At 56.2% G+C, this 68,963-nt stretch overlaps 3 protein-coding genes across 4 annotated transcripts in view; 2 read left to right on the forward strand and 1 right to left on the reverse strand.

Annotated features, from left to right (window-relative positions):
* Positions 1 to 10,462: 10,462 nt before the first annotated feature.
* KAT7 (lysine acetyltransferase 7) lies at positions 10,463 to 32,043 on the reverse strand. Its single transcript, XM_064733531.1, has 15 exons — positions 31,807 to 32,043; positions 30,363 to 30,510; positions 26,453 to 26,629; positions 25,488 to 25,727; positions 22,181 to 22,263; positions 21,881 to 21,970; positions 21,286 to 21,384; positions 21,078 to 21,188; positions 18,445 to 18,636; positions 15,226 to 15,315; positions 14,164 to 14,304; positions 13,653 to 13,746; positions 13,372 to 13,518; positions 12,200 to 12,306; positions 10,463 to 11,128 (listed from the first exon to the last, which is right to left on the reverse strand). Exons 1-15 carry the CDS (start codon positions 31,819 to 31,821, stop codon positions 11,027 to 11,029), a joined length of 1,836 nt encoding a protein of 611 aa, XP_064589601.1. The 5' UTR covers positions 31,822 to 32,043; the 3' UTR covers positions 10,463 to 11,026.
* A 911-nt stretch (positions 32,044 to 32,954) lies between these two features.
* SLC35B1 (solute carrier family 35 member B1) lies at positions 32,955 to 40,899 on the forward strand. Its single transcript, XM_064733532.1, has 9 exons — positions 32,955 to 33,154; positions 33,432 to 33,535; positions 33,621 to 33,751; positions 35,385 to 35,415; positions 36,876 to 37,033; positions 39,173 to 39,299; positions 39,742 to 39,848; positions 40,202 to 40,355; positions 40,544 to 40,899. The coding sequence occupies exons 1-9, from the start codon at positions 32,976 to 32,978 to the stop codon at positions 40,594 to 40,596; spliced, it is 1,044 nt and encodes a 347-aa protein (XP_064589602.1). The 5' UTR covers positions 32,955 to 32,975; the 3' UTR covers positions 40,597 to 40,899.
* Positions 40,900 to 50,421: 9,522 nt separating this feature from the next.
* Positions 50,422 to 68,963, forward strand: part of SPOP (speckle type BTB/POZ protein) — a 24,949-nt gene continuing 6,407 nt past the window's right edge. Inside the window, exons 1-8 of one of the 2 annotated variants that reach the window (XM_064733834.1) lie at positions 50,422 to 50,719; positions 57,562 to 57,690; positions 59,554 to 59,675; positions 60,906 to 61,057; positions 61,921 to 62,048; positions 65,601 to 65,778; positions 67,570 to 67,625; positions 68,656 to 68,778. In XM_064733834.1, coding sequence (XP_064589904.1) covers positions 57,613 to 57,690; positions 59,554 to 59,675; positions 60,906 to 61,057; positions 61,921 to 62,048; positions 65,601 to 65,778; positions 67,570 to 67,625; positions 68,656 to 68,778 — 837 coding nt within the window. In that variant the 5' untranslated portion in view covers positions 50,422 to 50,719; positions 57,562 to 57,612. The remainder of the gene's footprint in view (positions 50,720 to 57,561; positions 57,691 to 59,553; positions 59,676 to 60,905; positions 61,058 to 61,920; positions 62,049 to 65,600; positions 65,779 to 67,569; positions 67,626 to 68,655; positions 68,779 to 68,963) is intronic. The other variant, XM_064733832.1, reaches the window with a different exon arrangement.

Here is a 68,963-nt window from a genome sequence, read left to right on the forward strand (position 1 = left end):
TCCCCGCTGCAGCCTCCTCCCAGCGCCGGCAATCAAAGGCCAGGAGGGGCGGGATGAAAGCGGAGCCGGAGCCTGGCACGGGGGCAGATCCCACAAGGAGCCGGAGCCGGGCTCCTCTCGGGCACGGGAGGCTCCAGGAGCCCGGCCCGGCTGCGAGAAGGGAATGGGAATGAGCCCGGAGAGGTTTCTGCGCTGCCCGGCTTTGAAGGGCGGCCAGGAGCGCTGGGAACAGCGCGGCCGTGGCTGGGAATGGGCTGGGATCGGCCCGGTCCGGCCCGGGATGGGCCCGGAGGGGGAATTCGGGAGCCTCGCGGGGAGCCAGGGATGGCTCCGGGCTGGAGCCTCCTCACAGGGGCGGTCCCGGGTCAAAAGGGGCAAATCCGGGTCAGGGCTGTGGCCCCGGGGCTGTTCCCTAAACTGGGAGGCTCCAGAGGCCGGGAGCAGCTGGAGCGCTGGGATGGGATGGGATCAATGGGATGGGATGGGATGGGATGGGATGGGATGGGATGGGATGGGATGGGATGGGATGGGATCAATGGGATCAATGGGATGGGATCAATGGGATGGGATGGGATGGGATGGGATCAATGGGATGGGATGGGATGGGATGGGATCAATGGGATGGGATCAATGGGATGGGATGGGATGGGATGGGATGGGATGGGATGGGATGGGATGGGATGGGATGGGATGGGATGGGATCAATGGGATGGGATCAATGGGATGGGATGGGATGGGATGGGGTGGGATGGGATGGGATGGGATGGGATGGGGTGGATGGGATGGGATGGGATCAATGGGATGGGATGGGATGGGATCAATGGGATGGGATGGGATCAATGGGATGGGATGGGATGGGATGGGATGGGGTGGGATGGATGGGATGGGATGGATCACGGGATGGGATGGGATGAGATGGGATGGATGGGATGGGATGGGATGGGATGGGGCTGGGTGAGATTTCCTGGCTCCCCCCCTGCATTGGGCTGGATTGGGCTGGGTGGGATTTCCTCGCTCCCCCCAGGCTTCCTGCACCGCCCTGGGCAAACCCATCCACTCCTTTTGTGCTTTTTTTTGTGTTTTGTGCTTTGTCCGCGCAGTTCCCGCATCCCGGGGTCCATCCTGGTTTCTCTGGGACCATCCCTCCCTTTGCAGCGCCCCGCTCTCATTCCTGGCCTCAGATTTCCACAACAATTCCCGATTTCGCAGCTGACGAGGCGGAGATTCCCCCTCCGAGCCCTCGGGGGCTGAGCTGCGGCTTCCCCGAGCTCCCGCGGCCGGGGGGGATGAACCGTGCCGGGTTCGGGGGCGCCGAGGGGCCCTGGGCTCGTTCCAAGCCCCGCTATCCGAGCCTGCCCCTGCCTGCACCGGGACCGGCCCGGGCGAGGCTCCTCCCGCGGCTGCTCCCGCAGACCGGCGGGCACCGCTGGGAACCGCGGGATGCAAACAGAAAACACCGGGGCGGCTCCGGGCCCCGAGGGCTCCCGGTCCCTTCTGACTCCCGGTTCCCTCCAGGAAATCGGGATCCAGCGGCGGATCCAGTGGGAATTTATCCAACCTGAGCATCTCCCATTTCCTCCAGCCGGGAATTCCTTCCCTTTTCCCCCCGAGCGTTTGGAATCCGAGGGTCCGGGAGCTGCAGCCTCCGGGACAGGTTCCCCGTATTGATCCCAGCATTTCCCTGCAGGGTCCCCGTATTGATCCCAGCCTTTCCTGCACCTTCTCTCCGAGCTCTGCATTCCCCGGCCGCCGTTGCCCCTCCCAAATCGGGGATCGGGGCAGTTCCACCCCGACCCCGGCACCTCTTCCCAGAAAAGAAGGAATTTTCTCACTGGGAAGAAGAAGAAAAATTTCGTTTTCGGTGTTTGGCTGGGAACGCATCCAGACACAGGGAAAGGGAAAAAAAACCAAAAAACCCAAACAATCCAAACCTCAACATTCCCTCTTCCAGACCCACTGGAAAAATAAAATTAATTCTTGGAGAGAGCACGAAGGAAATGGTTTGATCCCAGACTGGTCCCAGTCCCAAACTGGTTTTGCTCCAGCACGCACTGAGCCCATCCCAGGGGTTTCCCACGGGAGGGAACCTCTGGAATCAGCGGTGGGAGATGGAATTCAGGCCTGGCTTTGGACACCCTGGTCCTGGAGCCTGGAAATTCCCGGGGCAGCTCCGGGCTGGGACGGGGCCGCGGCCCCACTGGGGGAACTGGGACGCGCTGGGATCCGAACGCACCCGCGGCCGTTCCGGGACGGGATTCCTTGGAAAAGCAGGAATGAGGATGCTCCAGCGCATCCTCTGGCCCCGGGGCTGAGCAGCAGGAGCGGGGGCCAAGTCCCTCGGCAGCCAACACAAACCTGGAGCGAATCCACCCCGATTCTCCCCGGCGGGAGGAGGAGGCGCTCGCAGCCAGGAGCTCCCGGCCCCGGCAGCCGCTCCCGCCCCGCCGGAGCTGCCCCGGGCCGGGACAGGAGCGGGATCGGCTTCCCAGCGGGAATGTTGTGGGGCTGGGGTGAAAATGCAGGGAATTGGGGCTGCCTGAGCCCCCAAAGGGCAACAAAACCCTGTGTGCCTGTGTCCTTTTGTCCCCGTGTCCCCCTGTTCCTGTGTCCCTCTGTCCCCGTGTCCCTGTGTCCCCTTGTCCCTATGTCCTTGTGTCACTCTGTCCCTGTGTTGCTGTGCTCCTGTGTCCCTGTGCTCCTCTGTCACTCTGTCCCTGTGTCTCTATGTCCCTGTGTCCCCCTGTCCCTGTGTCCCTCTGTCCCTCTGTCCCCTTGTCCCCGTGTCCCTCTGTCCCTCTGTCTCTGTGTCCTATGTCCCTGTGTCCCCTGTCCTGTGTCCCTCTGTCCCCGTGTCAGTGTGTCCCCCTGTTCCTGTGTCCCTGTGCTCCTCTGTCCCTGTGTCCCTGTGTCCCCGTGTCCCTCTGTCCCTCTGTCCGTGCCCATCCCATCCCGGCTGTGGCTCCGCAGCCCCAGTCCCAGCGGGAATTGTGGTTCCCCAATCCCAGCAGGAATTGCGGTTCCCGGGCTGGGTTTGGAGCCGGGACGAGCAGCAGGAGGATAAAAGGCTTTTCCTTTTTCCTGCCCGGCTAAATTTAAACCCGAGCCCCTTTCATGTGTCAGGGCTGTAACTGGAAGCAGCTGCTGAGCTGGGAATTCTGCTCCAGAGGCGGCTCTGGAGCTCCTGGGATGGGATGGGATGGGATAGGATAGGATGGGATGGGATGGATGGGATGGGATGGGTGGGATGGGATGGGATGGGATGGGATAGGATAGGATAGGATGGGATGGGATGGGATCAGCCCAGGGATGAGGCCAAGTCTTGGGGCTGCTCCAGGTCCCAAACCTGCTCCCGAGGGAACGGCTGTGGTCCCTCAGGCAGCTCCCCTTTGCAGGTGACAGCAAATCCCAAATTCTGCTCAGTGGAAAAACTTCAATTTGGTGAATAAAGAAATAAAATTTAAAATGGCTTGAAAATAGGATTTCAGGAAAGAGAAATTTTAACCCAGGAGAAATCCCAATCCCATGGCAGCTCTGGGAATGGGGACAGCCCCCAGCAGCACTTCCAGCATCAAATCCAGTTTTTTGGGGACAACCAGCTGGGAATTTGCCCCCAGAGGGACAGAACGAAGTGCACAGCACCCCTTGCTCCCCCAAACCCCCCGGTTTTCCAGCTGGGCCCGGCCCAGCTCCCCATCCCACCCACACTGGGAGCACTGGGAGCGCTGTGGGGCCGGCCCGGGCTCGCTGCCAGCCCTGGCCAGCAGCTCCCGCTCCTCCCGGCCCTTTGGAAGCCGGGATTTGCTGCTTCCCGAGCCCGGCACCTTCCCCGCTCCTCCTGCGGGGGCAGCGGGCCCGGAACAGCGAGAGGAAGGGAGGCCAAAAATATCCCGTAATTACAGAGGGACGGGAATGGAGCCCGGCCGGGCAGAGGCAGCTCCAGCCCCAGCTCCAGGCTCTGCTCCTCGGGAACTGCAGGAGGAACATTTCGAGAAGATCCTCCATGCCCTGAGCCCCAGAATCCATGGGGTGGCTGCGGGGAATTGCTGGGGGTGTCAGGAAAAGGAGAGAGCCCTGCGAGAGCTCTGGGGTGCCAAACATCTCTGGACTGGCCTGGGATGTGCAGAAAAAATCTCATCCTGAGCCCCTTTTTCTGCAAATTCCTATTTCTTTCTTCTCCCATTGGGATGGAGCCCAGAAGCCACAGCAGCAATTCCTGTTTTCAGTTTGGGATGAGAAACCAACCATGGATTCAACCCTTCATCATCCATCCCTCCCTCCATCCATCCATCCATCCATCCATCATCCATCCATCATCCATCCCTCCATCCATCCATCCCATCCATCCATCCATCCATCCCATCCCTCCATCCATCCATCCCTCCATCCATCCATCATCCATCCCTCCATCCATCCATCCATCCATCCATCCATCCATCCATCATCCATCCATCCATCCATCCATCCATCCATCATCCATCCATCCATCCATCCATCCATCCATCCATCCATCCATCCATCCATCCATCCATCCATCCATCCATCCATCCATCCATCCATCCATCCATCATCCATCCATCCATCCATCCATCCATCCATCCATCCATCCATCCATCCATCCATCATCCATCCATCCATCCATCCATCCATCCATCCATCCATCCATCCATCCATCCATCCATCCATCCATCCATCATCCATCCATCCATCCATCCATCCATCCATCCATCCATCCATCCATCCATCCATCATCCATCCATCCATCCATCCATCATCCATCCATCCATCCATCCATCCATCCATCCATCCATCATCCATCCATCCATCCATCCATCCATCCATCATCATCCATCCATCCATCCATCCATCATCCATCCATCCATCCATCCATCCATCCATCCATCCATCATCCATCCATCCATCCATCCATCCATCCATCCATCCATCCATCCATCCATCATCCATCCATCCATCCATCCATCATCCATCCATCCATCCATCCATCCATGGATTCCTGGATCCCTCCCTCCCTCCTCACCCTGCAGTGACTCACAGGGAGCAGCAGCAGCTCCTGCTGAATCACCAGCAGTTCCTGATCCAGCCGGATCCGCAGGCAGAGCTCCCCTGGATGATCCCACTGTCCCAGCCAGGCCCTGCTCTGCCCAAACAACGCCAGGATTCCGTGCAGAGAAACCTTTCCCGATGATCCCGGAACCTTGGAATGGTTATTGGGATTTTGGGATGCCACTTGGCATCACCGGGTGATGATTCCTGATGATTCCCTGATGATTCCCTGCTGATCCCAATTCCCCACCAACGCCCTGCACAGCTGGGAATGGCTCAAACACCTCATCCCAGCTCAGGAATTGTCCCTCTCCCCGTGCCCTTCCCACATCCCCAATATCCCTCACTTTTTACCCAAATTCAGGGATGAATTCCAGCCAAAGCCACCCCGAGCTCCCGCAGGATTCCCTGCCTTGCCCGGGGCAGCAGCACCCTCTGCTGCCCTTGCTGGGATCCCGTCCTGCTGGAAACCTCGGGAAGGTTTTCCTGCTGGAAACCTCGGGAAGGTTTTCCTGCTGGAAAGCTCGGGAAGGTTTTCCCTCACTGACACTTCCCGGGGAGCTTGGCTCGCCAGGAACTCGCTGGAATTGCCCAAAATCCCAGATTTTCCTGGGATCCTGCTCCTTCCCCAGCTGCCCAGGGCCTCCAGAGGCAGGAGAAGCCTCCAGCTCCCAGCTGAGGAGCCCAAACTGGGAGAACTGGAAACAGCAGGCGGTGATGAGGGGCTGCAATGGGTTTTCTTGGGAAAATGTGGGTGCTCCATGCCTGGAAGTGCCAATGGCCGGGATTTAGGATCCTTGAATCCCAGGGGTGGGAATGGCCGGGATTTAGGATCCCTCCATCCCTGGAAGTGCCAATGGCTGGGATTTAGGATTCCTTCATCCCAGGGGTGGGAATGGATGGGATTTAGGATCCCTCCATCCCAAACGGTTCCAGAGCTGTGATCCCAAAGCACGGCCGGGCTCAGGAATGTTCTGGTTCCCTGGGCACTGTAGGGAGGTGCCAGCCAGGCCTGGCAGCTCTGGGGACTCTCAGAGAGGTGCCAGCCCTGCCTGGGCTCTCAGAGAGGTGCCAGCCCTGCCTGGGCTCTCAGAGAGGTGCCAGCCCTGCCTGGGCACTCAGGAAGGTGCCAGCCCTGCCTGGCACTGCAGGGAGGTGCCAGCCCTGCCTGGGCTCTCAGAGAGGTGCCAGCCCTGCCTGGGCACTCAGGGAAGTGCCAGCCCTGCCTGGGCTCTCAGAGAGGTGCCAGCCCTGCCTGGGCACTCAGGAAGGTGCCAGCCCTGCCTGGCAGCTCTGGGGGCTCTCAGAGATGTACCAGCCCTATCTGGGCTCTCAGGAAGGTGCCAGCTTTGCCTGGGCTCTCAGGAAGGTGCCAGCTTTGCCTGGGCACTCAGGAAGGTGCCAGCCCTGCCTGGGCTCTCTGAGAGGTGCCAGCCCTGCCTGGGCACTCAGGGAGGTGCCAGCCCTGCCTGGGCACTCAGGAAGGTGCCAGCCCTGCCTGGGCACTCAGGGAGGTGCCAGCCCTGCCTGGGCTCTCAGAGAGGTGCCAGCCCTGCCTGGGCACTCAGGAAGGTGCCAGCCCTGCCTGGGCACTCAGGAAGGTGCCAGCTTTCCCTGGGCTCTCAGAGAGGTGCCAGCCCTGCCTGGGCTCTCAGAGAGGTGCCAGCCCTGCCTGGCACTGCAGGGAGGTGCCAGCCCTGCCTGGGCTCTCAGAGAGGTGCCAGCCCTGCCTGGGCTCTCAGAGAGGTGCCAGCTTTCCCTGGGCACTCAGGAAGGTGCCAGCCCTGCCTGGGCACTCAGGAAGGTGCCAGCCCTGCCTGGGCTCTCTGAGAGGTGCCAGCCCTGCCTGGCACTGCAGGGAGGTGCCAGCTTTCCCTGGGCACTGCAGGGAGCTGCCAGCCCTGAGCTCTGCTCACAAAGCCACAGCAGCCTTTGGGATCCGCGGTTTCCTGGCCATGTTTTCCTTTCCCTCTCCTGGCTCCCGTTTTCCTCCTGCACCTCGGGCGGTTTTGGGGCCGCGTGGGCCGGGCTGGGGAGGGCAGGAAAGGCTGAGATAATGACAGGGGATGGGCCCAGGAATAGAAATAGAGCTGCTGCTCTGCCCTGGCCAGGAGAGGCTGTTCCAGCGCTTTCCGTGGCTTTGGGATTGTCCCCACGGATGGAGGGTGACAATAGGAACAGCTGAGGTCACCGCATGGATTTAGCTCCTGTCCCTTCCTGCTGCCCCCGGCTCCTTTTGGGAACATCAGCCCCTGCTCCCCAACCACATCCTGCCCCAAACCACCCCAGCAAAGGGAGAAGGCAGCAGGAATTCCAATCAGGAACCAGAGAGTGAGCAGCTCCTGGAAATTCAGGGAGATCTCGGGGAATTCGCCTCCAGCAGCTTTCCCTCAGCGTGGGGAAAACTCCTCTGCTCCCAAGAACGGCCTCAGGTTGTGCCAGGTTTAGGATGGTATGAGGCAATATTCCTTCATGGAAAAGGGGGAAATTTCATGTGGGGAAAACTCTGCTTGCCCCAAGAACAGCCCTGAGTTCCAGGGGAGGTTTAGGATGGATATCAGGGAAAATTCCTTCATGGAAAAGGGGAAATTTCATGTGGTGGTCCAAGAACAGCCCCAGGTGCCAGGGGAGGTTTAGGATGGTATCAGGGAAATATTCCTTCATGGAAAAGAGGAAAACTCCATGTGGGGAAAACTCTTCTGGTCCCAAGAATGGCCTCAGGTTGTGCCAGGTTTAGGATGGTATGAGGGAATTTTCCTTCATGGAAAAGGGGAAATTTCATGTGGTGGTCCCAAGAACAGCCCCAGGTGCCAGGGGAGGTTTAGGATGGATATCTGGGAAATATTCCTTCATGGAAAAGGGGAAATTTCATGTGGGGAAAACTCTTCTGGTCCCAAGAACAGCCCCAGGTGCCAGGGGAGGTTTAGGATGGATATCAGGGAAATTTCCTTCATGGAAAAGGGGAAATTTCATGTGGTGGTCCCAAGAACAGCCCCAGGTGCCAGGGGAGGTTTAGGATGGGTATCTGGGAAAATTCCTTCATGGCAAAGGGGAAAACTCCATGTGGGGAAAACTCTTCTGGTCCCAAGAATGGCCTCAGGTTGTGCCAGGGGAGGTTTAGGATGGATATCTGGGAAAATTCCTTCATGGAAAAGGGGGAAATTTCATGTGGTGGTCCCAAGAACAGCCCCAGGTGCCAGGGGAGGTTTAGGATGGTATGAGGGAATTTTCCTTCATGGAAAAGGGGAAAACTCCATGTGGGGAAAACTGCTTGCCCCAAGAACAGCCCCGAGTTCCAGGGGAGGTTTAGGATGGGTATCAGGGAAATATTCCTTCATGGAAAAGGGGAAAACTCCATGTGGGGAAAACTCTTCTGCCCAAGAAATGCCCTCAGGTGTGCCAGGTTTAGGATGGTATGAGGGAATTTTCCTTCATGGAAAAGGGGAAATTTCATGTGGGGAAAACTCTTCTGGTCCCAAGTAACAGCTCCAGGTGCCAGGGGAGTTTAGGATGGTATCAGGGAATTTTCCTTCATGGAAAATGGGAAATTTCATGTGGTGTGTCCCAAGAACAGCCCAGGTTGCCAGGGAGGTTTAGGACGGTATCAGGGAAAATTCCTTCATGGAAAAGGGGAAATTTAATGTTCTGGTCCCAAGAACAGTCTCAGATGCCAGGAGAGGTTTAGGATGGGTATCAGGGAAAATTCCTTCATGGAAAGGGGGAAAACTCTTCTGGTCCCAAGAACAGTCTCAGGTTGTGCCAGGGGAGGTTTAGGATGGATATCAGGGAAAATTCCTTCATGGAAAGGGTTCAAAGCAAGTGTCCAGAGCAGGATTTTTGGCAAATACCCAACCCCGAGGCTGCTCCAGCCCCAATCCCCAAATCCCCAGGCCTGGGGAGGGGGGAAAGGACAAGGCAGGGCTGCAGCAGGAACATGCTTTTATTGAGGAGGGGGCACAGGAGCAGCAGAGCCCAGCAGGGAGGGGAGCAGGAGCCTCCCCCTGCCCTGCAGGGCCATTCCTGGGATCTGAGCTGGGGACAGCAGGGACAGCAGGGACAGTAATGCCCACGAGGCCCACGGCGAGCACCGAGGGGATGGAGGTGCTCTGGGGCTCCAGGAGAAAGGCAGGGACAGGAGGGAACCAGGAGGGAACCAGGAGGGAGCTTTTCCAGTCAGGATGGGGCAGTGGTTACTGGGAATGGCTCCCACCTTCCCAGGAGTGCTTCATTTCACACCCTGCTCCGTGAGGAATCAGTGGGGTGGAGGAAATCAGCACTGGGAACAGGGAATCCAGCACTGGGATCACTGGGATCACTGAATTCAGCACTGGGATCACTGGGATGGAGGAATCAGCACTGGGATGACTGAAATCAGCACTGGGATCACTGAATTCAGCACTGGGATCACTGGGATTGAGGAATCAGCACTGGGATCACTGAAATCAGCACTGGGATCACCAAAATCAGCACTGGGATCACAAATCAGCACTGGGATCACTGAAATCAGCACTGGGATCACTGAAATCAGCACTGGGATCACTGAAATCAGCACTGGGATCACTGAATTCAGCACTGGGATCACTGAGATCAGTACTGGGATCACTGAAATCAGCACTGGGATCACTGCAATCAGCACTGGGATCACTGGGATCACTGGGATCACTGGGATCACTGAAATCAGCACTGGGATCACCAAAATCAGCACTGGGATCATGGAAATCAGCACTGTGATCACTGAAATCAGCACTGGGATCACTGAAATCAGCACTGGGATCACTGAAATCAGCACTGGGATCACTGAAATCAGCACTGGGATCACTGAATTCAGCACTGGGATGGAGGAATCAGCACTGGGATCACCAAAATCAGCACTGGGATCACTGAAATCAGCCCTGGGATCACAAATCAGCACTGGGATCACTGAATTCAGCACATGGGATCACTGAATCAGACTGGATCAGATGAGGAAGATCAGCACTGGGATCACCGAAATCAGCACTGGGATCACTGAATTCAGCACTGGGATCACAAATCAGCCCTGGGATCACTGAATTCAGCCCTTCCCAGGCTGTCCCTCTGTCAGTGACACTGGAGCCACCCAGGGACGGGTGGCACAAGGACAGTGGTTTTACTGGGAGGCCATTCTGGGATATTTCTGCTGATGGGAGGGAGGAATCAAAGCTTTTTTTTTTCTTTTTTTTTGCTCTACCAGGGATTCCATCCCTCCCTGGAGCACAGCAGCCCAACAGCTCCTGGAATTGGGGCTGGGAGTTCCTGTGGCTCTTTGGAAAAGGCCAAAGTTTGGATTCCTTCAGCCTGGAGGGGAAAAAAAAACCAACTCCAATAAAAAGGGACCTGCAATTCCAGGAAGGCTGCTCTGGGAAAAACATCTCCAGGGAAATACACTCAGCAGGTGCTTTATGTACAGGAACTCAGCAATTCCACGAGATACACACCAGGAAAAAATGGGAATTCTATCCAGAGGTGCTTCCAGCAGGGCTGTGGTGGCTCCAGGAGGGGTGGCAGGGACACCCAGGGACTCCCTCAGGTGCAGGAAGTGCAATTCTGGCTGTACAAGAGGAACTAAGTGAAGATCTGCTGGGTCCTAGGGAAAACTGCTGGGAGAGGGGCAAGGATGCCACTACAGCTATTGCAGGCATGGGGCAGAGCAGTGCCAGCAGGGCTGCCCCACAGAAGCATTTCCAGCGCTGTCCCAGGGCCAGGGCTGAGCCCAGGAGGGACAGAGGGACAGAGCAGGACAGCAGGGACAGGGACAGGCCCAGCAGCCACAGCTCCTCAGCTCCCTGGGGCGCCCAGAGCCCTCCAGTCCTCGCGGCCTCACTGAGGCCGAAACTGCCGAGTTCCTCAGAACTGTGGGGACACGGGGCCAGGCCAGGCCAGGCCGGTGACCCGCCCTGGGGACACTGCAGAGCCCAGCACACGCATCCTCCTCTGCTGGGGACACCTAGGTGCCCTTGGGAGGGGTCCACTTGAGGCAGCTGGGATCCATGGTCTTGTTGCTGTTGGACCTCTTGGCCTCCTTGGCGATCCACTCATCAATCAGGTCCTGGGGACAGCAGGGAGGGGAGCTCAGGGGTGACCCTGGTGGGGAATCAGCCCTGGGACAGCACCCCAAAGGCCATTCATGCCTCAAAGGAATGGCAAAATAACAGCAGAGGAACACCAAAATAACACCAAAACAACAGCAGAGTTACGCCAAAACAACACCAAAACAACAGCAAAATAACAGCAGAATTACACCAAAACAACAGCAAAACAACAGCAAAATAACAGCAAAACAACACCAAAACAACAGCAAAATAACAGCAGAGGAACACCAAAATAACACCAAAACAACAGCCAGGTTACGCCAAAACAACAGCAAAATAACAGCAAAATAACAGCAGAGGAACACCAAAACAACACCAAAATAACAGCGGAGAACCCCAGGAAGCCCTGAGTCTAAGAAGGAAAAGGAAAACCCAAGGAATTCCTGATTGCAGCAAGACAGAGGAGGAATGGGGAACCCAAGGAATTCCTGATTCCAGAAAGGGAAAGGAGAAGGGAGAAGGGAGAAGGAAAAAGGGAAAAGGAAAAAGGGAAAAGGAAAAAGGAAAAAGGGAAAAGGAAAAAGGGAAAAGGGAAAAGGGAAAAGGGAAAAGGGAAAAGGAAGCCCTGATTCCAGCAAGGAAAAGGAGGAGAACCCAAGGAATTCCTGATTCCGGAAAGGAAAAGCAGGAAGAGCCATGGAAGCCCTGATTCTAAGAAGGAAAAGGAGAACCCAAGGAAGCCCTGATTTGGAAAAGGAAAAGGAAAAGGAAAAGGAAAAGGAAAAGGAAAAGGAAAAAGAAAAGGAAAAGGAAAAGGAAAAGGAAAAGGAAAAAGGAATCCCTGATTCCAACAAGGAAAAGGAGGAGAACCCAAGGAATTCCTGATTGCAGCAAGGAAAAGGAGGAATGGAGAACCCAAGGAATCCCTGATTTCAACAAGGAAAAGGAGAACCCAAGGAATTCCTGATTCCAACAAGGAAAGGAGAACCCAAGGAATCCCTGATTTCAACAAGGAAAAGGAGGAGAACCCAAGGAATCCCTGATTTCCACAAGGAAAGGAGGAGGTGCAGGGAGGCCCCCAGGCTCACCTGTCTCTTGAGGACCAGGTGTTTGCCCTTCCAGTACTTGAGCATCTGCAGGGCCTGCAGGGTGCTGACGATGTCCACGGGGTTCACAGCGGTCTCCTGGCTGATCTCTGCAAGCAGAGCCAGCAGAGCCTCTGACACAGCCCCAGAGCCCTGGCAGCACCAGCTCGGTGCCATCCCCTCAGCAATGTGGGGCTGGGCAGGGCTGCAGGGGTTTGGGGTGCAGGCTTTGGCATCTGGAACAAACCCCCTGAGAGAAAATGCAATCCTGCTTTTCCAGGGTACCTCACATGCCCAGGAACTCCCAGGTGCCACCCAACAGAGAAATGCCATTAAAAAAAGGTAAAATATTCTCAATATTGGCTGCTGGCTTTGGCATCTGGAACAAACCCCCTGAGAGAAAATGCAATCCTGCTTTTCCAGGGTACCTCACATCCCCAGGAATTCCAGGTGCCACCAACAGAGAAATGCCATTAAAAAAAGGTAAAATATTCTCAATATTGGCTGCAGGCTTTGGCATCTGGAACAAACCCCCTGAGAGAAAATGCAATCCTGCTTTTCCAGGGTACCTCACCCACCAACAGAGAAATGCCATTAAAAAAAGGTAAAATATTCTCAATATTGGCTGCTGGCTTTGGCATCTGGAACAAACCCCCTGAGAGAAAATGCAATCCTGCTTTTCCAGGGTACCTCACATCCCCAGGAACTCCCAGGTGCCACCAACAGAGAAATGCCATTAAAAAAAGGTAAAATATTCTCAATATTGGCTGCTGGCTTTGGCATCTGGAACAAACCCCCTGAGAGAAAATGCAATCCTGCTTTTCCAGGGTACCTCACATGCCCAGGAACTCCCAGGTGCCACCAACAGAGAAATGCCATTAAAAAAAGGTAAAATATTCTCAATATTGGCTGCTGAAGCCATTTTTTTTGTTAAAATTAATATTCTAACACACAGCTGGATGAAGCTTTTTGCTGAATATTTTTTATATTGTCATTTTTTTCATCAAGCAGCCAATGAATCTTTTAAAATGCTGCACATGGCCCATCTCTGCTGGTGGCAGGGCTGGGAAGGAGCCATTCCCAACAGCCCATGGAATGAATTCAGTGCTCCACGAACCCCTGGGTGGGTGAGGCAGCCTGAGAGGCTCAGGGATGATCCCAAACCCCAAAGTGACCTTTGATGGAGATCTCCTTGCCCTGGAAGTTGTGCAGGTACCGCAGCAGAACCTCCTTCCAGTAGCTCCTGTAGCTGATCAGGCCCAGGTCGGACAGGGGACGCTCTGGGGAGCCAACCTTCTCCTCTACCTTAGACAGCAAATAGCCTAAAAATATAAAAATAACCCCATTTAAACGACCCAGAAACGAGGGTGGGAGCTGCTCCAGCATGGCAGCAGCCAGGTGAGATTTCCTGGTGGAGCTGGAGGGATTTTTGGGCAGAATTTGCCCCCACACTCACTGAAGTCAATGAGCATTTTGCCATAGCCTTGTCTCATGTACTGGGGCATGGTCAGGATGCAGGACACGTTGTAGTTGAGGAAGGAATTCTTCTCCTGGAAACAAGAGCAGACAGCAGGGAAGTCAGAATTTTTACTCCTTTAGCTGTTTTATTTTAAAAGAAATCATGGTGATTTCTTTTAAAATTTATTTTTATTTTAATATTTATTATTATTTAATATTTATTTTCATGTATTTTTCTCCACATTCCTTCCCAGTTTCCTTCTCCCCAATGAAGACACCACTCTGCTTCCTGGCAACTCCAATTCCTTGGAGCTGGTTTGGTTTTTGCTGGGAATGAGAAAAGATGGAGCAGCACAGCACCAGCAATCCCTCAGCAAACACAACAACCCTGCCATAGCTCAGCCTTGGACTTTCATCTGCTCCCAAAAGCAGCAAATCCTGAGGCTGCCAAAGGGATTCAGTGCTCATGAGGGGCCTAAATCCCATTTTAGTGAGTGTTTTGCACTGACCTTGGAGAAATACCCGATCAGGTGGCAGCCAGTGTTGTCAGCCTCTGTCATGACGTAGAAGAGGAAGGGTTCCACATCATAATAAAGGGTTTTGTGGTCCAGGAAAAGCTTTGCCAGCAGACACAGGTTCTGACAGTAGATCTGGGCACAGAAAAGAGATGCAGGTGTTTACCCCAGTGAGATACCCCAAACATGGGCAAAACCACCTGGGAAAGGACAAAAATCCCTCAGAATCATCTGAGAAATGATGTGGAAACGGAGCAGCTGGGCCAGGAAACAATTCCATTGGTGATGGAGCCTGGATCCGGCCCCTCACCTCTGCTGGGTGAGACACAGAGGGAGCAAAACTCCTGCAGGAAGGGCCCAACTGCAGCAGCCCCTCCGTGAGCAGGGCCACAGGGCCACCCTGGCTGTGTGTGGGGCCACCCTGGCTGTGGTGGGTTCTTAAGTTTGTTAGTTTGCTCCCCCCATTTTCTGTATTAAATGGTTTCTTCCTTTCCCAGGACCCTGCCAGTTAGGTTGCTATGGAAATGAAACTGCTCCTCCCTTGGTTTCTCTTATAAAGTGAAAGTTGTTTCCTCCTTGGGGTCAGTCAATCACCCCTTTTCTCCTCCCAGGTTTCGAGAATTTTCTTTTCTCTGGGAGTTATGGTTGGCTGTAGCCCCGGAGCCCCTCCTATGATTTATAACAGTTGGTTACTTTAGTATATCAGTTATGTTTCGTACCTCCAAATATGTATTTCTATTGGATAGCCGGGTTTCCCTGCCTTCTTCCCCCCTTTTCCCTTAAAACCCTCTCCTGCCCCCTGTTCGGGGCCATTTGCTGGGTGTTTCCCCTCCTTGTTGGTTCTTCTGTAATAAACCGACAGTTTACCCCCAGCAAGTGGTCGCCTCCTGATTCGTCTCTCACCGCGCTGCTCCGAGCTATCCCCCAGCTCAGCCCGAGGCCAAGACGCCGAGGGGGGCTGGCTTCAGATGCACAGGGGCCCTGGCCTTCACCCCTCACCAGACAGCCGGATTCCAGGGCCGTGGTCGCCCCCGCGCACACCCTGGTGCCACTCACCTTGTTTTTCTTGCCATCCACCTCGAAGACAGAGATGGAGCCCTTGCGGTAGATCTCGTCCCCCGGCGGGTGCTTCCAGACACACTTGGCCTGGGACAGGGACAGAACGGGGCTGTCACTGCTGGCCTGGGGACAGGGAGCTGCTGCAGGGCACAGGGAGCTGCTGCAGGGGACAGGGAGCTGCTGCAGGGCACAGGGAGCTGCTGCAAGGGACAGCAGCTGCTGCACGGGACAGCAGCTGCTGCAGGGCACAGGGAGCTGCTGCAGGGACAGGGAGCTGCTGCAGGGCACAGGGAGCTGCTGCAGGGCACAGGGAGCTGCTGCAGGGCACAGGGAGCTGCTGCAGGGACAGCAGCTGCTGCAGGGCACAGGGAGCTGCTGCAGGGCACAGGGAGCTGCTGCAGGGCACAGGGAGCTGCTGCAGGGGCACAGGGAGCTGCTGCAGGGGCACAGGGAGCTGCTGCAGGGGACAGGGAGCTGCTGCAGGGCACAGGGAGCTGCTGCAGGGCACAGGGAGCTGCTGCAGGGACAGGGAGCTGCTGCAGGGGACAGGGAGCTGCTGCAGGGCACAGGGAGCTGCTGCAGGGGACAGGGAGCTGCTGCAGGGACAGGGAGCTGCTGCAGGGCACAGGGAGCTGCTGCAGGGCACAGGGAGCTGCTGCAAGGGACAGGGAGCTGCTGCAGGGCACAGGGAGCTGCTGCAGGGACAGGGAGCTGCTGCAGGGGACAGGGAGCTGCTGCAGGGGACAGGGAGCTGCTGCAGGGGACAGGGAGCTGCTGCAGGGCACAGGGAGCTGCTGCAGGGGACAGGGAGCTGCTGCAGGGCACAGGGAGCTGCTGCAGGGGACAGGGAGCTGCTGCAGGGCACAGGGAGCTGCTGCAGGGGACAGCAGCTGCTGCAGGGGACAGCAGCTGCTGCAGGGGACAGGGGGCTGCTGCAGGGGACAGGGAGCTGCTGCAGGGCACAGGGAGCTGCTGCAGGGCACAGGGAGCTGCTGCTGGGGACAGGGAGCTGCTGCAAGGGACAGGGAGCTGCTGCAGGGGACAGGGAGCTGCTGCAGGGGACAGCAGCTGCTGCAGGGCACAGGGAGCTGCTGCAGGGCACAGGGAGCTGCTGCAGGGGACAGGGAGCTGCTGCAGGGCACAGGGAGCTGCTGCAGGGACAGGGAGCTGCTGCAGGGACAGGGAGCTGCTGCAGGGGACAGGGAGCTGCTGCAGGGCACAGGGAGCTGCTGCAGGGGACAGGGAGCTGCTGCAGGGCACAGGGAGCTGCAGCCTGGCCTGCCACTGCAACCCAGCCAGGCCAGCCTGGTGTCAGACACTGCCGTGTGCATGAGCTGAGCCTGGCTGGGCCATTCCCAGTGGGACTGAGCCCTCCCTGACCCCATAGCAACATTTCCAGTGGGAATGAGCCCCCCTTGACCCCACAGCAGCATTCCCAACAGGCTTGAGCCCTCCCTAGTCCCACAGCAGGACTGAGCCCTCCTTGACCCCACATTAGCATTTCCAACAGGAATGAGCCATTCCCTGACCCCATAGCAGGACTGAGCTGTTCCCTGACCCCACAGCAGCATTTCCAACAGGAATGAGCTCTCCCTGACCCCACAGCAGCATTTCCAACAGGAAGGAGCTCTCCCTGACCCCACAGCAGCATCCCCAACAGGACTGAGCTGTTCCCTGACCCCACAGCAGCCTTTCCAACAGGACTGAGCCATTCCCTGACCCCATAGCAGGACTGAGCTGTTCCCTGACCCCAGAGCAGGACTTCCAGCAGGAATGAGGTGTTTGCTGGTCCAACAGCTGCCTCCTCAGCAGGTCTGAGCCATTCCCTGACCCCACAGCAGCATTTCCTACAGGAAGGAGCCCTCTCTGACCCCACAGCAGGCTCCCCAACAGGAATGAGCCATTCCCTGACCCCATAGCACAACTGAGCCCTTCCTGACCCCACAGCAGCATTCCCAACAGGACTGAGCCCTCCCTGACCCCAGAGCAGCCTCCCCAGCAGAACTGAGCTGTTCCCTGGTCCCACAGCAGGACTGAGCCCTCCCTGACCCCACAGCAGCATTCCCAACAGGATTGAGCCTCCCTGGTCCCACAGCAGCCTCTCCAGCAGGACTGAGCTGTTCCCTGACCCCACAGCAGGACTTCCAGCAGGAATGAGGTGTTCGCTGGTCCCACAGCAGCCTCCCCAGCAGGACTGAGCCATTCCCTGACCCAGAACAGCCTCCCCAGCAGAACTGAGCTGTTCCCTGACCCCATAGCACAACTGAGCCCTCCCTGGTCCCACAGCAGCATTCCCAACAGGACTGAGCTGTTCCCTGACCCCAGAGCAGAACTGAGCCCTCCCTGACCCCACAGCAGCATTTCCTACAGGAAGGAGCTCTCTCTGACCCCACAGCAGCCTCCCCAACAGGACTGAGCCATTCCCTGACCCCAGAGCAGGACTGAGCCCTTCCTGACCCCAGAGCACCCTCCCCAACAGGAATGAGCCATTCCCTGCCCCACAGCAGCATTTCCTACAGGAAGGAGCTCTCTCTGACCCCTCAGCAGCCTCCCCAGCAGGACTGAGCCCTCCCTGACCCCACAGCAGCATTTCCAACAAGACTGAGACATTCCCTGCCCCACAGCAGCCTCTCCACCAGGATTGAGCCATTCCCTGACCCCATAGCAGGACTGAGCTGTTCCCCGACCCCATAGCAGGAATGAGCCATTCCCTGACCCCATAGCAGGACTGAGCTGTTCCCTGACCCCACAGCAGCATTTCCAACAGGAATGAGCCATTCCCTGACCCCATAGCACAACTGAGCCCTCCCTGACCCCACAGCAGCATTTCCAACAGGACTGAGCTCTCCCTGACCCCAGAACAGCCTCCCTAGCAGAACTGAGCCATTCCCTGACCCCAGAGCAGCCTCCCCAGCAGAACTGAGCTGTTCCCTGGTCCCACAGCAGGACTGAGCCCTCCTTGGTCCCACAGCAGCATTTCCAACAGGAATGAGCCATTCCCTGACCCCATAGCACAACTGAGCCATTCCCTGACCCCACAGCAGCATCCCCAGCAGGACTGAGCTGTTCCCTGACCCCACAGCAGGACTGAGCCTTCCCTGACCCCACAGCAGCATTTCCTACAGGACTGAGCCCTCCCTGACCCCACAGCAGCATTTCCCACAGGAAGGAGCTCTCTCTGCCCCCTCAGCAGGCTCCCCAGGCCCCAGCCCTCACCATGTGCCTGCGCAGGATGGTCTGGCTCTTCATGTACTTGAGGCAGAACTCGCACATGTAGAGGCGGCCCAGGCGCGCGTACTCCTCGGGGTAGGGCGAGTGGTACCACGTGTCCAGCTCGTAGCGCCCGAACGCGATGGTCTTGATCATGTTGCTGCCCTCGGTGATCTGCCCCTGCAGCCTCAGCTTCTCCTGCCCCGGGGGGAAAGCAGGGAGAGCCAAAACGTGAACCCCGAGCAGCAGGAGGGGAATTGGGATTTGTTTTCCTGGAGGAAATCTGTGTTGAGTTTTTTGGATTCGTTTTTCATTAAATTCCTACAGCTGCTTGTCACTCCCTGCTCCTTTCCTGATCTCCAGGGACAGGACATGAGGGCTGTGAGAGCAGCTGAGGGAGCTGGGGGTGTTTGTCCTGGAGAAAAGGAGCAGGAGAGACCTCCTGGCTCTCCATAACCCCAACAGGAGGGTGCAGCCAGCCTCTGCTCCCAGGGAACAACAGGACAGGAGGACACGGCTCCCAGCTGTGCCAGGCTGCCCATGAGGAGGAATTTCCTCCCAAAAAGAGGGACTGGGAGTTGGAAGGGGCTCCCTGGAGGTGTTCAGGAAGGCCTGGATGTGGCCCTTGGTGACAAGGTGGTGTCAGGTCACGGTGGCACAGGGTGAGCTCAGAGGGCTTTTCCAGCCCAGTCCATCCTGTGGCTCTGTGACACAGCCCAGGGCTCTGCCCCAGGTGCCCCAGCTGGCCCAGGAAAGCATCAAAGGATCCTTTGATCCCTCTCTGGAATGGGATGTGGCTTTGGGAGGCTCCTCAGGAGCTGCAGCAACACCAGCCCATGAACTCAGTCACACGCTGAGGCTGAGGTGGCTTTTGCTGTCACCAGCCCTCAGCAGGGACACTGAAGCTGTCCTTGTCCCCTGGGAGCACCCCTGGAATGTCACCACACATTCCTGAGCGCAGAGCTCAGCTCCAGCACTCCCTGGGGACAGCTGGTACCCCTCCATGCTGCCTTCCAGGTCCCACAGAGCCCTGGGGCTGTGCTGGGGCAGGGTCTCACCAGCTCCCAGAGCCCCCTGGGGCAGGGTCTCACAGAGCCCCCAGGGCTGTGCTGGGGCAGGGTCTCACCAGCTCCCACAAAGCCCCCTGGGGCAGGGTCTCACAGAGCCCCAGGGCTGTGCTGGGGCAGGGTCTCACCAGGTCCCAGAGCCCCCAGGGCTGTCCCTGGGGCAGGGTCTCACCAGGTCTCACAGAGCCCCCAGGGTGGTGCTGGGGCAGGGTCTCACCAGGTCCCAGAGCCCCCAGGGCTTTGCCTGGGGCAGGCTCTCACCAGGTCCCACAGAACCCCCTGGGGCAGGGTCTCACCAGGTCCCACAGAGCCCTGGGGCTGTGCTGGGGTAGGGTCTCACCAGGTCCCACAGAGCCCAGGGGCTTTGCCTGGGGCAGGGACTCACCAGGTCCCAGAGACCCCAGGACTGTCCCTGGGGCAGGGTCTCACCAGGTCAAAGATCCCCAGGGCTGTGCTGGGGCAGGGTCTCACCAGGTCCCAGAGCCCCCAGGGCTTTGCCTGGGGCAGGGTCTCACCAGGTTCCACAGAGCCCCCTGGGGCTGTGCTGTGCTCACCAGGTCCCACAGAGCCCTGGGGCTGTGCTGGGGCAGGGTCTCACCAGCTCCCACAGAGCCCCCTGGGGCAGGGTCTCACCAGGTCAAAGAGCCCTGGGGCTTTGCCTGGGGCAGGGTCTCACCAGGTCCCAGAGCCCTGGGGCTTTGCCTGGGGCAGGGTCTCACAGAGCCCCCAGGGCTGTCCCTGGGGCAGGGTCTCACAGAGCCCTGGGGCTGTGCTGGGGCAGGGTCTCACCAGGTCCCACAGAGCCCCCAGGGCTGTCCCTGGGGCAGGGTCTCACCAGGTCCCAGAGCCCCCAGGGCTTTGCCTGGAGCAGGGCCTCACCAGCTCCCACAAAGCCCCCTGGGGCAGGGTCTCACAGAGCCCCAGGGCTGTGCTGGGGCAGGGTCTCACCAGGTCCCAGAGCCCCCAGGGCTGTCCCTGGGGCAAGGTCTCACCAGGTCCCACAGAGCTCTGGGGCTGTGCTGGGGCAGGGTCTCACAGAGCCCCCAGGGCTTTGCCTGGGGCAGGCTCTCACCAGGTCCCACAGAGCCCCCTGGGGCAGGGTCTCACCAGGTCCCAGAGCCCCCAGGGCTGTCCCTGGGCCAGGGTCTCACCAGGTCCCAGAGCCCCCTGGGGCTGTGCTGGGGCAGGGTCTCACCAGGTCCCACAGAGCCCCCTGGGGCAGGGTCTCACAGAGCCCTGGGGCTTTGCCTGGGGCAGGCTCTCACCAGGTCCCAGAGCCCCCAGGGCTTTGCCTGGGGCAGGGTCTCACAGAGCCCCCAGGGCTTTGCTGGGGCAGGGTCTCACAGAGCCCCCAGGGCTTTGCCTGGGGCAGGGTCTCACCAGGTCCCAGAGCGCCTGGGGCAGGGTCTCACAGAGCCCCCAGGGCTGTGCCTGGGGCAGGCTCTCACCAGGTCCCACAGAGCCCTGGGGCTTTGCCTGGGGCAGGCTCTCACCAGGTCCCACAGAGCCCCCTGGGGCAGGGTCTCACCAGGTCCCAGAGCCCCCAGGGCTGTCCCTGGGGCAGGCTCTCACCAGGTCCTCGGAGGCGCGGGCCTGGGCCCTGCGGAACAGCTCCAGGTCGTACTCGCTGGTCAGGTTCTCCAGGAGAGGCTCCCTGGTGTTGCCATAGGTCTGCCTGTGCTCCTGGAAAAACACAGCACAGCTGCTGGGTCCTGCAGGAGGACTGGGAGAGCCAAACTCCATCCCAAGGGGAATGAAAGGATAAAATTCCTGATTTTACCATGTATTTCTCTTTCTGCTCCTTGCTGAGCCCTGAGTTCCTCTTCTTCCTGAGCTCAGCCACCTTCTCCTTGTAGCGCAGCTGCCTCTCTGTGGGGGCCTGAAAAAACCCCAGGTGGGGCCCTGAGAGGCTGCAGCCCCCCCAGAGCTCCCCATTCCCTGCCCACCCCAAGGAATTCCACGCTGGTGCCATTCCATGGGGTGTGAACAGATCCTCTGCTAATCACAGGGCACTGCAGCTGCAGCCCAGGAATGCAAAGCAGGAAATTTTCCTTCCACCACAGGACAGGGTGAGCTCCGTGCTGGGGAACAGCTCCCAGCTGACTCAGGGACTGGGAAATGTCATTGCCCTGCTTTGGCTCTCTGCTGCTTACTCAGAGGGAAATTGCAGTTTACAGCTCTGCAGGAATTCCTGCAGATCCAAACCCAGGGGAAGGATCAGCTCTGCCTGCTCCCACCTCACTGAGGGGATGCAGGGAATTTCCCCTCTGGAATGGCAGCAGGGCAGGCTCAGGGCTGCCCCAGCAGCTCCCAGGGTGTGCAGAAGGGAGCCCAGGCCCCAATTCCCGTGCTGGCAGCTGGGGCTGTGCCCTCACCTGGTGCCTGGTGGCGTGCCTGTTGTTGTCATCCTGCCTGTGGGCCAGCATCCTCTCCTCAATCTGCTTGTCCCGGCTCTGTGCTCGCACCTGGAGGCCAAAATTCACCTGTCAGGGCTGCAGCCACCCCCTGTCACCCCCTGTCCCTCCAGGTGTGACACACAAACGCTGCTGCCCCACAGCCAAGCACAGCAGCACGCAGGAGTGAACTGTTTGCTGCTCACACATCACAGGGCTCAGCATTTTACCCTAAAAATCCCAAAGGAGGGGAAATCAGAGGGCAGAACCATTCAGGTGTACCTTGCACTCATCTGCTGAGAGGTTGTGGTACAGAGGGCACCCCGAGATGGAGAAGTGGCGCTCGTGCTTCCCGGTCAGGTGTCCTGCAAGGGGTCAGAAAAACAACAAAACCTGTGAGAAATGGTCCTAAAGAGGTGGAGGAAGTGTCCCATGTGGGCAGATCCCCCAGTGGGATAGGGGGGAACTTCCTGGTTAAAAAGGAAGGAAAAGCTTTCTCACTCTAAACCAAAGCAGCCTGGGATGGGAGTGCAGTAATTTGGCACTGAAATCCTGTTTGTGGCAAAAACCAATTCCCTGCCCACAAATGTGGGATTTTTCCTCCCACACCTGTGCTCACCCTCCTATCAGGTTCCTCTGGAACCTGATCTGACTGGGGAAGAGGAGGAGGAAATTTCCTGGTTTGAAAAGGAAGGAAAAGCTTTCTCACTCCAAACCAAAGCAGCCTGGGATGGGAGTGCAGTAATTTGGCACTGAAATCCTGTTTGTGGCAAAAACCAGTTCCCTGCCCACAAACCTGGGATATTTCCTCCCAGACCTGTGCTCACCCTCAGGATCTGACAGGGGGATAGGAGGGGGAAATTTCCTGGTTAAAAAGGAAGGAAAAGCTTTCTCACTCTAAACCAAAGCAGCCAGGGATGGGAGTGCAGTAATTTGGCACTGAAATCCTGTTTGTGGCAAAAACCAATTCCCTGGCCACAAATTTGGGATTTTTCCTCCCACACCTGTGCTCACCCTCCTATCAGGTTCCTCAGGATCACTGACAGGGGGATAGGAGGAGGAAATTTCCTGGTTTGAAAAGGAAGGAAAAGCTTTCTCATTGTAAACCAAAGCAGCCAGGGATGGGAGTGCAATAGTTTGGCACTGAAATCCTATTTCTGGCAAAAACCAATTCCCTGGCCACAAATCTGGGATGTTTCCTCCCACACCTGTGCTCACCCTCAGGATCACTGACAGGGGGATAGGAGGGGGAAACTTCCTGGTTAAAAAGGAAGGAAAAGCTTTCTCATTGTAAACCAAAGCAGCCTGGGATGGGAGTGCAGTAATTTGGCACTGAAATCCTATTTCTGGCAAAAACCAATTCCCTGCCCACAAATCTGGGATTTTTCCTCCCACACCTGTGCTCACCCTCCTATCAGGTTCCTCAGGATCTGACAGGGGAAGAGGAGGAGGAAATTTCCTGGTTTAAAAAGGAAGAGGGCATTCCCTGCCCCTCACACAAAGCCAAAGCAGCCTGGGATGGGAGTGCAATAATTTGGCACTGAAATCCTGTTTGTGGCAAAAACCAATTCCCTGCTCACAAACCTGGGACTTTTCCTCCCACACCTGTGCTCACCCTCCTATCAGGTTCCTCAGGATCTGACTGGGGAAGAGGAGGAGGAAACTTCCTGGTTTAAAAAGGAAGGAAAAGCTTTCTCATTGTAAACCAAAGCAGCCTGGGATGGGAGTGCAGTAATTTGGCACTGAAATCCTGCTTGTGGCAAAAACCAATTCCCTGCCCACAAATCTGGGATTTTTCCTCCCACACCTGTGCTCACCCTCAGGATCACTGACAGGGGGATAGGAGGGGGAAACTTCCTGGTTTAAAAAGGAAGGAAAAGCTTTCTCACTCCAAACCAAAGCAGCCTGGGATGGGAGTGCAGTAATTTGGCACTGAAATCCTGCTTGTGGCAAAAACCAGTTCCCTGCCCACAAATCTGGGATGTTTCCTCCCACACCTGTGCTCACCCTCAGGATCACTGACAGGGGGATAGGAGGGGGAAACTTCCTGGTTTAAAAAGGAAGGAAAAGCTTTCTCACTCTAAACCAAAGCAGCCTGGGATGGGAGTGCAGTAATTTGGCACTGAAATCCTGCTTGTGGCAAAAACCAATTCCCTGCCCACAAATCTGGGATTTTTCCTCCCACACCTGTGCTCACCCTCCTATCAGGTTCCTCAGGATCTGACAGGGGAAGAGGAGGAGGAAATTTCCTGGTTTAAAAAGGAAGAGGGCATTCCCTGCCCCTCACACAAAGCCAAAGCAACCTGGGATGGGAGTGCAATAATTTGGCACTGAAATCCTGTTTGTGGCAAAAACCAATTCCCTGCCCACAAATCTGGGATTTTTCCTCCCACACCTGTGCTCACCCTCAGGATCACTGACAGGGGGATAGGAGGAGGAAATTTCCTGGTTTAAAAAGGAAGGAAAAGCTTTCTCACACTAAGCCAAAGCAGCCAGGGATGGGAGTGCAGTAATTTGGCACTGAAATCCTGTTTGTGGCAAAAACCAATTCCCTGCCCACAAATCTGGGATGTTTCCTCCCACACCTGTGCTCACCCTCCTATCAGGTTCCTCAGGATCTGACTGGGGAAGAGGAAGAGGAAATTTCCTGGTTTAAAAAGGAAGGAAAAGCTTTCTCACACTAAGCCAAAGCAGCCAGGGATGGGAGTGCAGTAATTTGGCACTGAAATCCTGTTTCTGGCAAAAACCAATTCCCTGCTCACAAACCTGGGACTTTTTCCTCCCACACCTATCAGGTTCCTCATCCTGTTGAAGCCCTAAAGCAGATAGCCTTCCAGAAGTAATGGGTTAAAACATGGAATGAGAGGCATGTAAAGAAGAGCCTAGCACTAGAACACACGGAGAAAGCACAGCACTAGGAAAACAGAGCAATAAATTAGATAAAAGGTAGAGCATCATGACAGGGGAAGAGGTAAGTATAAGAAAAACTAATAAGCTAAGCAGGTTTAGAGCCAGCAATGTCAAAACGACCCTAAGGGTTTTGCCAAGCCACGAGATCTAAGCCAAGTACACCGGGAATTGACCAAATTAAGAAAAGAGTTCAAAAGTTTAAAGAGGAAGACTCATCGGAAAGACCCCGTCTATGATGAAAGCAACAAGAACGACCACCTGAAAATTCCCCAAAAGAGATGTCTCCACCTACGCTCCGCCCACGCTCCGCCTACACCATACCCCATATGAATATGCATGATTATGTATCTGATCTGATGTAATCCTATACCCAAAATTGTATATAAGGCTTGCTTTTGCTATGTGAACTCAGAAATCCATTTTGTGATTTCTCCGACGCGTCGCTAATAAAAATACCTCCTGCTTAATTGACTTAAGCTGAGTCTGATTAGGCAGTCACTCTGCCTGTTTGGGGCAAAATTTGGCATCACTGTCACCTCCCAAAACAGAAAAAAAACCCTCCAGGATTAACATCTTTGTATTTATGCCTCCTATCCCATCCCCAGACCCTTCCTTGGCATTCCTGCCCCAATTTGTTTCCAGGATTCCCCCCAGCCAGGGCTGCCAGGCCGGGGCTCACCCAGGGAGTTGCAGCCGGGCGTGGGACACTTCATGTTGAAGTTGTAGCTCTCGTGGAAGCGGCGGCGCTTGGGCCGGTGCGAGAGGTCGCTGCCCGAGTCCTTCAGGGACATGTCCTTGGCCAGGCTCTCGTCGTGGGACACGTTGGGGCTGGAGATGTCGATGTCCGACTCCGAGGAGGGCGCGTTGCCCGTGGGCGTGCGCGGCGGGGACTCGTCGTGCTCGGCCGCGTTCTTGGTGTCTGGGTGGGAGCACAGGGGACAGAACTGAGGGGAGAGATCCCAAAATCGCTCCCAAAAACCCTCCCAGAAACGTGTCAGGGGCTGCACGGAGCCTCTCCCACCCTGGGAGCAGCATTTCCTGCCCTTCTACGTACCAATGGAGCATTCCCTGCCTCTCTGGGCACCAGGGCAGCATTCCCTGCCCCTCTGGGCCCCAGTGCAGCATTCCCTGCCCCTCTGGGTGCCAACAGAGCATTCCCTGCCCCTCTGGGCCCCAGTGCACCATTCCCTGCCCCTCTAGGTGCCAGTGCACCATTCCCTGCCCCTGTGGGTGCCAACAGAGCATTCCCTGCCCCTGTGTGCCCCAATGCAGCATTCCCTGCCCCTGTGGGCACTAACAGAGCATTCCCTGTCCCTGTGGGTGCCCATGCCCCATTCCCTGCCCCTCTGTGCCCCAGTGCACCACACCCTGCCCCTGTGGGCACTAACAGAGCATTCCCCGCCCCTATGGGTGCCCATGCCCCATTCCCTGCCCCTGTGTGCCCCAGTGCACCATTCCCTGCCCCTGCGGGCACTAACAGAGCATTCCCTGCCCCTGTGCATGCCAATGCAGCATTCCCTGCCCCAGTGCAGCATTCCCTGCCCCTGTGGGCACTAACAGAGCATTCCCTGCCCCTGTGGGTGCCCATGCCCCATTCCCTGTCCCTGTGGGTGCCCATGCCCCATTCCCTGCCCCTGTGGGTACCTCTGTCCGAGAAGTCCACGGCCTGCTCGGTCTCGGAGCCCGAGGAGCGGGTCTGGCGCAGCGGGTATTTCTTGGGGGTGACAGGAGCTGGCTGCTGCTGGCTGCGGGTCACCCTGCGCGTGGAGTACACCGGCTCGTCCGGCCCGAACGGCGCCGCGCTCCGCACCGGGCTGGAGTCTGTGCACGCAGGGGGAATGCAGGGTTACACACGGGGACAGCGCGGGGACACCATGGGGACACCACAGAGACCATGGGGACACCACAGGCACACCATGGGGACACCATGGGGACACCACAGAGACCATGGGGACACCATGGGGACACCACACAGACCATGGGGACACCATGGGGACACCACACAGACCATGGTGACACCATGGGGACACCATCGGGACACTGCGGTCACACCATGGGGACACACCACGGGAACCACAGGGACACCATAGAAACACCAAAGTCACACCACAGGGACACCGTGGAGACACCACAGAAACCATGGGGACACAAGGAGGACATCACAGGGGCACCACAGTCACACCATAGGAACCACAGTCACACCATGGGGACACCACAAGAACCACAGAAACACCACAGGAACCATGGGGACACCACAGTCACACCATGGAGACTCCACAGTTACTCTGGGGGGGCACCACAGGAACCACAGGGACACCATGGGGACACCATCGGGACACTGTGGTCACACCACAGGGACACACCACAGGAACCACAGGGACACCATAGAAACACCAAAGTCACACCACAGGGACACCGTGGAGACACCACAGAAACCACGGGGACACAAGGGGGACATCACAGGGACACCACAGTCACACCATAGGAACCACAGTCACACCATGGGGACACCACAAGAACCACAGAAACACCACAGGAACCACGGGGACACCACAGTCACACCACAGGAACCATAGGGACACCACAGGAACACCACAGTCACACCATAGAAACACCACAGTCACACCACAGGGACACCATGGAGACACCACAGTAACCACAGGGACACAAGGGGGACATTACAGGGGCACCACAGTCACACCATGGGGACACAAGGGGGACATTACAGGGACACCACAGTCACACCATGGGGACACCACAAGAACCACAGAGACACCACAGGAACCATGGGGACACCATCAGGACACTGCGGTCACACCATGGGGACACACCACGGGAACCACAGGGGCACCATAGAAACACCACAGCCACACCACAGGGACACCGTGGAGACACCACAGAAACCACGGGGACACAAGGGGGACATCACAGGGACACCACGGTCACACCATAGGAACCACAGTCACACCATGGGGACACCACAAGAACCACAGAAACACCACAGGAACCATGGGACACCACAATCACACCACAGGAACCACGGGACACCACAGAGCACCACAGGAACACCACGGTCACACCACAGAGACACCACGGTCACACCACAGGAACCACAGGGACACCACAGAGACACCAAGGGGACACCACGGTCACACCACAGGGACACCGTGGAGACACCACAGTTACACCATGGGGACACAAGGGGACATCACAGGGACACCACAGTCACACCATGGGGACACAAGGGGGACATTACAGGGACACCACAGTCACACCATGGGGACACAAGGGGGACATTACAGGGACACCACAGTCACACAAGGGGGACATCACAGTCACACCATGGGGACACCACAAGAACCACCACAGAAACCAGGGGGACACCACAGTCACACCATAGGGACACAAGGGGGACATCACAGGGACACTATGGTCACACTACAGGGACACCACGGGGACACCATAGGAACCACAGTCACACCATGGGGACACCACAAGAACCTCAGAGACACCACAGGAACCATGGGGACACCACAGTACACCATGGAGACTCCACAGTTACTCTGGGGGCACCACAGGACCACAGGGACACCATGGGGACACCATCGGGACACTGCGGTCACACCATGGGGACACCGTGGAGACACCACAGAAACCACGGGGACACAAGGGGGACATCACAGGGACACCACGGTCACACATAGGAACCACAGTCACACCATGGGGACACCACAAGAACCACAGAAACACCACAGGAACCATGGGGACACCACAATCACACCACAGGAACCACGGGGACACACAGAGACACCATGAGGACACCACGTCACACCATAGAGACACCACGGTCACACCACAGGAACCACAGGGACACCATAGAAACACCACAGTCACACCACTGGGACACCGTGGAGACACCACAGTTACACCATGGGGACACAGGGGGACATCACAGGGACATCACAGTCACACCATGGGGACACAAGGGGGACATTACAGGGACACCACAGTTACACCATGGGGACACAAGGGGGACATCACAGGGACACCACAGTCACACCATGGGGACACCACAAGAACCACAGAAACACCACAGGAACCATGGGGACACCACAGTCACACCATAGGGACACAAGGGGGACATCACAGGGACACCATGGTCACACTACGGGGACACCATGGGGACACCACAGGCACACCACAGGAACCACAGTAACACCATAGGGACACCACAAGAACCTCAGAGACACCACAGGAACCATGGGGACACCACAATCACACCACAGGAACCACGGGGACACCACAGAAACACCATGAGGACACCACGGTCACACCACAGAGACACCACGAGGACACCATGGTCACACCACAGAAACCATGGGGACACCACAGAGACACCACGAGGACACCACAATCACACCACAGGAACCATGGGGACACCACAGGAACCATGGGGACACCAAAATCACACCACGGGAACCACGGGGACACCACAGAAACACCACGGTCACACCATGAGACACCATGGTCACACCACAGAGACACCATGAGGACACCACAATCACACCACAGGAACCATGGGGACACCACAATCACACCACAGGAACCACAGGGACACCACAGAGACACCATGAGGACACCACGGTCACACCACAGGAACCATGGGGACACCACAATCACACCACAGGAACCATGGGGACACCATGAGGACACCACAATCACACCACAAGAACCATGGGGACACCACAATCACACCACAGGAACCATGGGGACACCATGAGGACACCACGGTCACACCACAGCACCCTCAGGTCCCTCCTGCCCCACACTGACCAATGCCCCGTGGCTCTGTCCTGCCCATATCACCATGCTCCCACCTTGCTGATAAAATCTCAGCACACTTGGAGCAATCTGGAGTGCCACCAGCTTTCTCCAGGTTTAACAACTTAATTGACCTGTAATTACTGCCCAGCTCTCATTTGGAGAAGCAAAGATCTCTTTGTTTAGATAAGAACCATCAGCGTTTAGATAAGAACTCATAACCCTTGGATTGCCTGTGGTGTGGAGCTGCACCTGGGATTTTGTGTGTGGGGCTGCAAGAGCCTTCTCCTGGTTTAAAGAGAAGCTTTTCCCTGGTTTAAAGAAGATCCTTTTCCCAGTTTAAGGAGCCTTTTCCTGGTTTAATGAGGAGCTTTTCCCCAGTTTAAGGAAAAGACTTTCCCTGGTTTAAGGAAAGGCTTTTCCCCACTTTAAGGAAGATCTTTTCCCCAGTTTAAGGGGGAACCTTTCACCAGTTTAAGGAGGAGCCTTGCCCTGGTTAAAGAAAGATTCTTTCCCCAGTTTGAGGCAGAGTCTTGCCCTGGTTTAAGGAGGAGCTTTTCCCCAGTTTAAGGAAATTAAATTTTCCCTGGTTCAAAGAGGAACCTTTCTCCGGTTTCAGGAGAAGCTCTCTCTACCCTGTGAGCTCTAACTGAGCTTTTCCCTGGTTTAAAGAAGAACCTTTCCCCATTTTCAGGAGAACCTTTCCCCGGTTTCAGGACAAGCCCTGCCGTACCCTGTGAGCTCTGGCTGAGGCGGGCCGAGGAGCGGGTGACACGGGCGGATCTCCGGGAGGTGCCGTCGCTCTCGGAGCTGTCCGTGTGCTCGGGGTCCGTGGAGAAATCTGAGTCCTCCGTCCCATCCGAGCTGCTGCCCGCGTTCCTCTGCAACGGCACACGCTGCGCTCAAAAACTGCACGTACTGCTAAAAACTACATAAAACGAGTGAATATTGCAAGGGTGACCCGTGTGGTTTAGCCCAAGTCAAGGACTCTTTTTTTCCTTTTCTTTTTGTGTCTCCTGCTCTGCCAGTGAGGAGTTTCCAAAGCAAACCAGGACAGGGGATCCCTCACAGCCAAAGGGATGCTCCCAGCACAGGGTGCCATTCCCAGGATATAAACTGCAGGAATTATCAGAATTATCCCAAAGCAGGGGCAGCAATCTGGATGTCAGAAGGGGGTCTGGCATCAGTCAGCAATTGCAATTTTTTTCTCCTTTCCTTTTCTGTTATCACCTTTATTTAACATTTTTACAGTATTTTACATAATCTCTCATTACTAAACAGTTCATACACCAACCTAAAACCTTTAATTTTGTTCCCCCCTCAATTCCAGGCTTGTGCCTAATTTCGTGAGGGGACACCGAGGGTCTGGGGGTGGCGGCAGGTGCCGGTGGGGTTTGGCGGCGGCTGCGGGAGCGCGGGGCGGGCAGGGCCGTGAGGGGGCGGCGATGGCGGCGGCCGTGAGGGGAGTGGGGGGGGCGCGGCCGCCATGAGGGGATGAGGGGGGACTGGGGGGGGCGGCTCGCGCCGGTGGCGGGAGCGCGGCCCCCGCGCCGCTTTGTTTTGCACCCAGCGGAGCCGCGCGGGCCCCAGCCAATCACAGCGCGCGTGGGCGGGGCCTAAAGGGAGGCACACCAATGGCAGCTGGAGGAGCAAAAAGGCGGGCCCGATCAAGCGTGATTGACAGCGAGAGGCAGCCAATCAACGCGAGGCTTGCTCCCACGGCAACGCCAACCGCGGGGGGGCCGAGTGCGGCGGGGGAAGGGAGAAACAAGGCTCGCGCGGGGAGGTGACCGTTGGGGGCGGAGATGGATAGCCGCAGTAGCCAATCAAAGGCCAGCCCGGCATGCAGACCCGTCCAATCGACGGCCAGCTCTCCGAGCGCGTGTCCAATCGGAAACGGCAAGGGGCGGGCCCAGCGGCCGGCGCGGGGGAGGGGAAACGGTAGCCGTTGGGGGGTGAAGAGTGACAGGCATACCGGCCAATCAGCGCGCGGCCAGCTAATGCTCGAGCCAATCAGAGAGGGCGGGAGGCGGGCGCTGGGGGCTCAAGGCCGCTATTTTTCCCCCAGGTTTGGAGCCGGGAGAAGGCGCGGAGGGGCTAGGGAAGGGTAGAAAGCAGCGGCCCGAGCCCACCGGTCTCCCCGCCGGCCGCCTCCCGTGTTTCCCGGCCGTGCTCACCTTCCTGCGCTGCATCCTGGGCGGGGGCAGCGAGGTTGCCTGGTCCCCGGCGCCCGCGGCCCGCGAAGCGGCGGTGGCCGCCGCGGTGTTGCTGCTGGCAGACTCCGTGGTGACAGCCGTGTCCCCCGCCCTGCGGCACGTCTGCTCCTGCGGCGCCAGCCCCGCTCCCGCCGCCGCCAGCCGCTGGTCCCTGCTCGGTCCCTCACGCTTCCGCCGGGACGCGGCCCACACCCCCGTCACGTGACCGCGCGCCATCTTGGAGCCGGGCAGGCGCCGCCGGCAATGAAGCGGCGCGCCGCCATCTTGGATTGGGGCAGCGGCCGCCATCTTTGATAAGGGCGCGAGGCCCGTGGGGTGTGGCGCGCCCGTTACCGGGGCCGCCGTGTTGAGTGCGGGCAGAGCCGAGGCGGGAGAGCTCCCCGAGCTCCCTCGTGGTGTGAAGCCTCGAGAATTGCAGCACCGGCAGCTCCTCCGCGGAGCCTGTGGGAAGCGGTGCCCTGGAGGTGGGATATGTGGCCCGGGGATCGTGAATTGTGTCGGAATTCCCGTAAGAATGAGAGGAACTGTGAAGGACAAAGTGCCATGGCGGGGGTTCGTCTCTCCCCGGCCAAAGTGCTTTCCTGACTCGCTGCTCCCCGGCCGCGCCGAGCCCGGGAACCTCCCAGAGGCGCGGCTCGGAGCAGCGGGAGCGACTGAACGGCGCCCTGGGAAGGGCGGAACCGGTCCCGGCCGGGACCCGGCACCTCCGCCCCGCCGGGCTCGAACAGGGCCCAGGCCGGCGGAAGGACCCCAGAAGGCCCCGCTTGGTGTCGCACGGAGTAGGCGGAGCCTCTCCCCGAGATCACCAATCAGAGCCCTCTCCTCTACCCCGCCCCCTCAACTCAGCCAATCGCTGCCCTCCACATCTGGTGGCGCGCCTGCGCGGGCCGTGTACCGCGAAGGCCCCTAAGGCTGGGCTGTCCAAGGCACTGCCTGAGCCGCCCCGCACACCGGCCGTCCCTTCACGGCCGAACTGCGGCTGAGACAGCCCCGGAGAGGGTTCGGAGATCTCGGTGTGCAGCCCTCGCCCGGCCCCGCGCTGTCCCAAGCGCTTCCCGCCCGCCTTTCCCCGCACGGCGGGTCCGGCAGCGCGCGGGGCGGCCCGGGGCGGGGCGGGCGCGGCGGGGCCGATGAGGCCGCCCGGGGCGCCGCGGGATGTGGCGCTGGAGGTGCCGCCCGCGCTGAGCGGCCCCGCCGCCACCATGGGAGCGAGCGCAGCCGCGGGGCTGCCCGAGCGCCTCCGCCTGCCCGTCTGCTTCCTCGGCGTGTTCGCCTGCTACTTCTACTATGGCATCCTGCAGGAGAGCATGTGAGCTACGCCGGGACACCGGGGCGGAGTGGGGCCGGGGGACAGGGGACAGGGCTTTGGGGCTGGGGGGACACGGGAGGGGGACCCCGGCGAGGGGCGCGGGACCAGGGGGACACCCGGGGATGGGAGGAGGGACCGGGACAGACCCGGGCAGCCGGTGCCGCTCCTTCCCGTGCCCTGGGTTCTCTCCCCGGTGTCACCGGTGCGGGTCCCGCTATGTCCCGGTGTCACTGGAGTCCGTCCCGGTGTCACCGGTGTCCCGCTGTCCGTCCCGCAGCACCCGCGGCCGCTACGGGGAGGGCGCGAAGCAGGAGAAGTTCAAGTACGCGCTGACCCTGGTGTTCATCCAGTGCGTGATCAACGCCGCCTTCGCCAAGCTCCGTAAGTGCGGCGCCCCCGGGACCCCGCGCCGGTTGAGCGGGGCCGGGGCCGCTCCTGAGCCGTCCCCGTGTCCCTGTCCCCGCAGTGATCCATTTCGTGGACGCGGCACGGCCGGACCGCACTCGGGGCTGGCTGTACGGGGCGTGCTCGCTGTCCTACCTGGGCGCCATGGTGTCCAGCAACTCCGCCCTGCAGTTCGTCAGCTACCCCACACAGGTTGGGGACAGGGGGACAGGGCTGGGACACGGGGGGGACACAGCTACCCCATCCAGGTACGGGACAGGAGGACACAGGGACATGGGGACAGGGCTGGGACACGGGGGGGACACAGCTACCCCACCCAGGTATGGGACAAGGGAACATGGGGACAGGGCTGTGACAGAGCTACCCCACACAGGTATGGGACAGGGGGACAGGGCTGGGACACGGGGGGGACACAGCTACCCCATCCAGGTATGGGACAGGGGGACACAGGGACAGGGGGACAGGGCTGTGACACAGGGGGGGACACAAATACCCCGCCCAGGTATGGGACAGGGGGACACAGGGACGGCGCGATTGAGCGGGCGGGGCGCCCCTAGCTACCCCACCCAGGATTTGTGGACAGGGACGGGGACAGCACTCGGGACTGGGACCCCACGGGGCATGGGCACACCGGAGTCTCAGCTACCCCACCCAGGTATGGGACAGGGGACAGGGCTGGACACGGGGGAGACACAGCTACCCCACCAGGTACGGGACAGGGAAACATGGGGACACAGGGCAGTGGACAAGCTACCCTGGTGGGGGGGACACAGGCATCATGGGACAAGGGCATGGGACATGGGGGGACACAGCTACCCACACAGGTAAGGACAGGGAACAGGGACAGGGGGACAGGGCTGGGACACAGCTACCCACACAGTACAGGGACAAGGGAACATGGGGACAGGGCTGTGACACAGCTACCCCACACAGGTATGGGGCACAGGGACAGGGCTGGGACATGGGGACATGGGGAACACAGGGACACAGCTACCCCACCCAGGTATGGGGACAGGGGGACACGGGGACACAGGTACACCACCCAGGGGTATACAGGGATGGGGGGACGCAGGTACCCCACCCAGGTGGGCATGGGGACAGGGGGCACATGGGGACAGGGCTGGGACACAGGGGGACACAGCTACCCCACCCAGGTGGGCACGGGAATGGGGAGACATGGGGACACAGCTACCCCATAGAGGGGACCCTGGCTGTGACCCTGAGGGGACCCTGGCTGTGACACTGCGGGGACCCTGGCTGTGACACTGATGGATCCTGGCTGTGACACTGAGGGGATCCTGGCTGTGACCCTGATGGACTCCCTGGCGTTGACTTTACCGGGACCCTGACGGACACGGCGGCCCGAGGACCCTGGACGATGACTGTACCCTGAGGGGACCCTGACTGTGACCTGTGGGGGTGACCTATCCTGGCTGTGACACTGAGGGGACCCTGGCTGTGACACTGATGGATCCTGGCTGTGACCCTGAGGGGACCCTGGCTGTGACCCTGATGGACCCTGGCTGTGACACTGATGGACCCTGGCTGTGACCCTGAGGGGACCCTGGCTGTGACCCTGATGGATCCTGGCCATGACACCAACCCTGCCATTTCCTGGGGTCACTTTTATGTCCTGGTCCCTGCTGGGGGTGCAGGGAGGGCTCTGAGAAGGGACAGAGCTGCCCAGAAATGGTGGCAGTGTCACCTGCCAGGGAATTGGGGTCACTGACATGGGGGCTGAGCCCTCCCTGCTGAGGCTCAGCTGCCCCAGGGGTCTCACTTTGGGGTCATTAATGGATCATCAATTCCCCTTTTCCTTTCCCAGGTGCTGGGCAAGTCCTGCAAACCCATCCCAGGTAAAGAATTTCCCATTTTTGGGGGGGTTTGTGATTTCTGGGCCTCCCTGGCAGAGCCACCTGGGGCTGGGCTGGCATTCCAGGGAGGGATTTGGGATCGGGTGGTGACATTCTGTCTCCCCAGCCATGATTTGGGAATGACTTTTTGGGGTTTAATTCCTATGAGAGGATTTTGGGGCAAGTTTTGACCTCTTGTTTTCCCAGTGATGCTGCTGGGGGTGAATTTGTAGGGGTTTAATTGCTGTGGGTGGATTTAGGGGCAGTTTCTGACCTCTCTTTTCCCAGTGATGCTGCTGGGGGTGAATTTGTCGGGGTTTAATTCCTGTGGGTGGATTTAGGGGCAGGTTTTGATGTCTCTTTTCCCAGTGATGTTCCTAGGGGTGATTTTTTAGGGCTTTAAGGGCATTTTTGATGTCTCTTTTCCCAGTGATGCTGCTGGGGGTGATTTTTTAGGGCTTTAAGGGCATTTTTGATGTCTCTTTTCCCAGTGATATTCCTAGGGGTGATTTTTTAGGGCTTTAAGGGCATTTTTGATGTCTCTTTTCCCAGTGATGCTGCTGGGGGTGGATTTTTAGGGCTTTAAGGGCATTTTTGATGTCTCTTTTCCCAGTGATGTTGCTGGGGGTGGTTTTTTAGGAGTTTAACTCCTGTGGGTGGATTTAGGGGCAGGTTTTGATGTCTCTTTTCCCAGTGATGCTCTTGGGGGTGATTTTTTAGGGCTCTAAGGGCATTTTTGATGTCTCTTTTCCCCGTGATGCTGCTGGGGGTGATTTTTTAGGGCTCTAAGGGTATTTTTGATGTCTCTTTTCCAGTGATGCTGCTGGGGGTGGAATTTTTGGGTTTAATTGGTAATTTTGGATTGCTCCTTTTCCCAGTGATGCTGATGGGGGTGACTTTTTTTTAGTCCTTTATAGGGCAGTTTTTGATGTCCTTTTCCCAGTGATGCTCTTGGGGTGATTTTTTAGGGTTTAAGGGTATTTTGGGTTGACCTCTTTTTCCCAGTGATGCTGCTGGGGGTGATTTTGTAGGGTTTAATTCCTGTGAGTGGATTTTGGGGCAGGTTTTGACTCTCTTTTCCCAGTGGTTGCTAGGGGTGGATTTTTAGGGCTTTAAGGGTATTTTTGGTGTCTCTTTTCCCAGTGATGCTGCTGGGGGTGAATTTGTAGGGGTTTAATTGCTGTGGGTGATTTTAGGGGCAGTTTCTGACCTCTCTTTTCCCAGTGGATGTCTAGGGGTGGTTTTTAGGGCTTTAAGGGTATTTTATGTCTCTTTTCCCAGTGATTCGCTGGGGGTGATTTTTTAGGCCTTTAAGGGCATTTTTGATGTCTCTTTACCCAGTGATGCTGCTGGGGGTGGATTTTTAGGGCTTTAAGGGCATTTTTGATGTCTCTTTTCCCAGTGATGCTGCTGGGGGTGGATTTTTAGGGCTTTAAGGGCATTTTTGGTGTCTCTTTTCCCAGTGATGCTGCTGGGGGTGACCCTGCTGAGGAAGAGGTACCCCCCAGCCAAGTACCTGTGCGTGCTGCTCATCGTGGCAGGGGTGGCCCTGTTCCTCTACAAGCCCAAAAAAGGGACAGGGGACACCGAGCACATCTTTGGCTACGGGGAGCTGCTCCTGGTGAGTGCTGGCACTTGTGGGGTGGCACCTGGGAGGAGCCCCGGGGACTCAGGTGGGGTTTATTCCTGGAAGAAATCCTGGGATTCTGGTGGGATTTACACCTGGGATAAACCTGGGTTCCCATGTTGGATTTACCTCTCACCTGGGATAAATTCCAGGATTTCAGGTGGATTTCACCATCAGCTGGATGGATAAACCTGGCTCCATGTGGATTTGCCTTCACCTGGGATAAATTCCAGGTTCAGGTGGGATTTACACCTTGGATACACCCCGGGATGCCAGGTGGATTTACCTCTCACTGGAAAATTCCAGATCAGGTGGTTTACACCTGGAAAAAATTCCAGGGTTTCAGATGGGATTTACACCTGGGATACACCTGGGCTCCCATGTTGGATTTGCCCCTCACCTGGGATAAATTCCAGGGTTTCAGGTGGGATTTACACCTGGAAAAAATTCCAGGGTTTCAGATGGGATTTACCTGGGATACACCTGGGCTCCCATGTTGGATTTACCTCTCACCTGGGATAAATTCCAGGGTTTCAGGTGGGATTTACACCTTGGATACACCCCGGGATGCCAGGTGGGATTTACCTCTCACCTGGGATAAATTCCAGGGTTTCAGGTGGGATTTACACCTGGAAAAAATTCCAGGGTTTCAGATGGGATTTACCTGGGATGCCCCTGGGCTCCCATGTTGGATTTACCCCTCACCTGGGATAAATTCCAGGGTTTCAGGTGGGATTTATACCTTGGATACGCCCTGGGATGCCAGGTGGGATTTACTCCTCACCTGGGATAAATTCCAGGATTTCCACTGGGATTTACACCTGGAAAAAATTCCAGGGTTTCAGGTGGGATTTACCTGGGATACACCTGGGCTCCAGTTGGATTTACCTCATCAGCCCATGGGATATGATATATCCAGGGTTTCAGGTGGGATTTACACCTGGAAAACAAGTTCCAGGGGTTTCTGTGGATTATACCTGTGGATACACTTGGGATACCCAGTTTGGATTTGCCCTATACCTGTGGATAATTCCGGGATACAGGTGGGATTTAACCTGGAAAAAACTTCCAGGGTTCAGATGGGATTTACCTGGGATACACCAGGCTCCCATGTTGGATTACCTCACCTGGGATAAATTCCAGGGTTTCAGATGGGATTTACCTGGGATGCCCCTGGGCTCCCATGTTGGATTTACCCCTCACCTGGGATAAATTCCAGGATTTCCACTGGGATTTACCTGGGATAAACCTGAGCTCCCAGGTGGGATTTACCTGGGATAAACCCCAGGCTCCCAGGTGGGATTTACCTGGGATAAACCCCAGGCTCCCAGTGGGATTTACCTGGGATAAACCCCAGGCTCCCAGTGGGATTTACCTGGGATAAATCCGAGCTCCCAGGTGGGATTTACCTGGGATAAACCCCAGGCTCTCAGTGGGATTTACCTGGGATAAACCCCAGGCTCCCAGGTGGGATTTACCTGGGATAAATCCAGGCTCTCAGTGGGATTTACCTGGGATAAACCCCAGGTTCCCAGGTGGGATTTACCTGGGATAAACCCCAGGTTCCCAGGTGGGATTTACCTGGGATAAACCCGGGTTCCCAGGTGGGATTTACCTGGGATAAACCCTGGGCTCTCGGTGGGATTTACCTGGGATAAACCCGAGCTCCCAGGTGGGATTTACCTGGGATAACCCCAGGCTCCCAGTGGGATTTACCTGGGATAAACCCCAGGCTCCCAGGTGGGATTTACCTGGGATAAACCCGAGCTCCCAGGTGGGATTTACCTGGGATAAACCCCAGGCTCCCAGGTGGGATTTACCTGGGATAAACCCCAGGTTCCCAGGTGGGATTTACCTGGGATAAACCCCAGGCTCCCAGGTGGGATTTACCTGGGATAAACCCCAGGCTCTCAGTGGGATTTACCTGGGATAAATCCAGGCTCCCAGGTGTGCCTTGGGGCTGCAGCAGCCCAGGTGTGCTGGGAGGAGCCTCCTGCACCCTCCAGCCCCACTGAAATCCCTGTTGGGAACTGCTGTGAAGGGGGAATTGCCATTTTCCCTGGGGAGAGGAAGCAGGCCTGACAGTGTCCCCTGTCTGTCTGTCTGTCTGTGTGTCTGTCTGTGGGTGCCCAGCTGCTGTCCCTGACCCTGGACGGGCTCACTGGGGTGTCCCAGGACCACATGAGGGCTCACTACCAGACTGGCTCCAACCACATGATGCTCAACGTCAACCTCTGGTCCACGCTGTTCCTGGGGGCAGGTGAGGAGCCAGGGCTGGATCTGGGACCTGCCCTGGCCTGGAGCCCTCTGGGGTTTGGTTTTATTGGGATTTTGGGTTTTTGTCATGGCCCAGCCCTGCCCTCCCTGGGCTCTCCTGCAGCTCCTGCTCCAGCTGGGAGCACAAACTGGAGCCCAGGAGGGCTGGGAGCTGCCCCTGGCACTGGAGCAGCTTTAAATTCCCTTCCACCCCAACCATTCCAAGATTAGCACTCCTGATTAATTGCTGGGCACTGTTCTGTTGGAATTTGATCCCAGTTAATGATCTTTCCTTCACTAATTAACCAGGAGGGCGATTGCTGCTGCTGCTGGTGTTTGCTGCTGGAGTTAGTGGGGTTCAGTGCCTGCTTTGGGGGTTCTGAGGCCAGCCTGGCCCCTCGAGGGTGGGATCCCCATCCAGGCTGCTCCTCCTGGCTGTTTTGCAGGGATCCTGTTCACGGGGGAGCTCTGGGAGTTCCTGAGCTTCACGGAGCGTTATCCCAGCATCATCTCCAACATCCTGCTCTTCGGCCTCACCAGCGCCCTGGGCCAGGTCAGGGACAGGATTTTGGATTTTGGGTGGGGTTTGCTTCTCTGGGAGGGGCTGGGGTGGAATTCCAGGGGAGATGGGGCTGGAGCACCCTGGGATGGGGGAATGTGTCCCTGGATGAGGGGCTGGGATGGAATTCCAGGGAAACTGGGGCTGGAGCACCCTGGGATAGGGGAAGGTTTCCCTGGATGAGCTCCAGGGCCCATCCCAGGTGTCCCTGGATGAGCTCCCAGGTCCCTTCCAGCCCACCCCAGGATGCCACAAACCCCCTCAAACCCAGGATTTGAAGGGATTTCCTTTGGGATTTGCCCCTGGCTGGCAGTGCCAGTGACAGGGGCTCTGTTGTGCCGGGGCAGAGTTTCATCTTCATGACCGTGGTGTACTTTGGGCCGCTGACCTGCTCCATCATCACCACCACCCGCAAGTTCTTCACCATCCTGGCCTCCGTGGTGCTCTTTGCCAACCCCATCAGCCCCATGCAGTGGGTGGGCACCGTCCTGGTGTTCCTGGGTGAGTCTGGGGGCAAAATCCGGGGGGTCCCTGCCCTGGGAGCCCCTGCAGGACCGGCGGATCCGTTCAGTCCCTTCCTCACAGCTCATTCCATGGGTAAATTTGGGGATGTTGAGCTGATTTTTCCCCCAGTTCCCATCTCCCTGCTGGTCTGAAGAGCTCACAGCTGCTGTTTTGTCTCCTGCCAGGCCTTGGGCTCGATGCCAAATTCGGGAAGGGGGTGAAGAAGACGTCGCATTGAGGTTGATCCCGCAGTTGGAATGAACTTTTAATTTATTGTCTTGTACCTCAGAATCTGGTGTGGAACTGGACTCAGGACAGGGAATCAGAAGGAAACCGTGTGGAATTTATTTTTGGTTAGAGTTTGGTTTGGTTTTTTTAATTCTAAAATGGTCTCTAAAATGTAATCCTTTAGTTTGAGGTGTAATTTTGCTTTTTTTGTGTAATCAGAGCTGCCCCCCTGAGCCGAGCAGCAGCAGCAGATCCTTGCCTTAACAGGAAAACACAAATCCTTCCTATCTTTATTAAAGAAAACCAGACAATGGCTGCTTCTCCAGGACTTTTGTTGGGGGATTTGGTTGATTTGGGGGGAACCCAGGTGTGCTCTCCAGGGAGGGAGAGAAATGATCTCAGTCCTTTGGGGTGATCCTGGGATTAAAGCCTTGTTGGAGGCACCTCCTTCCTTGTGGGGTTTTCCTTGGGTTTTCTCAGCAGGGAAATGCTGAATGTGCCTCAGGAAATGAGAATCCCCCAAATTTGTGGCAGGTCCTCTCCCATGCCCTGGGATGCCCAAGCAGGAATTTTCTGGGGTTCTCATCCCTCCCAAGAACCTTTGGGATGTTCCTGCCTGGATCCAGCTGTCCCTTGGAATAAACCCCAAAGGAACAGGGTGGGATTCAATGAATTTCCATCCCCTGCTGCTTAAGGCACTTTGGGAGAGGGACAATTCTGTTCTGTGGGTTTTGGGCTCTGCTGCTTTTTCCCATCCCAAGGCAGGGCAGGATTGGGGGGAAACATCAGGAAAGTGCTGCCAGAGCATCCAGGGAAGGGCAGAAGGGATTTTGATTCCTGTTGGGTTTATTCCCTGCAGGAATGACCGAGGGAGCCCCATCCAGCCCTGGGATCCTGGCAGCTGTCCCAGGGTGGGGCTGGATGGGATTTAATTCCGTGATTCCCAGTGTAAGTGCACCCAAAGGACAAACCCCAGTGCCCCGGCTCCCCACAGCTCCCAGGGCTTCACCTGTCCCAGCTTGGCCCAGACTTTCTCCAATTTTAGGGATGCAAAAAATCCAGGGAAATCAAAGATTTTGGGGTTTTTCAGCGCTGGGAGCTCCCTCTGCCTGTGCAGCTTTAGGATCTCTGTCCCAGCAGGGATTCTGGGGCAGGAGTGAAGCTCTGGAATGTTCTGGGCTGGGCAGACATTCCCAAAGGGAATGCCAGGGGTTGTTCCCCCACGGAAAACAGGAGCGGAGTTTGTTGGAATTTCTGAACCCATCCCGCTTTTCCTCCTTCCCGGCTTTTGTTGGCTTCACATCCCAATCCAGCCACTCTGGCCGCAGTTACCGGCAGGGGGAACTCTGCTTTAACCATTCCCAACCAACGCCGGGAGAAACCCGGCAAAAAACCAGCACAAAGCGGCTCCTGTGCCACCCCTGCTCCAGCCGTGCTGCTGGAGCCAAACCCTGCGGAAAATCCGGATTTTTTTCCCCCCATTTTCATTGTGTTTAATCCGGCAGAGCCCCCTAGAGCCGGGCTGGGAGATGAAATCCTGCCCTGGGGATCATTCCCGCTGGAATTCTGCAAGGGGATCATTCCCACTGGAATTCTGCAGGGGGACCATTCCCGCTGGAATTCTGCTTTGGGAACCATTCCCATTGGAATTCTGCCTGGGGAAGGACCATTCCCGCTGGAATTTTGTCCAGGGACCATTCCTGCTGGAATTCTGCTTTGGGGAAGGACCATTCCCGCTGGAATTCTGTCCAGGGAGGGACCATTCCCACTGGATTTCTCTTTTGGGGACCATTCCCACTGAAATCCTACCCTGGGGATCATTCCCGCTGGAATTCTGCAAGGGGATCATTCCCGCTGGAATTCTGCCTGGGGAAGGAAAATTCCTGCTGGAATTCTGCAGGGGGATCATTCCCGCTGGAATTCTGCTTTGGGAAGGACCATTCCTGCTGGAATTTTGTCCAGGGACCATTCCTGCTGGAATTCTGCTTTGGGGATCATTCCCACTGGAATTCTGCTTTGGGGATCATTCCCGCTGGAATTCTGCTTTGGGAACCATTCCCCTTGGAATTCTGCCTGGGGAGGGACCATTCCTGCTGGAATTTTGTCCAGGGACCATTCCTGCTGGAATTCTGCTTTGGGGACCATTCCCACTGGAATTCTGCTTTGGGGAAGGAACATTCCCGTTGGAATTCCACCTGGGGAAGGACCATTCCCGTTGGAATTCTGCTTTGGGGAGGGATCATTCCTGCTGGAATTTTGTCCAGGGACCATTCCTGCTGGAATTCTGCTTTGGGGATCATTCCCGCTGGATTTCTGCTTTGGGGACCATTCCCACTGGAATTCTGCAGGGGATCACTCCTGCTGGAATTCTGCTTTGGGGATCATTCCCATTGAAATTCTGCCTGGGGAGGGATCATTCCCTCTGGAATTCTGCTTTGGGGACCATTCCCACTGAAATCCTGCTTTGGAGATCATTCCCGCTGGAATTCTGCAGGGGGATCATTCCCACTGAAATTCTGCCCTGGGGACCATTCCCACTGGATTTCTGCTTTGGGGACCATTCCCGTTGGAATTCCACCTGGGGAGGGATCATTCCCACTGGAATCCTGCCCTGGGGATCATTCCCACTGGAATTCTGCTTTGGGGAAGGAACATTCCCGTTGGAATTCCACCTGGGGAAGGACCATTCCCACTGGAATCCTGCCCTGGGGCTCATTCCTGCTGGAATCCTGCCCTGGGGGTCATTCCCACTGAAATTCTGCCCTGGGGACCATTCCCACTGGAATTCTGCTTTGGGAACCATTCCCATTGGAATTCTGCCTGGGGAAGGAACATTCCTGCTGGAATTTTGTCCAGGGACCATTCCTGCTGGAATTCTGCTTTGGGGACCATTCCCACTGGAATTCTGCTTTGGGAACCATTCCCGTTGGAATTCTGCTTTGGGAAGGACCATTCCTGCTGGAATTTTGTCCAGGGACCATTCCTGCTGGAATTCTGTGTGGAGAGGGACCATTCCCACTGAAATCCTGCCCTGGGGATCATTCCCGCTGGAATTCTGCCTGGGAACCATTTCCACTGGAATTCTGCTTTGGGGATCATTCCCGCTGGAATTCTGCTTTGGGGACCATTCCCATTGGAATTCTGCCTGGGGAGGGACCATTCCTGCTGGAATTCTGTCTGGAGAGGGACCATTCCCACTGAAAACCTGCCCTGGGGATCATTCCCACTGGAATTCTGCCTGGGGAGGGACCATTCCCTCTGGATTTCTGCTTTGGGGACCATTCCCACTGAAATCCTGCCCTGGGGATCATTCCTGCTGGAATTCTGTCTGGGGAGGGACCATTCCCACTGGAATTCTGCTTTGGGGACCATTCCCGCTGGAATCCTGCCCTGGGGATCATTCCCACTGGAATTCTGCTTTGGGGACCATTCCCTCTGGAATTCTGCAGGGGCATCATTCCTGCTGGAATTCTGTTTTGGGGATCATTCCCGCTGGAATTGTGCAGGGGGATCATTCCCGCTGGAATTCTGCAAGGGGATCATTCCCACTGGAATTCTGCAGGGGGACCATTCCCGCTGGAATTCTGCCTGGGAAAGGAAAATTCCTGCTGGAATTCTGCTTTGGCGGTCGTTCCCACTGAAATCCTGCCCTGGGGATCATTCCCACTGGAATCCTGCTTTGGGGATCATTCCCGCTGGAATTCTGCCTGGGGAAGGAAAATTCCCGCTGGAATTCTGCAGGGGGATCATTCCTGCTGGAATTCTGCTTTGGGAACCATTCCCATTGGAATTCTGCCTGGGGAAGGAACATTCCCGCTGGAATTCTGCTTTGGGGGTCATTCCTGCTGGAATTCTGCAGGGAGATCATTCCCGCTGGAATTCTGCCTGGGAACCATTCCCTCTGGAATCCTGCTTTGGGGATCATTCCCGCTGGAATCCTGCCCTGGGGATCATTCCCGTTGGAATTCTGCTTTGTGGAAGGACCATTCCCATTGAAATTCTGCCTGGGGAGGGATCATTCCCACTGGAATTCTGCTTTGGGGACCATTCCCGTTGGAATTCTCCCGGGAAGCTCCGTCCCGGGCCGGGAAGGGGAGCTGGCACCGAGGAGCTGGGCCCGGCTCCCGCAGGGGGAATTTGGCAGCTCCGCTCCCTCTCCTTTCATCCCCACTGCTCCTCCTGCAGCTCCAGCAGCTCCAGCAGCAGATGGCTCAAAAAAAAACAAACAAAAAACCCCCAAATGTTTGGAGAGGGAGGTGGAGGGGACTGAAATTTTGGATGTTTTGTAGGGATGGAGATAATCCTGTAAGTGATGATTTTCTGGTCACGGGAGAGTAAAGGTGGCTAAGGAATTGCTGTTATTCCCATGGGATCCTTTGAAATACCTCGAGGATGCTTTGGGGACAGCAAGGAGAGGTTTCCAGGCTGGTGAATGATTTGATGGTTTGATGATTCGCTTCCCTGCAGGTTTGGTTTAATTGTCCCCACATGGAATCAAATATTGGGATTTTCCCCTTCATGAACTCCCAGTCTGGAGCCCCCAGGAGGGACCTGGAGGCAGCCCTGGGGCAGGAGCAGAGGCCTCTCCCCGTGGGCAGCAGAAACCTCTGCTCCCAATATCCCAAACCCTGAATATTCCAAGGCCATAAACCCCTCGTTGGGTAATTTGTTTTGTGGGAGAACAAAATCCTGGAATGGTTTGGGCTGGGAGGGAGCTGGGCTGGAGGCTGTGCTCCCCGAGGATGAGCTCCTGTTTGAGGGGGAAAACTGCCTGGGGATGAATTTGTGGGATTTGGGGACAACGCTCAGGGCCCCCCATCCTGCAGGTGCTGAGGTGTGGGGAAGGGGGAGCAATCCCACAGCAGGATCAGGTTTTAATGAGTGTGGGATCAAAAGCAGCCTGGAAAACAAGAGCAGCCTCATCAGGAGCCGCCGCTAACGAGCACCAAAGCCCGCTCAGGGCTGGGGGAGCTGCTCGCTCACCGTTGTCAATTTGAGGCCTCAGTTCCTCCTCTCCTCCAAAATCAGCTTTGATGCCTCTCCAATCCAGGTAAAAATAGCAACCCAGCAGATTCCCTGCGAGCGAAACCTCCAGGGCAGGGTTTGTTTTAAGCGGTGTTTGTTTTCTCCCAAACAAAAGTGGCTTTTAATCATAGCAGCCAGGACTGAGGGGAGGCTTCTGGTGGTGCTTGGGAAGGAAATCTGGGTGGGAGATGTTCAGAGCAGGGAGCTGGGGATGGTTGAGGAGGGAGCTGTCCCTGCAGAGCAGCAGGAGTTCCCTCATGGAAGGGCTGGGCTGGCCCCTGTGAGTCTCAAATCCCACAAAAATTTGGGATTTTTGTGCTTCCGTCACACAATTCCAGAGTGGGTTTGGGTTGGAAGGACCCCAAAGCTCATCCAGAGCCATCCAGGGCCACCTCCCACTGTCCCAGGTCCTCCAAACCCAATGTCCAGCCTGGCCTGGGACACTGCCAGGGATCCTCTGGGAATTCCATCCCAACCCCTCCTTCCCCTCCCAAGGAAGGAAAACCCATCTGAAGGAAAATCCTGCACCCCTCTGGATCCCTGCCTCGGACCTGGAAGGAGCCAATTCCCCCATTCTTGTCTACACATACATAAAACCATCAATATTTCATGTATTTCTGTAAGACACACCGATATTTTATTTACACACGAAAATAACTGCTTAGCCTCTCTCTGCCCGAGGAGCTGCTGAAGGTGGGGATATTTCCCTTCCCCTCCTGCCCTGTGGATCCACAGGGAAGGGGAGCTGGCACTGCTGGGCTCGGGGTTTGTGTTCCACTGTCAATCCCACCCAGAGGAGAAGGGCTGGATAGGATCCACAGGGAAGGGAAGCTGGCACTGCTGGGTTTCGGGGTTTGTGTTCCACTGTCAATCCCACCCTGAGAAGAAGGGCTGGATAGGATCCACAGGGAAGGGAAGGGGAGCTGGCTCTGCTGGGCTCGGGGTTTGTGTTCCATGGTGAATCCCACCCAGAGGAGAAGGGCTGGATAGGATCCACAGGGAAGGGAAGCTGGCACTGCTGGGCTCGGGTTTTGTGTTCCATCATGAATCCCACCCAGAAGATAAAGGCTGCAGCAAACACAAATTTTAAAAAAACCAAAAACCCAGGCTCTCCGTTGCCCTTCCCGGCAGGATGCTCAGCCCTCCACTGTCCGGTTATCTCGGCTGTTTGAGGGGCCTGGAAAGGCCCGAGGTGGCCTTGGGGCAGCCCGCGTATCGAAGGACGAGAAGAGGCTTCAGTTCTTCTTTCGGTTTTTATGTTTATTAATTGTTTATCTAAAAGATTTTCTTTCAGCCGAACAGAGCTCTGCTCAGCAGTCAGCTATGAGCACACTGTCTGCCCTCCAGGACAGCCACCTATCTTTATACCCATTGTTACGTGTACAATATTTATCATTTTTCCCCAATACCATTTATTCTTATAACTCGGTGCACTCTCAGTAATAACCAATCCAAGAGTGCCACCATGGCCAAAGAAGATGGAGGAGAAGAGGAGAGAAGAAGAAGGACAGGACACACCCCAATTCCTCCATCTTACTCCTCTAAACCCCCCTGTACATAAATCCTAAACCCTGTGTCTCACCTTCTAATTAACCAATCCCTTCACCATTCACCCTGGTGAGGCCCTCATCCTTGTCGTCTCCTGTGTAGGGTTAAAAGTCCAGCCCACCAGGCACTTCTGGCAACATTCCAGGAGTCCCGAGCCCCCCAAGGTGGTCTCGGTGGCTCAGCATCTCAGGACTGAGATCTTGAGATCCGACACTCCACGGTTCAGGGATTGCCGGATCCAGCAGCTCTGCCTGTCCCCGGCCCCCGAGCGTCCCCTGGGGCTCGCTGAGGTGACAGAGCCGCGGCTGCTGTGACAGCACAAACCTCGCAGGAGATCTGCGAGGGATGGAAACACCCGGCACCAGCGGGAGATGAACGGATCCTTAATTGGCTGTTACCGAAAAATGACCATTTCACATCGAAACCATGGCAGCCCGCGGTATAATAAATAATGCGGTATGCACATTATTTATGGTTTCAATCGCACACAGAGCAAGCACGGCCGCAGAGCTGGCCGAGGTTCCGAGGCAATCTGGGGCTCCCGGTGCTGTCCAGATGGGAAATGGGCGCCACAGGTGCCCCTGGCACGGGCGGAGGGAGCAGCACCTCGCACCGGCTCCGGGAGTGCTGCACAAATTAAAGCCTCATTAAGTCTCCCCCGCGATTGAGCTGCGCTTTGTTTGCAGCGGGTTTGTTTGGGTTCGTAAGAGAGCTGGCAAATGCAGGGAATAATGAAATAACTGCGTTTCCATCCTCTCCTGATAGGGGAGTTTAATTAGTGCTGCATTCTCAATAGCTCCGGTCCCGCCGTGCCGCAGATCCTCGCTGGATAAGGGGATAATGATTGGAATCCTGTCCTGCAGCCCGCGCTGCAGGCTGGGCTGCTCCGTTTCATCACTGGCAGCTCAGCCTCTCCCTAATTACATTTCTGGAGTTTTAGTAAATTGAAAGGGAAAACGCAGGAACAAAATAATTAAACCCGAAGAGGAAGTGAATATTAAAAAGCAGCAGCTAGTTAAAATTCTCGCACACAGCTCCTGTCAGAGCCGTCGGTTTAATCAGCTTCCCGTGGAAATCAAAGTGAGAGGGTGACACCTCCAGAGCCGGGGGTGCTGCAGCACTTGGCGTCCCTTGTCACAGGGAAATGCCACCTGCCTGCTGCCATCCAGGTGGGAATTGTCCCTAAAGCGGGAATTCAGAGCTCTCACTTCACACACACCACAATCCCCATCCCAACAGCCAAGGTCCAAGCACCTGGAATTGTTTATTTACCACAGAATCGTGTCCCAGGCACGAGGAGGTGACAATAATTCTCTTCTCCCAGCCACCAAGGGGGACAGAGCCGAGCCCAAATAACTTTAGCAAAGGGAGGAGAGGTGAAATTCCACCTCCGTTTCCACAGGTGCCCAATTTAATTTTTCACTTCCTGGGAACAAGAGAATTTTGATCAGGAGAACCTGAAAAGGAACTTGAATTCCCCACTGCAGAGTGCCACTTGGCCAGTGCTGGATTAAAGGAGAATTTCTGTTTGTTCTGGTTGCAGAGAGGCTGCCGGGGAGGAGGGGGGATCTCTTTGTTGTCTGTGAAACTGGTGCTGTAATTTCCTCTACTTCTCCAGCTCTGAGAGGAGAAACACATCGCTAAAAACCCTCAGCTTAGGTGGGAACAGAAACGGGGATGGGAGAGGGATGAAAGGCGGTTTCCAGGAGAAGCGTGCGGCCAGCACGGGAATGCAAACACCAGCCCTGCACCTCACAGAGCCATTCCTTCAGCAGCAGCATCACCTGCTGCTCTGTCACCACGGGCTGCACTTGGGGACACGGAGGAATGCAGCAGGGTCCCAGGATTGCTCGGAGGAGGATTCGCTTGCCAGGAAAACCTGGGACACTGTGGAGAATGCTCCCAATAACCCATGACCAGCTGTGGCAGCCCCTGGCCCAGAGCAGCATTTCTTACCCAGCAGAAGGAGAGAGAAGACAAAAATATTTTGCATTTCCCATTTCAATCAGCGTGGCTGTGCTGTGGAACCTGGGTAATTCTGTTCTTGGGGTGCTTTGTGTGTAGTGGAACAAATTCACCCTGAGGAGGGGAAGGCTGCTCGGGATAAGCTTCTCACAAACGTTCAGGAAATTAAGGGCCGGTAACAATGACATCTTTGCTGCACTAGTTACAAACCACTACAAAGTAGCAGAGAAGAGCCATACCAATGAATTAATTGCTTCCTTTGCTTAAAATGTATAAATAAGTTGAAAAGTTTTGTATCAGTGTGGGTGTGGAGCGACTTTGTCAGCCAGACGCGAGCCTGGGCCAAGAAGGCGGCAAGGCCTGACTCGATAACACTGAAAAACGGGTGGAGTCTTGTTTTTCACGATGTTTTTGGAAGATTTTGGTAACATTTCCTCACAGAACTGTGAGGGGAAATAGCACCCGTCATTCCCTCAGGCAGACAGGCCCTCATGGAGCTGTGAGGGAAGGAGAGATGGCATCCGCCATTTCCTTGGGCAGACAGGCCCTCATGGAGCTGAGGGGAAATGGCTCCCACCATTCCCTCCATGAGGTGTCCTCTCATGGAGCTGTGAGGGGAGACGGTTCCCGCCATTCCCTCAGACAGGTGTCCCCTCATGGAGCCGTGAGAGGAGATGGCTCCTGCCATTCCCTTGGGCAGGTGTTCCCTCATGGAGCTGTGAGGGAAGGAGAGATGGGTCCCGCCATTCCCTGAGGCAGGTGTCCCCTCATGGAGCCATGAGGGGTGATGGTTCCCGCCATTCCCTCAGGCAGGTGTCTCCTCACGAAGCCGTGAGGAAAAAGGACGATGGCACGCCCAGAAACCTCCCCAGGGACAGCGGAAAGGCGGTGCCGCCTGCGGGGGCCGTGTGCGGTGGACATGTGGGCAGCGAGAGCGCCCCCCGCGCCGACCCCGCGGTGGAACGGCACTGCGACAGCAGCAGCCGGTGCCGAACGGGAGCAGCGGGGCGAGGCACAGGGCGCACGCTGCGCGGCGCTGCCAGACGAGAGTTCACCAGCGGACAGCAGAGGGGCATGGCCGGCGGGGCACGCCTGCCACAAAGTGATCTGAGTGTGAAAGCGCAGGAGGGACGGGACCTGCCACAAAGAGGGGTCTGCACACAGCGCACGCGCAAGAGCCGGCCCGGCCGCGCGTGCTCGCGGCGGGAGGAGCGGTCTCGCGCGACGGGCGCACGGCTATAAAAGGCGGTGGGCGTGGCCGGCGGCGTCAGTCCTGCAGTGCGCGTGCGCGGCCGTGAGGGGAGCGCTGGGCACCGCCATATCCCGGCCCCCCCCGCCGCCCCGGCACCGCGCGCATGCGCGCTGAGCTGCTGCGGGCACCTGCGCAATAGTGATCCCCGGGTCGCGCTCGGCGGAGACCGGCCCGGGAGGACATGCTGCCAAATAGTGATCCCTAGCTGCCGGTGGTCTCCTGAGGGGGCTGCGGGGTCCGGGGCCGTCCCCACACACCGCACCTGCCCGGGCACCGCTCCCCGCCTCCCTCCGGCCTCCCAGCAGCGCCGCACCGCCGGCGGGGCCGCTCCTCGGGCCGCGAGGTGAGAGTGGAGGGGAAGGAGTTGTGGGGGGGGGGAGCGCAGGGCCTGAGGGACGAGGAGGGGGGGGCGGCGGGGAAAAGTTGGGGAAAATCCTGGAGCGAGGATTCCTGGAGATCGCCAGGCTGGGGCACAGGGGCTGTGGGGAGCCCGGAGCCGGCTGAGGGAGCCCGAGTGGGAAAGAGCGGAGCGGGCCGGAGTGGGAGCGCTGCGATGAGGAGCGGCAGCATCAGCGCTCAGGGGTGACAGGTTGTGGCCTGGCCCCAGTGTGAGCCCATCCCCGGGGCAGGAGCCGAGCTGCGAGCGCTGGGAATGCGAGCCGGGATCGCGGCTCTGCTCCCCAGGCGGGTGTCGGGCCTGTGGTGCTGTTTGGAGGAAATGGTGCATCATCCTGCAGTGTGGAAAGGGAAATAATTCCCCTTGCCGGGGAGCTGGGGCCATCCTGGAGCGCTGCTGCCGAGCATCGCCCGCATTCCTGGTGTTCCAAAGGGAGAACAGAGCGCCTGGAGTGGGAGAGGGGATTGTCTGGGGCTGACAGGAGTTCTTGGAGGGGCAGGGAGAGCTCAGGTGTGATGAGATCTGCTGTCAGCTCTCTCCAGCTCAGCATGGCTGAATGTGTTCGTGTTGTGGTTCTACAGCATCGTCCTGACATAAGGAAAAGAAACACTTTCCCCTCGTTTCCTCTTTTTCCCACTTCACCTTTGGAGTTCTAAGTGGTGCTTTGTTGTGAAGCCCTGTGAGAGTTTGAAGAATGACACTTTATAAAACAGGACTCTAAACCCTGAATCACTTCAGTAAAACATCCACCCGATTTCTCTTTCAGTGACATTTTCCAACCAGCTGCCCACAACGACCTGGTGTCATTTTCTCCCTTGTTTTGTTGCAACCTGAAGCAAAAACAGATTGGGTTTTTTTTTCCTCTTTTTGTTACTTTGTTACGGGTGGGGTCGAGCTCAGGACAGCCCGGCCGCAGAATGCCCCGAGGCTGTCATCCTGTCCCTCCATCAGCAGGGGACAGTGGCACAGAATGGAAACTGCTGCCACGTTTGACAGCCCGATTCTCTGGAGTGGAGTTCCTGTTATAAAACCGCCCCTTTTCTCCCCAAAATCCCGGGGATTTGGGCACAAACACAGGTCAGGGAGGGGGGTTAAAGTGAGGGCATCACTGCCGGCCCAGCCCACACTGAAGTGCTTTAAAACCCCGTGATTTTTGTGCCATCCTTGCTCCATTTCCTGTGGAGGGGGCACCAGTGCTGCCCGTGTCCCTGCTCAATGTTAAACCAGTTCCCTGAGCAGCTCCTGGCCCAGTTTGCCCCGGGGTTAATCTGGGAGTGCCCTGAGCCTCTCCTGGGTGGGATTGTTGTGTTGTGGTGGGCAGTGCCCAGCAGGGTTTGCTGCCCACCGTGCCCACCTGGGACCCCGGGACCATCCATGCCAGGGTTATTCTACAGAGTGCTGCTGCTCCCCGAGCTGCTGGGGGAGCTCTGCTGGGAATTGCAGGGGATCCTGTGGGATCCCTGCTGCCCAGCCAGCCCTGCTGGAGGGTTATGTAAGATCCCTCTGGTTCCTCAGCCTCGCTCTGCTGGGGTTTGCTGCTCACGGCACAAAACCTGTGGGGAGATGGAGAAAGCCCAAAATAAACAAACAAATCCCTTTTAAAGGTTTTGCTGCTCCTCCATTCTCAGTCCAGGAGCTGCTGCTGGGAGCCCTGGGATGGAAACGTGTGGCCAGGTCCAGAAACACCTGATGGGGCAGGAAGGGTGAGGTGTTTGTACCCCCAGGAAGCAGAGGAGCTGTTCAGAGACACCTGGAAATAGATTGTTTTTGTTGTTGTTTTTTTTTTTTGTTTTTAAATGTCCCTGCAGTGCTTGCTGTGGGAGGAAGGAGCTGAGTGGTGATTGAGTGTTGAGCTCTTCTCTCTGCTGAGCAGGGACAGGACCCAAGGCTGTGTCAGGAGGGATTTGGGGGGGATTGTGGGGATTTAGGATGGATTGGAGGGAAAAGCTCTTCCCCCAGAGGGTGTTGAGGCACCAGAACAGCACCCAGGGAATGAGCACATTCCCAAGGCTGCCCTGGGATGGGATTTTGGGATGTCCCGTGCAGGGCCAGGAGCTGTGGGTGCTCCCTGTGGGTTTTGTGCTGTTCCAAAGAGCTTCTGGAAGTCTCTGTGCTGCTGTGCCCGGCTGAGGAGGAGGAGGAGGAGAGCAGGGATGAGCAGGAACTCATCCCTGGCGCTGTTTTGGGGTTTTCCCTCCACGTTTTTAGGGCTGGAAAGGCACCAAAGCACCGGCTGTGGCCAGTGCCTGGGAATTCTGAGGAATCCTGGGAATTCCTGGGTGTCCTGGGAGGGAATTCTCTGGCTGCAGGCTGGGCTTGCACTGCTGTGATCGAGGTGTCGCTGCCCTCACAGCTCCGGGGAGTTTCAGACATCTGTGGAGTTTATAAAGTTTATTTTTAGGCATCTGTGGAGTTCACAAAGTCAGGATCATGGCAGGGATTAAACATTCCCATCTGGAAGGTGCTGCCTTGGCCATGCATGCAGCAGAACCCGGGAGGATTTGCTGATTTTAGACAAAATAGAGCTGAAATTTTCATATTTAGACCTCAGTTCAGCTTTTCTCAGCTCTGTTACAGATCCTCATGGGAAGTTCTGGGTCAGGATTTGGAAGTGGCTTTGGGCACAAACACAAGGTTTGAGTTGTGCATTTGAGCCTGGGTCTGGTGCCACACTCGGGCTGTGAAAATTGATCCAACCTGTGATAACAGAAATCATTGCCCAGCAGCAGAGAGAGGCCTGGTGCACACCTGGGACAGAATTAAACACAGCAGAAGTCCAGAGGTTAATGTGAAAATGGGCTGATTTTAGAGATCAGGGGTCTTGCAGGGTCAGTAACGTTGGTGAAAATACTCTGGGGTGCTCAGGGTATGAACATTGAGTTTGATGGCATTCAGGGACACCTTGGGTGCTGTCATGCAGGTGAAACCCCTGCCCAGGATTTCAGAGGGGACAGCCCCTGTGTCCCAGCAGGGCACAGCTGGCACTGCCCCCGTGCTGGCACCAGCCTGGCAGGGCCAGCAGAGCTCTGCCCTTCCATTCCCTGCCCTTTTCCCCTTTTCCTGTTCCAAAGCCGAGCCCTTGAAGGGAGCAGGGAGGGAAGGAGCTTTTCCTGCCTCATCCCTGTTTTCCTGCTCCATGTTCCCTCTCCCTGCACTGTTCCTGGGCACTCTTTGGTGCTTTGCTGGCCCCAGGAGCAGCCACGCAGCTTTTAAACCCCTCATTAATCTCTTCTTTCCTTCCTTTCCTTTCCTTTCCTTTCCTTTCCTTTCCCCTTTCCTTTCCTTTCCTTTCCTTTCCTTTCCTTTCCTTTCCTTTCCTTTCCTTTCCTTTCCTTTCCTTTTCCTTTCCTTTCCTTTCCTTTCCTTTCCTTTCCTTTCCTTTCCTTTCCTTTCCTTTCCTTTCCTTTCCTTTCCTTTCTTCTTTCCTTTCCTTTCCTTTCCTTTCTTCCTTTCCTTTCCTTTCCTTTCCTTTCCTTTCCTTTCCTTTCCTTTCCTTTCCTTTCCTTTCCTTTCCTTCCTTTCCTTTCCTTTCCTTTCCTTTCCTTTCCTTTCCTTTCTTCCTTTCCTTTCCTTTCCTTTCCTTTCTTTCCTTTCCTTTCCTTTCCTTCCCCTTCCCTTCCCTTCCCTTCCCTTCCCTTCCCTTCCCTTCCCTTCCCTTCCCTTCCCTTCCCTTCCCTTCCCTTCCCTTCCCTTCCCTTCCCTTCCCTTCCCTTCCCTTCCCTTCCCTTCCCTTTCCCTTTCCCTTTCCCTTTCCCTTTCCCTTTCCCTTCCCTTTCCCTTCCCTTTCCCTTCCCTTTCTTTCCCTTCCCTTTCTTTCCCTTTCCTCCCCAGAGTTCCCTTCCCATGGATAAACCTGGCTGGAAGTGGAAATTCCCAGGAATTTCTGCTGCATTTCTTAGGACGGAGTTGGTTTATCCTGAGAGGCAGAAAATGACCAGTTTTTGGGACAAAATCCCGGTGATTCTGGAGTCTGTTCCAGGTTGTTTGCTGGGTTTCTGTGCCCACCTGTGGCCGGTGAGGTCTCAGGGTTTCCCTGCTGAAGGCAGAGCCGAGCTGTGGAGCCCGGAGGGGGTTTTGGCACAGGACAAGGTGCCAAGGGAACATTTCCTGTGCTTCCCCAGGTGCTCTGGCTCTGCCCTGGATCCAATGTCTCCATCTGGAAGTGCTTGGGAGTGGGTGAGAACTGCTCTGCTCTGAGCTGTGATTTCAGCTCCGTCCCGAGCCAGGAGTTTGTTATTTATAGCCCAGGAGTAGCAAACTCTCACTGTACACAGGGGGCCATAAAATAATATTTTCTGTTTGCTTTCCTGTGGTTTGATATTTCTGCCTGTGCCTGACGTGCGTCCCTGCCTCTCCTGAGCCCTGATATCCGAATTATTTCCCAAATATTCCCCTCAAAGCTCTGTGCCTGCCGTGCTTTTCCATCCAGCTGCAGTGCAGAGGTGCCAGCAGTGCTGGGGAGGGGACACCTGGTGACACCTGAAGTGACACCTGAAGTGTCCTGAGCAGGCAAACCCAGCCAATGGAGAATTCCACCGTGGCTGGAGGTTTCATTCCCACCTTCTGCCCATGGAATCACTGTTTCAGGGCATTCCAAAGTTATTTTAAGTCGATTTTATATCTTCTTTTTTAATCTATCTTTTTAACTCTTTAATAGAATTTTTATTCTCAGAGATCGGAATCCCTTGTGTGGCAACGAGTAAACAGGTGTTAGTTACAAACTAAACCACTGAAATTTCCTGCCATTTCAACCACAAAATCCAGTTTCATGGCCTGCCCTCATGGTTGATTTATTCATTCCCTGCATTTCCTCTTGCTGAAGCCTTTCCATCCCTGACCATCTTGTGGCTCAGCGTGCAGACAGGTGGCCAATCCCGAAATCCTGCCTGCCTTCCCTGGCTGCTGCTGCTGCTGCAGGGATCCATGGCCCTGTCGTGTGTGAGGGGCTGCAGGACACAAAGCCATCAGCAGAAGGCTCAGCCAGGCTCTGCCCTGTGCCAAACCCTCATCCTGGGCTCCAGGCTGCCCTTTGGGCTGCTTTGTGTTTGCTGCAAACGTTTCCATGCAACCTCCCAGTGCAACAGCACGGTTTGGAGGTGTTTGCAGAGGACAGAGAAATTTGTGTCCTGGGAGATTGAGCCCCTCGAGTTTAGTTTGGTTTGTCCTCAGTTCTGATGGGGGCTGTCTCTCTGTGCCCCCCGGTGCAGCTGAGCCCCCATTTCTGTGCTGGTTGCTGATTTTGGTGTTCCTCTATCTCCCAGGTGAAGTTCAGCCCCATTCCCGTGCTGGTTGCTGATTTTGGTGTTCCTCTATCTCCCAGTTGAATTTCAGCCCCATTCCCACACTGATTTTGGTGTTCCTCTATCTCCCAGGTGAAGTTCAGCCCCATTCCCGTGCTGGTTGCTGATTTTGGTGTTTCTTTCCTTTTCCCCCCTAGGTGAAGTCTGGCCCCATTCCCACACTGATTTTGGTGTTCCTCTCCCCCAGGTGCAGCTGAGCCCCCATGGCCATGCTGATTTCTATAGTTCCTCTCCCCCAGGTGAAGTCCAGCCCCATTCCCACACTGATTTTGGTGTTCCTCCTTCTCCCTAGGTGCAGCTGAGCTCCATTCCCATGCTGGTTGCTGATTTTGGTGGTTTCTCTCCCCCAGGTGAAGTCCAGCCCCATTCCCCTGCTGATTTCTATGGTTCCTCTCTCTCCCAGGTGAAGTTCACCCCCATTCCCATGCTGGTTTCTGATTTCTATGATTCCTTTCCCTCCCCAGGTGAAGTCCAGCCCCATTCCCATGCTGATTTTGGTGTTCCTCTCCCCCAGGTGCAGCTGAGCCCCCATGGCCATGCTGATTTTGGTGTTCCTTTGCCCCCCAGCTGAATTTCAGCCCCATTCCCACACTGATTTTGGTGTTCCTTTGCCCCCCAGCTGAATTTCAGCCCCATTCCCACACTGATTTTGGTGTTCCTCCTTCTCCCCAGGTGCAGCTGAGCTCCATTCCCATGCTGGTTGCTGATTTCTATGATTCCTTTTCCCCCCCAGCTGAAGTCCAGCCCCATTCCCACACTGATTTCTGTTGTCCCTCTCCCAGGTGCATCTGAGCTCCATTCCCATGCTGGTTGCTGATTGCTGTGTTTCTTTCCTTTGCCCCCCAGGTGAAGTCCAGCCCCATTCCCACTCTGATTTCTGTTGTTTCTCTCTCCCAGGTGCAGCTGAGCCCCCATGGCCATGCTGATTTTGGTGTTCCTCTCTCTCCCAGTTGAATTTCAGCCCCATTCCCACGCTGATTTTGGTGTTCCTCTCCCCCAGGTGCAGCTGAGCCCCCATTCCCATGCTGGTTCCTGATTTTGGTGGTTCTCTTTCTTCCAGGTGAAGTCCAGCCCCATTCCCATGCTGATTTCTATGGTTCCTCTCTCCCAGCTGAATTTCACCCCCATTGCCACGCTGATTTTGGTTTTCCTCTCACACAGGTGCAGCTGAGCCCCCATTCCCATGCTGGTTGCTGATTTTGGTGTTCCTCTCTCTCCCAGTTGAATTTCAGCCCCATTCCCACACTGATTTTGGTGTTCCTTTCCCCCCCAGCTGAAGTCCAGCCCCATTCCCACACTGATTTTGGTGTTCCTCTCTCTCCCAGGTGAAGTCCAGCCCCATTCCCACTCTGATTTCTGTTGTTTCTCTCTCCCAGGTGCAGCTGAGCTCTGTTTCCATGCTGGTTGCTGATTTCTATGATTCCTTTCCCCCCCAGGTGAAGTCCAGCCCCATTCCCACACTGATTTTGGTGTTCCTCTCTCCCCCAGGTGCAGCTGAGCTCCGTTCCGTGCCTGTCCCTGCCCGATTCCAAGCTGGCGATGTCCAGGGTGCCGAGTCCCCCCCCTCCGGCAGAGATGTCCAGCGGGCCCGTGGCCGAGAGCTGGTGCTACACACAGGTCAGCTGGCACGGCATGGCACGGCATGGCATGGCACGGCATGGCATGGCACGGCACGGCATGGCACGGCATGGCATGGCACGGCATGGCATGGCACGGCATGGCATGGCATGGCATGGCATGGCACGGCATGGCATGGGCTTTGGGGGCTGTGTTCCTGGGCTATGGGGGGCTGTGGGGCCTGCAGGTACACACAGGGCAGTTACACACTGCAGGTACACACAGGGAGTTACACACTGCAGTTACACACAGGGAGTTACACACTGCATTTACACACTGCAGTTACACACTGCAATTACACACTGCAGGTACACACAGGGCATTTACACACTGCAGTTACACACAGGGCATTTACACACCGCAGGTACACACAGGGAGTTACACATTGCAGGTACACACTGCAGGTACACACAGGGAGTTACACACTGCAGTTACACACTGCAGGTACACACAGGGCAGTTACACACTGCAATTACATACTGCAGTTACACACAGGGCATTTACACACTGCAGGTACACACAGGGAGTTACACACTGCAGTTACACACTGCAGTTACACACAGGGAGTTACACACTGCAATTACATACTGCAGTTACACACAGGGCATTTACACACTGCAGTTACACACAGGGCATTTACACACTGCAGGTACACACAGGGAGTTACACACTGCAATTACACACTGCAGTTACACACAGGGCATTACACGCTGCAATACACATGCAGTTCACACATGGCATTTACACACTGCAGGTACACCAGGGGAGTTACACACTGCAATTACATACTGCAGGTACACACAGGGCATTTACACACTGCAGTTACACACAGGGAGTTACACACAGGGAGTTACACACTGCAGGTACACACAGGGAGTTACACACTGCATTTACACACTGCAGTTACACACAGGGCATTTACACACTGCAGGTACACACAGGGAGGTACACACAGGTCAGCTGCCCTGGGCTGTGTTCCTGGGCTTTGGGGGGCTGTGGGGCCTGCTGGGTGTGCACTTACACACTGCAGTTACACACAGGGCATTTACACACAGGGCGTTTACACAGGGGAGTAACACATTGCAGTTACAGGGCATTTACACTCTGCAGCTACACACAAGAATCACACACTGCAGTTACATTCAGCAATCACACACTGCAGTTACACACGGAGTATTTACATGGAGGAGTTACACACTGAAGTTACACTCATCAATTACACACAGCAGTTCCACACAGCAATCACACTCTGCAGTTACACACTCTAGTTACACACAGCAGTTCCACACAGCAATCACACTCTGCAGTTACACACAGCAGTTGCACACAGCTATCACACTCTGCAGTTACACACTCTAGTTACACACAGCAATCACACTCTGCAGTTACACACTCTAGTTACACACAGCAATCACACTCTGCAGTTACACACTCTAGTTACACACAGCAGTTGCACACAGCAATCACACTCTGCAGTTACACACTCTAGTTACACACAGCAATCACACTCTGCAGTTACACACTCTAGTTACACACAGCAGTTGCAGCTAGACACAGAGCAATCACAGCAGTTGCACAGGAGTTGCACAGCAGTTGCACAGCAGTTCCACCAGCCCCACTCTGCAGCTGTCACACAGCTGCACCTGATACTCCCTGTGCTCTTCAGGAGGCCCTGGAGCCATTCCCACATTTCCAGGTCCCCCACCAGGAGCCCCCGGAGCCATTCCCACATTTCCAGGTCCCCCACCAGGAGCCCCTGGAGCCATTCCCACATTTCCAGGTCCCCCACCCAGAGCTGTGGGGCCTCTCTTTGTCCCTGGGGATGGGCAGGGCTGACCCAAAGCTGCTGTTGTCTCCATGCAGATCAAGGTGGTGAAGTTCTCCTACATGTGGACCATCAACAACTTCAGCTTCTGCCGGGAGGAGATGGGGGAGGTCATCAAGAGCTCGACCTTTTCCTCTGGAGCCAACGACAAACTCAAGTGGTGAGGCCAAGGAGAGGGGTTCACCCCAGCTGGGCTGGGCTTTGGGGATCCATGGAACATGGTTATCCTGAGCATGAGAGCCCCGATGGCTCAGCAGTGTTTGCACACAAACCAACATTTACCCTCAAACAGATTTCTGTGCTGAGCCCAGGTGAGGCTGGGAGGGTGCACAGCCCAGATCACCCTCCCAGTTCCAGCCCCTCATACTCCATGGGGTTCCAAAGTGAATTTCTCCTGCTGTGAATTCCCTTTCTGTGAGTGGCAGCTTTTTGTGGCCGTGGAGGACACAGGGATGAGGCAACTGCCAATGTCCTCTCACTGCTGCTGCCTCTTCAGGGTGACCTCATTTGGAGCCTTTCCCTTTCCTCTAAACCTTCCTTATCTTCCCTGAGGCCTCAATCATTTCCAGTAACTGAGAGTGGACTTTGCTCAGAGCCTGTGTCTGCTCTGAGCCATGTCCTGGTGCATCCATGGGCTCTGATTCCTGCTTTTACCCTGCTGTGGAATGCTTCACAATTTCCCTTTTCAGCCCCACTGGTGGGAAGCAGCCCCTGGATGAATTGTATCCATGGGATACAGAGTGAGCTCCCTCCTTCGGGTGGCAGAGCTGTGCTTCCCTTGGCCTGCCTTTGTTCCTGTCACCTTTGTCCCCTGTGCTCTCAGCCCTCCCTGGAACATCTGGATCTGTGGATTCGGTCCCTGTGTGTGGGAGCTGTTCATTATCTCTCTGCTTTTTGTTCTTGGTGGATTCTGTGTCATGTTTCAGGTCATGCAGGAGCCTCTTCCTGCCTTTTCTTCACACAGGAGGAGTTTTTCCTTTTAACCTTGGTATTTTTTTTGTTGAAGAACCACCAGCCTCCCACAAATCCCTTGTTCCTTGCAGTTGCCTCCTGTGGCATTTTATCAACCATTTCTCTGTATTTGTTGCACTTCCTCCAGCCCATTGCCTCCATTTTATTTATTTCACTTTCCTTTTGTGAGGATTGCTATCCAGGGGGCTTCTCAGTGATTCCAGCCCTTCTCCTGCTCTTTTCCACCATAATTCCTGGGTGTTTATCTCAGAGTGGGGGTGCAGCTGTACCCCAGCTCTGCTCCTTTCAGCCCCCGTGCTCCCCTGGGGCTCAGGGATTGTTATCAGCCCTTGTTTGCTGTGCAAATGTGCAAATCCCACAGTGCCCTTCCTTTGGAGGCATCCCTGCCCTGCTGCCATTCCCACTCCCCCTTTTGCAGGTGTTTACGTGTGAACCCCAAGGGCCTGGACGAGGAGAGCAAGGATTACCTGTCCCTGTACCTGCTGCTGGTGAGCTGCCCCAAGAGCGAGGTCAGGGCCAAGTTCAAATTCTCCATCCTCAACGCCAAGGGAGAGGAGACCAAGGCCATGGGTGAGTGGGACCCCTGTGGGGCAGGGAAACCCTCCTGGGGTGGGTGAGACCCCTCTGGGGTGGGTGAGACCCCTCTGGGGTGGGTGAGAACCATCTGGGGTGGGTGAGAACCATCTGGGGCAGGGAAACCCTCCTGGGGTGGGTGAGACCCCTCTGGGGTGGGTGAGAACCATCTGGGGTGGGTGAGACCCATCTGGGGTGGGTGAGACCCCTCTGGAGTGGGTGAGACCCATCTGGGGTGGGTGAGAACCATCTGGGGTGGGTGAGAACCATCTGGGGTGGGTGAGACCCCTCCTGGGGTGGGTGAGACCCCCCTGGGGTGGGTGAGAACCATCTGGGGTGGGTGAGACCCCTCTGGGGTGGGTGAGAACCATCTGGGGTGGGTGAGAACCATCTGGGGTGGGTGAGACCCCTCTGGGGTGGGTGAGAACCATCTGGGGTGGGTGAGACCCCCTGGGGTGGGTGAGACCCTCCTGGGGTGGGTGAGACCCCTCTGGGGTGGGTGAGAACCATCTGGGGTGGGTGAGACCCCTCCTGGGTGGGTGAGACCCCTGCTGGGGGAGGGAAACCCTCTCTGGAGTGGGTGAGACCCTCTGGGGTGGGTGAGACCCCTCTGGGGTGGGTGAGACCCCTCTGGGGTGGGTGAGACCCATCTGGGGTGGGTGAGACACCTCTGGGGTGGGTGAGAACCATCTGGGGCTGGGAAACCCTCCTGGGGTGGGTGAGACCCCTCTGGGGTGGGTGAGACCCTCCTGGGGTGGGTGAGACCCCTCTGGGGTGGGTGAGACCCCTCTGGGCTGAGCTGGGCCAGGGTTTGGGCCTGGCTGTGCCCCTGGCCCGGGTTAAGCCAGGCCTGTCCGCAGAGAGCCAGCGCGCCTATCGCTTCGTGCAAGGCAAGGACTGGGGCTTCAAGAAGTTCATCAGGAGAGATTTCCTGCTGGACGAGGCCAACGGGCTCCTGCCAGATGACAAACTGACCCTGTTCTGTGAGGTGAGCCCTGCTGCAGCCCCACACAGCTCCCCAGCCCCACAGAGCTCCCCAGTGCAGGGCCAGCCCCACACAGCTCCCCAGCCCCCAGAGCTCCCAGTCCCATGCCCAGCAACACAGAGCTCCCCCAGCCCCACACAGCTCCCCGTGCAGGCCCCAGACCCCACAGCCCTGCTCAGCCCCACACAGCTCCCCCAGCCCACACCAGCTCCCCCAGCCCCACAGAGCTCCCCCAGCCCTGCTCCAGCCCCACAGAGCTCCCCCAGCCCCACAAGCTCCCCAGCCCCCCACACAGCTCCCCCAGCCCCACAAGCTCCCCGCAGGCAGCCCCACACAGCTCCCGCCCTGCTGCAGCCCCACACAGCTCCCCAGCCCTGCTCCAGCCCCACACAGCTCCCCCAGCCCCACACAGCTCCCCAGTGCAGGGCCAGCCCCACACAGCTCCCCCAGCCCCACACAGCTCCCCCAGCCCCACGCAGCTCCCCAGCCCGCTCAGCCCCACACAGCTCCCCAGCCCTCCCAGCCCCCAGCCCTGCCCAGCCCCACACAGCTCCCCCAGCCCCACACAGCTCCCCAGCCCCACACAGCTCCCCAGCCCCACACAGCTCCCACCAGTGCCCAGCCCCACACAGCTCCCCAGCCCCACAGAACTCCCCAGCCCTGCTCCAGCCCCACAGAGCTCCCCAGTGCAGGGCCAGCCCCACAGAGCTCCCCAGCCCTGCTCCAGCCCCACAGAGCTCCCCCAGCCCCACAGAGCTCCCCAGCCCCACACAGCTCCCCAGCCTCACAGAACTCCCCAGCCTGCTCCAGCCCCACAAGCTCCCCCCCAGCAGCCCCACACAGCTCCCCCAGCCCACAGAGCTCCCCCAGCCCCACAGAGCTCCCCAGCCCAGGCAGGGCTGCCCTCACCCCCTCTCCCAGGTCAGGTCACTGCTGCCTGTTCTGTCCCTGGCATTCTCTGCTCTGGCTGGGCCTTTTTCCCCTCCTGGCTCACCCCTCTGCCTTTTGGCTGCTCCCTGCTCGGCTTTTCCCTGGAATGATGGTGGGAACTGGGCAGGTTTGGGGATCATTTCCTGGTGCTTTGGTGTTGCCATCCCTCTGCTTGTGCTCCTTGGTTTGGGGCTTGCTTGGGGTAATCACAGCCTGGATCTGCACTGGGAACTGCCCTGCTCAATAAAAGAGAGCTCCTCTTTATTTCCTTCAATGTGTCTGCACAGCCAGCAAGGAGAAAAATGTGAGAAAAGGGGATTTTGCAGTAATCACCATTTTCTGCTCATGGTGTTTGTGTTTTTCTACAACACCATTATTATTTCACTTGTGCTATTCCAGGCGAAGATGCAGCCAGTTATTTCCAAACCCAGAGATTTAAGTTGAAAAACCTTAATGAGCAAATAGAAACTCTAATTTAGTGTCTTCAGAGCTTCTCTGCCTCGCTCCCATTGTCTTTTTAACTGCAAACCCCCTCCTGGAGCTGGTATTTTTTTACCAGAAGAGAGCAGAACAAGTTGTTCTCTCCTTGCATCTCCTGCACTTTTTTTTCTGGGAGTCTTTTCTTTTGCTGTGTTTTCTTTTCAGGAATAAAAGAAGGGCTTCAAAGTCCTTTGACAGCTGGGATTTTTGGGAGGGTTTTAGTTTGTTTTTGGGGTGGTTTTTTTTTTTCAGGTTTTGGCCATCATAATCATGCACATGTTTAAATGAACAAACATCTCAAGGATGTTTGATCAGCAGCAGAAATTCCTGGGGATGGAGGGAGCCTTTCCTTGAGCACAAAATGGGAGGAGAAAGGAGAGTCTGGCATGGCAGAAACAAATCCTTACCTAGTCTGGCATCCAAGGCTGGATCTTTTCCTTTTTCCTTTTTCCTTTTTCCTTTTTCCTTTTTCCTTTTCCTTTTTCCTTTTTCCTTTTCCTTTTCCTTTCCTTTTCCTTTTCCTTTTCCTTTTCCTTTTCCTTTTCCTTTTCCTTTTCCTTTTCCTTTTCCTTTTTCCTTTTTCCTTTTCCTTTTCCTTTTCCTTTTCCTTTTCCTTTTCCTTTTTTTCCTTTTCCCTTTCCCTCTTTTCCTTTTTCCTTTTTCCTTTTTCCTTTTTCCTTTCCTTTTTTCCTTCCCTTTTCCTTTTCTTTTTCCCTTTTTCTTTTCCTTTTCCTTTTTCCTCTTTTCCTTTTTCCTTTTTCCTCTTTCCTCTTTTCCTTTTTCCTTCCTTTTCCTTTTCCTTTTTCCTTTTCCTTTTCCTTTTCCTTTTCCCTTTTCCCTTTTCCTTTTTCTTTTCCTTTTCCTTTTCCTTTCCCTTTTCCCTTTTCCTTTTTTTCCTTTTTCCTTTTCCTTTTTCCTCTTTTCCTTTTTCCTTTTCCTTTTTCCTTTTCCTCTTTCCTTTTCCTTTTTCCTTTTTCCTTTTCCTTTTTCCTTTTCCTTTTTCCTTTTCCTTTTTCCTCTTTTCCTTTTTCCTCTTTTCCTTTTTCCTCTTTTCCTTTTTCCTCTTTTCCTTTTTTCTTTTCCTTTTTTCTTTTTCCTTTTCCCTTTTCCTCTTTCCCTTTTTCCTTTTCCTCTTTTCCTTTTTCCTTTTTCCTCTTTTCTTTTTCTTCTTTTCCCTTTTCCTTTTCCTTTTCCTTTTCCTTTTCCTTTTCCTTTTCCTTTTCCCTTTTCCTTTTCCTTTTCCTTTTCCTTTTCCATTTTCTTTTCCTTTTTCCCTTTTCTTTTCCTTTTTCCCTTTTCCCTTTTCCTTTCTCCTTTCTCCTTCTCCTTTTCCCTTTTCTTTTTTTCCTTTTCCTTTCCTTCCCTTCCAGCTTCCCTGGCCGTCCTTGCTCTCCCTTGGTTCTGAACAGAGCTGGAATTTACCTTGGGCTGAACAGCAAACCCAGGGAATGGCCTCACCTCTGCTTCCCCTCATCATTCCTGATTGCAGCAGGGCACAATTAATCAGAGCTTTGCTAATTGGCCTCTGCTGCAGCTGTGCTTTACCTGGGTTTAACCAGGGGCTGATGCTGCACAGGCTCCCAGTGGGGCCCTTCTGGAGGAGATTCCTCACCTTGGAGCAGGGATTGGGAATTGCCTCCTCCACATCTCCCTCCCTGCCTGCATGACCTGGGGTTTGTTTGGCTCACTCTGGAGTGGGGTTTCATTGTGTGGAGGAATATTTGGCTCTCCAGAAGGAGAAGCAGGAGGGCACTGAGGGGTCAGCCCTGCCCTGTGGGTCCGTGCTGGCTCTGGGAGCTCAGTGTGTCCCTCACTCCCCTGGAGTGGTGGCTGCTGCATTATTGATTGGGGACTTTCACGAGGATGGAAGGAGAAACTGGGTCAGGTGTGGTGTGTGGAAAAAATCAGGAAAGAGCAAAAATCCGGTTCCGCTTCCTTCAGAAAGCTCCTCATGGATCCACGGCCGTGCTGTCAGTGTGGGGCTGGGAGGGAAATCTGCATTTGGGGTTTGGGATGGAGCCCGTGGTGCAGGGATCTCTGCAGAGGATCCCTTAAGAGTGGGGAGATTTTATCCCCCCGTGCACAGTGAGGGCTGTGGGTGTGCCCTGGCAGCAGGGCAGGGCAGTGCAGTGTCCCTGTCCCCAGGTGAGCGTGGTGCAGGACTCGGTGAACATCTCGGGCCAGAACACCATGAACATGGTCAAGGTGCCCGAGTGCCGCCTGGCCGACGAGCTGGGCGGGCTCTGGGAGAACTCGCGCTTCACCGACTGCTGCCTCTGCGTGGCCGGCCAGGAGTTCAAGGGCCACAAAGCCATCCTGGCAGGTGGGGCTACCGGGGCACCGGGGGCGTGGGGAGGGGCTTGGGATGGGGGGAGTGGGAGGGAATAGTTTGGGATGGGAGGAATGGGGTGGGATGGAGGAATGGGGGTGAATGGTTTGGGATGGAGGGAATGGTTTGGGATGGGAGGGAGTGGTTTGGGATGGAGAGAATGGGGGGGAATGGGAGGGAATGGTTGTGGGATGGGAGGGAATGGTTTGGGATGGGAGGGAGTGGTTTGGGATGGGGGGAATGGTTTGGGATGGAGGGAATGGGGGTGAATGGGAGGGAATGGTTTGGAATGGGGGGCAATGGTTTGGGATGGAGGGAATGGGGTGGGAGTGGTTTGGGATGGAGGGAATGATTTGGGATGGAGGGAATGGTTTGGGATGGAGAGAATGAGGGGGAGTGGTTTGGGATGGAGGGAATGGTTTGGGATGGAGGGAATGGGGGTGAATGGGAGGGAATGGTTTGGAATGGAGGGAATGGTTTGGGATGGGAGGGAGTGGTTTGGGATGGAGGGAATGGTTTGGGATGGAGGGAATGGTTTGGGATGGGAGGGAATGGTTTGGGATGGGAGGGAGTGGTTTGGATGGGAGGGAATGGTTTGGGATGGGAGGGAATGGTTTGGGATGGGAGGGAATGGTTTGGGATGGAGAGAATGGTTTGGGATGGAGGGAATGGTTTGGGATGGAGAGAATGGAGTGGGAGTGGTTTGGGATGGAGAGAATGAGGGGGAGTGGTTTGGGATGGACGGAATGGTTTGGGATAGAGGGAATGTAAAGGAATGGTTTAGGATGGAGGGAATGGGTGGGGGGAATGGGAGGGAATGGTTTAGGATGGAGGGAATGGTTTGGGATGGAGGGAATGGTTTGGGATGGAGGGAATGGTTTGGAATGGAGGGAATGGTTTGGGATGGAGGGAATGGTTTGGGATGGAGGGAATGGTTTGGGATGGAGGGAATGTAAAGGAATGGTTTGGGATGGAGGGAATGGTTTGGGATGGAGGGAATGGGAGAGAATGGGGGAATGGTTTGGAATGGAGGGAATGTAAAGGAATGGTTTGGGATGAGAGGGAATGGGGGGAATGGTTTAGGATGGAGGGAATGGTTTGGGATGGGGGGAATGGGAGGGAATGGTTTAGGATGGAGGGAATGGTTTGGGATGGAGGGAATGGTGGGGGGAGTGGGAGGGAATGGTTTGGGATGGAGGGAATGGTTTGGGATAGAGGCAATGGGGGGAATGGTTTGGGATGAGAGGGAATGGGGGGAATGGTTTAGGATGGAGGGATTTGGGATGTGGAGGGAATGGTGGGATGGGGGAGGAGTGGTTTGCGATGGAGGGATTGATCTGGGATGGAGACAATGGTTTGGGATGGAGACAATGGTTTGGGATGGAGGCGATGGAAGGAATGGTTTGGGATGGAGGCGATGGAAGGAATGGTTTGGGATGGAGGGAATGGTTTGGGATGGAGGCGATGGAAGGAATGGTTTGGGATGGAGACAATGGTCTGGGATTGATGGAAGGAATGGTTTGGGATGGAGGGAATGGGGGGGTGGAGGGAGCTCAGAGCTCATCCATGGCAGGGACACCTTCCACAGTCCCAGGGTGCTCCCAGCCCCATCCAGCCTGGCCTGGGCCACTTCCAGAGATCCAGGGGCAGGCAGAGCTGCTCTGGGAATGCCATTACCCCGGGCAGTGCCCGCTGGGAAGCGCTGGGGGCTGGGGAGGTGCTGCAGCAGCAGCAGCCAGCCCTTCCCAGGGCTGCAGCATTCCCAGCGTGTCCCCTTCCCCACAGCGCGCTCCCCGGTGTTCAGCGCCATGTTCGAGCACGAGATGGAGGAGAGCAAAAAGGTGAGAGCAGGGCAGGGACAGCCAAAAGGGAAAGGTCCTGTCCAGCTCAGGTGATCCCTGCTGGGATCCCCCTCTGGCACCTGCAGCTGCTCCTCTCACACAGAGGAGCAGGGAAAGAGGGGTCTGGGGTCAGCTGTGCCTTTGTTCCCTTGGGAAGGAGGCTGGGGGGGACAGGGAGAAGTGGAGACTGTGGGATACGGCTTGGAGTTGTTCTTACTCCATCCACGTATTTCCTTTTCCTCCCTTCCTTTTTCCCCCCTTCCTTTTCCCCCCTTCCTTTTCCCCCCTTCCTTTTCCCCCCTTCCTTTTTCCCCCTTCATTTCCCCTTCCTTTTCCCCCCTTCCTTTTCCCCTTCCTTTTCCCCCCTTCCTTTTTCCCCCTTCATTTCCCCCTTCCTTTTCCCCTTCCTTTCCCTTCCTTTTCCCCTTCCTTTTCCCTCCTTCCCTTTTTCCCCCTTCTTTCCCCCTTCCTTTTCCCCCTTCCTTTTCCCCTTCTTTTCCCCCTTCCTTTTCCCCCTTCCTTTTCCCCTTCCTTTTCCCCCTTCCTTTTCCCCCTTCCTTTTTCCCCCTTCCTTTTCCCCCCTTCCTTTTTCCCCTTCCTTTCCCCCTTCTTTTCCCCCTTTTCCTTTCCTTCCCCTTCCTTTTCCCCCTTCCTTTTCCCCTTCCCCTTTTTCCCCCTTCCTTTTCTCCCCCCTTCCTTTTTCCCCCTTCCTTTTCCCCCTTCCATTTTCCCCTTCCTTTCCCCTTCTTTTCCCCCTTCCCTTTTTCCCCCTTCCCTTTTTCCCCTTCTTTCCCCCCTTTTCCCTTCCTTTTTCCCCCTTCCTTTTTCCCCCCTTCCTTTTTTCCCCCTTCCTTTTTCCCCCTTCCTTTTTTCCCCTCCATTTTCCCCTCATTTTCCCCCCTCTTTTCCCCCTTTCTTTCTCAAGTTCAGCTCCTTGTAACCCCTTTCCCTGTGGCACTGGAGGGTTCTGGGGCAGGAGCAGCCCTGGAGCCCCTTGGCAGACCCCAAATGTTCCATTTTCCCCTTGCAGAACCGGGTTGAGATCAACGACGTGGAGCCTGAGGTGTTTAAGGAGATGATGTGTTTCATCTACACTGGGAAGGCCCCAAACCTGGACAAGATGGCTGATGATCTGCTGGCAGCTGCTGACAAGGTAAATTCAGGATTTGGGGGAGCTGGAATGCCATGGGATTGCCTTTCCTTGGAATTGGGGCTTCCAGGGAAACCTGGGAACACCCCTGGACCAGCACAGAGCACACCTGGAGCTGCACAGCCCATCAGGGATTTCTGTCCTCACTGCTCATTTTGAAGCATTTTTGAAGCTTCCAGAGGACTCTG

This window comes from Zonotrichia leucophrys, chromosome 27, assembly GCF_028769735.1.
Source record: "Zonotrichia leucophrys gambelii isolate GWCS_2022_RI chromosome 27, RI_Zleu_2.0, whole genome shotgun sequence".
In the NCBI taxonomy this organism is placed as follows: domain Eukaryota; kingdom Metazoa; phylum Chordata; class Aves; order Passeriformes; family Passerellidae; genus Zonotrichia; species Zonotrichia leucophrys.

What these genes read in the sequence shown, in the direction of transcription:
- SLC35B1 (XM_064733532.1), top strand. Translation starts at nt 32,976, where the DNA reads ATGAGGCCGCCCGGGGCGCCGCGGGATGTGGCGCTGGAGGTGCCGCCC. An exon ending in GGCATCCTGCAGGAGAGCAT is followed by an intron (nt 33,155 to 33,431) that starts GTGAGCTACGCC and finishes TCCGTCCCGCAG; the next exon opens with CACCCGCGGCCGCTACGGGG. An exon ending in TCACCAGCGCCCTGGGCCAG is followed by an intron (nt 39,849 to 40,201) that starts GTCAGGGACAGG and finishes GTGCCGGGGCAG; the next exon opens with AGTTTCATCTTCATGACCGT.
- KAT7 (XM_064733531.1), bottom strand. An exon ending in CCTCAGCCAGAGCTCACAGG is followed by an intron (nt 26,630 to 30,362) that starts GTACGGCAGGGC and finishes CTGCGTGCACAG; the next exon opens with ACTCCAGCCCGGTGCGGAGC. An exon ending in CAAGGAGATCTCCATCAAAG is followed by an intron (nt 12,307 to 13,371) that starts GTCACTTTGGGG and finishes CTCTGCTTGCAG; the next exon opens with AGATCAGCCAGGAGACCGCT.